Below are 72,089 nucleotides of genomic sequence, written 5' to 3'. Positions count from 1 at the left end.
ACGCACTATATATATAAACCCCTCAAAAAAAGTTTTGCAACTCAGTTTTGGGGGATGATATCTTTTTGGTTAATGAAGTATAAAAGATGAAACTGGTATCATTGGAAAGCTAAATTATTCTTCTTTACAATGACATGCCATTTGCTGTGATTATGTAATCATGGAATATGCAATCACCCTGAACATCGAGAAAAGTCAGAAGTGAAATGTTGCAAAATGCATTGATTTCTAACAAGAGTCTCCATTTCTATAGAATTTCCACCATGCAGGTGACAGTGAATGCACTCGGTCCATCATCGAAACAATTGGAAATTCGCTATTGCAAACGACGCATTTTGCAACATTTCATGTCTAACATTGCTGCGTATTATCATGTCTGTGTATTTCATGATAACACTAGCATTACAAATGACACATGATTGTAAAGAAGAATAATCATGCTTTCTAAAGATATCACTTTTACACATGATGATGGCACATTAAGAAATTTATTAGCACTCAAACTTGCAGTTTGAGTTGCAGAACTCAAACATGACATGGCAACGAATTTTGCAACATTTCATTTTTTACATTGCTGCATATTTATCATGTCTGTGTATTTCATGATAACACTAGCATTACAAATGACACATGATCGTAAAGAGGAATAATCATACTTTCCAATGATACCACCTTTACATATGATGATGGCACACTAAGAAATTTATTAGCACTCAAACTTGAGTTGCGGAACTTTTTTTGAGGGGTTTATATATATATATAAAGAAACCTGAAAAGGCAATCGATGTGCAGGCAGAAAGTAGCAAATTCACATGACAGTTCTTAGAGGATATTAGTATTTGTAGAGATTTTGCAAGCGAAAAGACTTTAAATAAAAAGATTGACATACTGGTTCTTCCCCCATTCATTTTTTAACCTAGTTTTTGTGGCTCAACTTACCCCACAGATGGGGCAAGTTGACATCTCTTTTTTTTTGCAAAGGTGACTTTCAAAATAGACTTTCATTATGGGGTTAGAAAGTTTTAATAGGTGAGAAATATTTCAGAAGAATTGTTTTTTAAGGCAAGGTACTTGTTTCTACAAGATTATTAATCATATCAATTCTAACATGCAAAAAGCAAAAAATATCACAACTTACCCTGCCTTATGCTATGTTTCACATTATACATATCCCATGGTCCGGGGGAAAGAGGGGGAATACCTTATACGTCATTCACAATGGCTTCTCGAAGTACGCATAAAACAGCCATGACAGCTGAATACAAGTTCTTGTTTGTTGCAACAATAGCCATAAAGATATCCATATCGCCTAGGATAGACAATAATAGACATTGCACACTCTTGTCATGGTAACCGTATAAACATTTCAAGAGATCTTTTGGGGTCTTTGGGGGCTCAGTCATATTGAGAAAAATTGAACCAATATAGCGGTAACTTATTAGCTCTTCTGGAAAAGTTCGAAATTGTCGTTATATACTAGTCTGCTTGTAGGGACAAATTCACGCTTATTTCGTAGTCTTAGGTAAGTCGAGAATATTTTTCGATTTTAAGAATTTTATCTAACATTAATGTCATTCAACCTCAAGCCAATGTCCAGCGGAGTTGAAAGGGGGGGGGGGTCAGGGGAAAAACAACTCTTCCTCTTTTAAAACGGATGCTATCTAAAAAACAACAAACATTTGTTTGCATAAATTATCTATCCACCTCGAAATTACCGAAGCATGTAAACTTACATGTGGGATCCGGGGGCAAAAGAACACTTACCAAATTAGGTCAAAATGCGTTATTAGTAGGGGAAGGCAGGGTAAGTTGAGCACAGGGGCAAGTTGAGCCATCAGCCCCAGGCCAACAATGAATGAATCAGACATTGTGGTGGTGTCATGTATTGATGACCCATTGCAAAACTCATAACCACACCACATTGTTTTCAACTTTGAAGCAAAAAATATTTTGTTTAAAGGGAAAAACACAAATTTGAGACAAAAAGGTTAAAAAAAATGGTGCAAAATAAATAAGTGCTTTTTACACACACACGTCTTTAAATATAATAAAAACATAAGAACAACATTGTTAGCCCAGGCATGAATCCCCGGCATGAATCTTCGTTCTTGTCATAGTCTTTTACATGATGGATGCATAAGAAATGTGTTGATGCGAAATTATCGCATTAAGTTCGGACTGGGGTAATATAAGTCGTGCCAGCCAACATGGGGCAAGTTGAGCCATGGTAATGTACATAAATACAAAGAAACATGAAAAGGCCATCGATATGCAGGCAGAAAGTAGCAGATTCACATGAACGTTCTCTCCCTTTTAAAAGATGTTAGTATTTGTAGAGATTTTGCAAGTGAATAGACTTTGAATAAAAATTGACATAATTATGCTGGTTCTTCCCCCATACATTTTGTACATAGTTTTTGGGCTCAAATTGCCCCAGAAGGTGGCTCAACTTACCCCACAGATGGGGCAAGTTGAGCCATTAACACATCTCCTTTTCAAAGCTGACAATGATTTTTATTATGGGATTAGAAAGTTATATAAAGGTGAACAATATTTAATGATTGCAGAATGGAATTAAACACTAAATAAAGAAAACAGTCGCTGATTTGGAATGAAAAGGGCGGTTTCATAAAAGGTAACTTATCTGATGTGAGAATATGCACATATATTGAGGCAAAAGGGCAATCGTTATCACATAATAAGGGCCTTTCTAAGATAAAAAAAGTTACATTGAAAACGTTTGTAAGGGGGTATTTCTTGGGTTTTTTTTAGTACTTAAAAGTGTCCCTCCCCCGATCACCACCCTTTGTTTTAAATGGTCCACGCTCCTCCCCGGACCCAACTTCTTGTGCGAGATTTGTACCTGTAAATGAGTAAAATATTATTGAATGTTTATTTATTTCATTCACCATAAAGCATGAGTACATGAAAAGGAGAATGAAACCATTGGAACAAGATAGCTTATGTTAAAATCAAAGAAACAGATCAACGAAAGTTTGAGAAAAATCGGACAAATAATGAGAAAGTTATGAGCATTTGAATATTGCGATCACTAATGCTATGGAGATAGCAAATTGGCAATGCGACAAAGATGTGTGATGTCACTTGTGAACAACTCTCCCCATTACTTTAGTATATATCTCACTAGAATTGCCTCTTTTATCACATCTATCCATAAATCATGTGTTCTGTCTACATGAGGGCATGTAATACATATTTTTTAATAATACATCATGGATAAAGAGTTTGTATCATCATAAGAAAAAGCAAAAAGAGACATTTTGAGGGTATTTTATAGTCCACCAAAGGGAAAGTTGTTCATCAGTGACATCACACATCCTTGTCGCATTGCCAATGTGAGGATCTCCATAGCATTAGTGATTGCAATATTCAAATGCTCATAACTTTCTCACTATTTGTCCGATTTTTCTCAAACTTTCTTTATTCTTATTCTTTGATTTTTCTGTTTCTACACAAGCCTATTTGTTCCAGAGGTTTCATTCACCTTTAAGGTAAGAAGAAAAGACAAATACATTACATAACAAACGATTTTATGGTATTTGGGGAATGGGGACGACAAAAGAACGAGAAGCCTTATAAACGCCGACACCTTTGTACAAAAGTCAAAGCGAATGCATGGTATAATACATAACAAAATGATAAACCATAAACAGATGGAGGGGGAAATGAGTAAACACATCCCCTCTGGAAATAAAAACGAAAAAATAGCTGGGGGAAAGAGAGAAAGGGTAAGGGAAAGAAAAAAGAAGGAGAAGAAAGTGATCTGAGAAAGGGAAAAATTAAAAGATAGGGAAAACACAATAGGGAAAATGGAAGGAAAGCGGGAAAATGAAGGAAAGTACAAAGTACAAAATATCCTGAAATACTAATATATTAGCATGATAAGCAAGAGAGGTATATAAAATCAAGAGATATATGACTCAAGGGCAAGAATGGCGGGTAAAAGAAAGAGGCAAAAGAAACGGAAATGAAGGTGGAGCCGAAATCTAAATATGAAAATCAGAATATGAAGAAAAGAGACCCAAAAAAGGCCATAAACTGGCTGCTGATAATTGAAAAATATAAAGAACAGGAAGAAAGATAGATGGCGTCTATTATAAGATTGCTAAATTTTATACAATAACGGTCGCAATCAGGACGAAAAAATCCTTAGCCAAGGGTTAGATATCTCCCCTATAATCATGACCTAACCTAAGTAAAGCTTTACGCTGGCTAGATTTACCGTGAAAAGCCTCTTAATGTTTACTTTGGCTAAATTTTAAATGCCCAAATTTTCTGGCTCGCTTCGCTCGCTGGCGAGTTTGCGATGTTGTGCTGCATCAGATTTCGTTTATTATCCGCAACTGCGTTGAGGTTATGTGTTGTGTATGTACCCGCGATTTGATGAAACAGTGGCCATCTGCAATATAAAAAAATATCACGAGATTCCGGGGGCTCCTCCCCAGACCAGTGGCAGCACCTAGGGGAGGAGGCACAGGGGCATTTACCCCCAGTTAGTTTCTTACACCCCCGAAATTTTGAAAGTTAAAATTAAAAAAAATATAGTAAATGTTGTCATAAGCATCCTACTTAAGCTGCAAAGTGCTCCAAAACAGATTTTTAGCTCTTTAAATTATGAAAAAAATCGTTCATTCACTGTTAGCTCCCAACAATTTTCGTTACTAACATGAATTTTTCAGGTCATTATATAAAATTAAAAATAACTGTTGACTGAAACTGTCTGTTTACATGGGGCTTAAAAATCAAATGTTCAAGTCAATATGCTTCTCGTGATTCGAGATTTCATTATTCGTTTTAGCGAGATACACATCCTACATATTCATAATTTACATTAAAAAAAATTAGCTCTCGCTTCGCGCTCGCATCAATTATTTTTTTAATTAAATAACCATCAAATTAATGATTACAAAAAGTGGTTAGAACGTCTTAATATCGCATCGGTTGTTTAATCAGATAGCCATCCATTTAATGATTACAAAAAAATGCTTATGAACGTCCAGTTTTCATCTCAGGAAATCAAAAATGTTCATCTCGCGATTCGCGCTCGCATTATTTATTAGGTGAGATATCATAATCATGACCCTAGTGCAAACAGCTGGTCCTTAACAGGTCCATTTCCAAGTTTGTAGGGTCTACATTAAAAAAAATTAGCTCGCACTTCTCACTCGATTTTAGAAATAGGCAAAATATTTGGGAGTTGCCCCGCCCCCTCCCGCCCAAATGTTCTTTTACCTCCCCCCCCCCCCAGGCTAAAAATCATGGTGCCGCCTTCGCCCAGAACCCAATCCACATAGCACGGCTATGATTCGATCTAGATTTCATGCACGTGGTGCAAAATCGGGTCTTAATCCCTTCCCAAAGACCCCAACATTGATGAATTGGAAGAAACGGGGGTTTCTCTTCATTGTTATAGTAAGGACACAAGTATTTCATTTGGAAATGGTGAACATCAAGCTCTTTATTTACATATCATGATTCAATAATATTGGTTTATTATAAAGCGGTATTTCAGGAAGAATTTTCACTAATAAAACAATTGTGATTTTTTTCATTAATTTCTTTCGTAAAATGTGGGGGGATGTTTGTACAGGCCACCCCCTCCCTCCTCGAAAAGTGTGGGGGCCATATATACAAGAATATTACCAATTACTATAGATAATATATTCAAGAATATAACAAAGAAGAAGAAAAGAAGAAGGAGGAGGAGGGATAGAAGAAGAAAGGGGAGGAGACGGAAGAAAAGGATGAGCAAGGAAAATAATATGGAGAACAAACAGCAAAAACGGCGACAACAATAACAACACGAAGAGGAGAATATATACGAAGGAGAAAAGAACCGGCAGGTCAGTATTCAGGCTAAATCAACCGTACAGCATCATTTGCATATTCTCTTTGATTATCATGTGAACAATATTCTTTCAATTTCCTCTTAAAATGCAAAAGTGAATTCCAATGTTTTATAGCATTGTAATAAAATGAGTTACCAATACTACCTCCCCTTTCTGGTAAGCAAAAGTTTAAATGGCTGTTTCTTGTATTATAGTTATGTATTTCAGGGATTTCGGTAACTAGATTAAAGTTTGATCCAATGTAATGATTCGATCTATTAGATTTCATGCACGCGTGGTGCAAAATCGGGTCTTAATCCCTTCCCAAAGACCCCAACATTGATGAATTGGAAGAAACGGGGTTTCTCTTCAATGTTATAGCATGGTTATAGTATAAGCCTGCAGGACATAAGTATTTCATTTGGAAATGGTGAACATATCAAACTCTTTATATTTACATATTATGATTCAATAATATTGTTTTATTTGTAAAGTGGTATTTCAGGAAGAATTTTCACAAATAATACAATTGTGATTTTTTTTTCATTTCTTTCGTAAAATGTGGGGGATGTTTGTACAGGCCACTCCCCCCCCCCCTCCTCGAAAAGTGTGGGGGCTATCCCCCATCCCCCCGGGATTTACGCCTGTGGCCGTAGCTGAAACCATAAACCAGGGAAGGGGACCATGAAATATCGTTATCAAATATATATAATCATCAACTGATTTTCAAACTATATACGGTGCCCGGGGGGGGGGGCACTTCCATTCACGAGTGGATACCATGCGCGACCATGGGGTCTCAAAAAGGACCCTAAACACGTAATTTCCATATTCTGAAAATGCACCCTTAACAAGTATTGGCGTGTGAAACCCTACCCTTAACAGATATTGGAAACAAAACGATACTCTTGGCAAATATTCCCTGAAATGAACCTCTAAACAAGTACAGGAATGTTTTTATTATTACGGGTCCTTCGGTCGTCGATCGGTTTTACCTTACTTTGGTTTAGTGCGACCCCATGCACCTTCTACACCTCGCGCAAATAGGACTCTAAACACGTAGTGTTGGGGCAAAAAGGACATCCTTTATAAAACATTTTAATTTTGTTTTATCATCCCCGCAAATTCGACCCTAAACACGTATTTTCCTAGCGAAATAGATACCCTTTTTTCATTATTTTTGTATTTTTGACACCCTTATCACGTTACGTACGTAACGTGCCCTATCGTGAAAAGGACATCCTTTTTACGTGTTTTTTGGTCGCGCATGGTATCCACTCGTCAATGTAAGTGGCCCCCCCCCCCGGGATACGGTGATTTCGGACCAATAATTCACTACAGAAGATCTCAACAGGTTTCGAAATTACTATGCTGTACTCGTGCTTAGGGATATCAGCTTGAATTATATATAAGTGACAGGAAGGTTGAGTTTCTTGATTTCCAGATTATGAAACCGTCGGCTTCTCTCATATTTGGTGAGATTGCCATGTTAGGGAAATGTTACCGTGGTCCTAATCTGAATGCAGAAATAACTAAAAGCGGGAAATAAACACCACCAAAAAGAGATTTTTGCCTGTTTTTTAGTCAGTTTACCATGCAGCATTAAAAAAAACCTCAGTAGTGGTTTTCGGCGATCCATAATAATTAAAGGTCAAGTCTACCCCAGATAAATGATGATTTGAATAAAAAAAAATCAAACACGCATAATGTTACAAATTTCATCGAAATCGGATGCAAAATAAAAAACGTTGATATGACGTTTTGAAGTTTCGCCTATTTAAAATAAAAACCCAGTTCTATTCACAAAGGCTCACTGACATAATGAGAGAGAGAGTCGATGATGTCCATCACTCACTATTTCTTTTGAATCATACAATATTTTTTTAACGATTTGAACCAACTTAACCGAGTCATAAAATGTTATAACAAGTGGAATGCCTCTGGCCGTCTCACCTGCATCACGCGGTTCAATATAACAGCAGTGCTGACTCGCACAAGATGTTCAGTGATACATGGTTACTCTTATGTCTAATTTTTATGAACTAGACCAATAAACTTACAGAGATATGATGGTTATTCAACAAAAAACCCAACATTGCCAAAGTTCATTGAACTTACATGACCTTTGACCTTGATCATGTGACCTGCAACTCGAACAGGATGTTCAGTGATACTGGATTACTCTTATATCCAAGTTTCATGAATCAGATCCATAAACTTTCAAAGTTATGATGGTAATTCACCAGATACACCCAATTCGGCCAAAGTTTATTGACCTTTGACCTTGGTCATGTGACCTGAAATGCGCACAGGATGTTCAATGATACCTGATTACTCTAATGTCCAAGTTTAACAAACTAGACCAATAAACTTTCAAAGTTATGATGGTCAACAGATACCCCCAATTCGGCCAAAGTTCATTGACCCTAAATGACCTTTGACCTTAATCATGAGACCTGAAACTTGCACAAAATGTTCAGTGATGCTTGATTACTATTATATCTAAGTTTCATGAATCAGATCCATAAACTTTCAAAGTTATGATGGGAATTCAACAGATACCCCCAATTTGGCCAAAGTTCATTGACCCTAAATGACCTTTGACCTTGGTCATGTGACATAAAACTCATGCAGGATGTTAAGTGATACTATGTCTAAGTTTCATGAACTAGGTCCATATATTTTCTAAGTTATGATGACATTTCAAAAACTTGACCTCAGGTTAAGATTTGGATGTTGATTCCTCCAAAATGGTCTAAGTTCATTGACCCTAAATGACCTTTGACCTTGGTAATGTGACATGAAACTCAAATAGGATGTTCAGTAATACTTGATTAACCTTATGGCCAAGTTTCATGAGCTAGGTCCACATACTTTCTAAGTTATGATGTCATTTCAAACACTTCACCTCAGGTTAAGATTTGATGTTGACGCCGCAGCCGTCGGAAAGGCGGCGCCTATATAGTTTCACTCTGCTATGCAGGTGAGACAAAAATGGTACTGCCACATGTTCAGGGAGGAATACAATTTTGTTTCATAAGAAAATGAGGAGTTTTGCATATAATAAAATACAATAAACATAGTGGGTGATATTATACCGACCAGGTTGTGCATAACTGTTTTGTTAAATTAAGCAAAACTTAAAAGTGTCAAAACTTGCTTATTTTACATCCGATTTTGATGAAATTTTCAGTATTATGCTTGTTGGATTTTTTTCTCTTTTCCTTCAGTTAACTTTTTGTTGGGGTGGACTTCTCCTTTAATGAAGAAAATCATATCAGAGTAAAAAAAAGATGCACTGGCCGGGAATCGAACCCGGGCCACCCGCGTGGCAGGCGAGAATTCTACCACTGAACCACCAGTGCGCTTATTTCGTTTAAGTCAGAAATGATTTTCATACTATTTTAATTACCACCGTCAAGTGATTTTTTTAAAAACCGCTCAAAGTTTAGCTCACTTGTTGATGCCCTCTACGTTCGTTGGATAAAATAAAAAGAAGGAAAGGAAGGAAAAAACAAAGGAATTTAAAAATAAAAGCAGAACAAAAGAAAGATAGAAAAGGAGCTTGAAGAAAGAAATAAAGAAAAAAATAAATAAAGAAAGAAAGATAGATAGATAGATAGAAAGAAAGAAAGAAAGAAAGAAAGAAAAGAAGGAAGGAAGGAAGCGGAAGGAAGGAAGGAAGGAAGGAAGAAAGGAAGAAAGAAAGAAAGAAAGAAAGAAAAAAAGAAAAGAAAGAAAGAAAGAGAAGAAAGGAAGGAAGGAAGGAAGGAAGGAAGAAGAAGAAGAAGAAGAAAAGAAGAAAGAAAGAAAGAAAGAAAGAAAAAAAGAAAAGAAAGAAAGAAAGAAAGAAAGAAAGAAAGAAGGAAGGAAGGAAGAAAGAAGAAAGAAAGAAAGAAAGAAAGAAAGAAAGAAAGAAAGAAAGAAAGAAAAAAAAGAAAAAAAAGAAAGAAGAGAGAGAGAGAGAATGAAATAAATAAGAAAAAAAAGAAGAAAGAAAATAATTCATTATTTTGACTAGCATAAGAGAAACATTAAAAACAGACAAGATTGTAATTTATTTCTGACCCCCCCGTCCCAGAAGAAAGACTTATTCTGAACTTTACTGCATAATAGGCTAATCGAATATACTCTCTAAATTTGTATTTTGACAAACCATTGCGAGAATTTAGTAGGCAAATTAAGATATCATCAATTCATTTTAACGAGTAAGCTTGAAGTGCATCCCCATTATACACAAAACACCATGATCATTAAACATGTTTATGAGGTACGATTAGATCGTAATTAACAGTGTCCATGACAACCGAATCCAAAATGCACAGCAAAAACTGTGGTGTTAACCGGTGTACATAGAGGACCACACCAGTTGTTTTACCATGTTTACACCTTAGTGAAATTGGTGGTGTTAGTTTTACACCCATAGGTGTTATTACAACACCTTTGGTTGTTACATTTACACTCTTTGGTGTTATGTTCAATATCTAGGGTGTAGTTTTATCACTTCAGGGTGTGGTCTTCTATTAAAACCAACTCAGTCAGTTTCTACAGTGTGGTATCTATCATTACATTGGCATGATAGACTCAGGTAGAGAGACTGGTGGAAAATTACTTTAATCGAATTCATTTCCTCTCCAATGTGATTGGGGATTAATAATCACAATCGGACTAATATTATGCGCAAGCTAGGCAGGTTTGGATGCCTGGTATAACATTCGCTGGTGGATGAACATACTAGATTGAACTGCTGGTGTCTATTTGAGGTGAGTACATATACGCCCATTTTGTTACCATACTGTATGTGATCGAATGTGTTTATAAGGATAAAGCTATATAAGAATAAATAGACTGTGAGTATTCTGCTGTTTATAAGAAAAAACATCATTTAGTTACACAATAAAAACGCTATTTGTTTTTTTTTTCACACGCGGTTTACTTTACCCTACCATCAGTAGTTGTTGATAGTTTAAACAATCACACTTAAAATCAAATTTTGTTGTTAAAGATGTTATATACTTGTTTAAACTGTTTAAACATCTACTCTCTATAGTTCAATGTAGTATAACATTTTCAGCTGTTTAAAATATTTGTTCGGCTTCGGTAAGTGGCTGGTTGAGATTAACTCCCGTTTCGTTTAAAGGTCAAATCCACCCAAGGAAAATGTTGATTTCAATCAGTCAACAAAATCAAATGGTGAAAATTTCATCAAAATCGGATGTTAAATAAAAAAAAAAGTTTCACTTACTTTCCCCAAACAGTTATTTGCACATCTCATTGATATGGAAATGAGAGATTATACTCCTTACTCACCATCTCATTGATATGCAAATGAGAGATTATACTCCTTACTCACTATTTTCCCTTATTTGAATAATAATTATACAAAAACTTAAATTTTTACAGATTTGACAAAAATGATCAACTTGACCAAAAATGTTAAAACAATAATAATTCAAAAATTGTGTTTCACATGACAATTAGGAGAAAATAAACATATTTCATATTTCATAGTGTAATGAAATACAAAAGAATAAGTCATTCGATGATGTCATCAGCCACCCCCACCCCCCCCCCCTCTTTGCATACCGACCAGGATGTGCACATAATTTGTGAAATTAAGCAAAACTTTAAAATGTCATAACTTTCTTTTTTCCAATGAAAGATCATGGCATTTCACTCTGAAATTGAATATATATTAACGTTTTATTCAATATGTTCTCTCTCTGAAAATCTTAATCGGGTGGAACGATAGTTTTTTATGCCAAGCAACATTAATTTGACACCATTAAATACAAAAAAATAAAATATATAGACGACGAAATATTCTTGCATATAGGCGATCACAGTACATAAAGCCGTGATTCATATCGTTAAAAATAAATAGGAACAAGAAAATTAAAATATGTTGGCATACGTGCTAAACATACACCATAAAGACCTACATAAAGAATGTAAAAGTACATACTTTCCTTTTAAGAAATATTCTGCAATTATTATGCAAGAGGGCAAGCTCCCGCAACAAAATATTAATAAAAAGAGACAAATCAAACAAGCTCATTGGAATTTCATCAAAATCGAATGTAAACGAAACATGTTCTGACATTTTTACGTTTTTGCTTTATTTCACAAAACAGTAGGGGAAGGCGGGGTAAGTTGAGCATAGGGGCAAGTAGAGCCACCATCCCCAGCAGTGGCGTACCTAGGATTTTCCACAGGGGGAGCAAAAACGTCCGCAAAAAAAATTGACAAGCAAAAAAAAGGTCTTCAAGCTCGTCAGGGGGGCAAAAAAGGTCTTTCAAGCTCGTCAGGGGACAGGGATACGTCCTTTGCATGGGTTGTGGCTCGTCGGGGGGGGGGGGGTGGCAGACTGCCCCCTGACCCCCCCCCCGTAGGTACGCTAGTGACCCCCGGGCCAATAATGAATGAATGGGACGTTGTGGTGGTGTCATGTATTGATGAGCCATTACATAACCTTTTTCCCCGCCACATTGTTTTCAACTTTGAAACAATAAATACTCATTTAGAGGGAAAAATACAAATTACAGCCAAATAAGTAAAAAAAAAATTCGAAAATAAATAAGTGCTTTTTACACATCTTTAAATTTGATAAATACATAAGAAAAACATTGTTAGCCCAGGCATGGATCTTCATTCTTGTCATAGTCTTTTACATGATAGATGCATAAGAAATGTGTGGATGCGAAATTATCGCATTAAGTTCGGACTGGGGTAATTCGTGCCAGCCAACATTGGGCAGGTTGATCCATGGTAATTCTTATGTTAATGTATATATATATATATATATATATATATAAAGAAACCTGAAAAGGCAATCGATATGCAGGCAGAAAGTAGCAAATTCACATGACAGTTCTTAGAGGATATTAGTATTTGTAGAGATTTTGCAAGCGAAAAGACTTTAAATAAAAAGATTGACATACTGGTTCTTCCCCCATTCATTTTTTAACCTAGTTTTTGTGGCTCAACTTACCCCACAGATGGGGCAAGTTGACATCTCTTTTTTTTGCAAAGGTGACTTTCAAAAATGACTTTCATAGAAAGTTTTAATAGGTGAGAAATATTTCAGAAGAATTGTTTTTTAAGGCAAGGTACTTGTTTCTACAAGATTATTAATCATATCAATTCTAACATGCAAAAAGCAAAAAATATCACAACTTACCCTGCCTTATGCTATGTTTCACATTATACATATCCCATGGTCCGGGGGAAAGAGGGGGAATACCTTATACGTCATTCACAATGGCTTCTCGAAGTACGCATAAAACAGCCATGACAGCTGAATACAAGTTCTTGTTTGTTGCAACAATAGCCATAAAGATATCCATATCGCCTAGGATAGACAATAATAGACATTGCACACTCTTGTCATGGTAACCGTATAAACATTTCAAGAGATCTTTTGGGGTCTTTGGGGGCTCAGTCATATTGAGAAAAATTGAACCAATATAGCGGTAACTTATTAGCTCTTCTGGAAAAGTTCGAAATTGTCGTTATATACTAGTCTGCTTGTAGGGACAAATTCACGCTTATTTCGTAGTCTTAGGTAAGTCGAGAATATTTTTCGATTTTAAGAATTTTATCTAACATTAATGTCATTCAACCTCAAGCCAATGTCCAGCGGAGTTGAAAGGGGGGGGGGGGTCAGGGGAAAAACAACTCTTCCTCTTTTAAAACGGATGCTATCTAAAAAACAACAAACATTTGTTTGCATAAATTATCTATCCACCTCGAAATTACCGAAGCATGTAAACTTACATGTGGGATCCGGGGGCAAAAGAACACTTACCAAATTAGGTCAAAATGCGTTATTAGTAGGGGAAGGCAGGGTAAGTTGAGCACAGGGGCAAGTTGAGCCATCAGCCCCAGGCCAACAATGAATGAATCAGACATTGTGGTGGTGTCATGTATTGATGACCCATTGCAAAACTCATAACCACACCACATTGTTTTCAACTTTGAAGCAAAAAATATTTTGTTTAAAGGGAAAAACACAAATTTGAGACAAAAAGGTTAAAAAAAGGGTGCGAAATAAATAAGTGCTTTTTACACACACACGTCTTTAAATATAATAAAAACATAAGAACAACATTGTTAGCCCAGGTATGAATCTTCGTTCTTGTCATAGTCTTTTACATGATGGATGCATAAGAAATGTGTTGATGCGAAATTATCGCATTAAGTTCGGACTGGGGTAATATAAGTCGTGCCAGCCAACATGGGGCAAGTTGAGCCATGGTAATGTACATAAATACAAAGAAACATGAAAAGGCCATCGATATGCAGGCAGAAAGAAGCAGATTCACATGAATTAAAAAAGATGTTAGTATTTGTAGAGATTTTGCAAGTGAATAGACTTTGAATAAAAATTGACATAATTATGCTGGTTCTTCCCCCATACATTTTGTACATAGTTTTTGTGGTTCAAATTGCCCCAGAAGGTACGTGGCTCAACTTACCCCACAGATGGGGCAAGTTGAGCCATTAACACATCTCTTTTTTCAAAGCTGACAATGATTTTTATTATGGGATTAGAAAGTTATATAAAGGTGAACAATATTTAATGATTGCAGAATGGAATTAAACACTAAATAAAGAGAACAGTCGCTGATTTGGAATGAAAAGAGCGGTTTCATAAAAGGTAACTTATCTGATGTGAGAATATGCACATATATTGAGGCAAAGGGGCAATCGTAATCACATAATAAGGGCCTTTCTACGATAAAAAAGTGACATTGAAAACGTTTGTAAGGGGGTATTTCTTGGGGTTTTTTAGTACTTAAAAGTGCCCCTCCCCCGATCACCAGCCTTTGTTTTAAATGGTTCACGCTCCTCCCCGGACCCAACTTCTTGTGCGAGATTTGTACCTGTTAATGAGTAAAATATTATTGAATGTTTATTTATTTCATTCACCATAAAGCATGAGTACATGAAAAGGAGAATTATCATAAAGAATTTAAGGTAAGAAGAAAAGACAAATACAATTACATAACAAACGATTTTATGGTATTTGGGGACGACAAAAGAACGAGAAGCCTTATAAACGCCGACCCCTTTGTACAAAAGTCAAAGCGAATGCATGGTATAATACATAATAAAAATGATAAACCATAAACAGATGGAGGGGGAAATGAGTAAAGACATCCCCTCTGGAAATAAAAACGAGAAAAATAGCTGGGGGAAAGAGAGAAAGGGTAAGGGAAAGGAAAAAGAAGAAGAAAGTGATCTGAGAAAGGGAGAAATTAAAAGATAGGGAAAATGGAAGGAAAGCGGGAAAATGAAGGAAAGTACAAAGTACAAAATATCCTGAAATATTAATATATTAGCATGATAAGCAAGAGAGGTATATAAAATCAAGAGATATATGACTCAATGGCAAGGGCAAGAATGGCGGGTAAAAGAAAGAGGCAAAAGAAACGGAAATGAAGGTGGAGCCGAAATCTAAATATGAAAATCAGAATATGAAGAAAAGAGACCCAAAAAAGGCCATAAACTGGCTGCTGATAATTGAAAAATATAAAGAACAGGAAGAAAGATAGATGGCGTCTATTATAAGATTGCTAAATTTTATACAATAACGGTCGCAATCAGGACGAAAAAATCCTTAGCCAAGGGTTAGATATATCCCCCTATAATCATGACCTAACCTAAGTAAAGCTTTACGCTGGCTAGATTTACCGTGAAAAGCCTCTTAATGTTTACTTTGGCTAAATTTTAAATGCCCAAATTTTCTGGCTCGCTTCGCTCGCTGGCGAGTTTGCGATGTTGTGCTGCATCAGATTTCTCAACTGCGTTGAGGTTATGTGTTGTGTATGTACTCGCGATTTGATGTAACAGTGGCCATCTGCAATATAAAAAAATATCACGAGATTCCGGGGGCTCCTCCCCAGACAAGTAGCAGCACCTAGGGGAGGAGGCACAGGGGCATTTACCCCCAGTTAGTTTGCTACACCCCCGAAATTTTGAAAGTTAAAATAAAAAAAATATACAGTAAATGTTGTCATAAGCATCCTACTTAAGCTGCAAAGTGCTCCAAAACAGATTTTTAGCTCTTTAAATTATGAAAAAAATCGTTCATTCACTGTTAGCTCCCAACAATTTTCGTTACTAACATGAATTTTTCAGGTCATTATATAAAATCAAAATTAACTGTTGACTGAAACTGTCTGTTTACATGGGGCTTAAAAATCCAATGTTCAAGTCAATATGCTTCTCGTGATTCGAGATTTCATTATTCGTTTTAGCGAGATGCACATCCTACATATTCATAATTTACATTAAAAAAAATTAGCTCTCGCTTCGCGCTCGCATCAATTATTTTTTAAATTAAATAACCATCAAATTAATGATTACAAAAGTGGTTAGAACGTCTTAATATCGCATCGGTTGTTTAATCAGATAGCCATCCATTTAATGATTACAAAAAAATGCTTATGAACGTCCAGTTTTCATCTCAGGAAATCAAAAATGTTCATCTCGCGATTCGCGCTCGCATTATTTATTTATTAAACATAGTGGGTGATATTATACCGACCAGGTTGTGCATAACTGTTTTGTTAAATTAAGCAAAACTTAAAAGTGTCAAAACTTGCTTATTTTACATCCGATTTTGATGAAATTTTCAGTGTTATGCTTGTTGGATTTTTTTCTCTTTTCCTTCAGTTAACTTTTTGTTGGGGTGGACTTCTCCTTTAATGAAGAAAATCATATCAGAGTAAAAAGAAGATGCACTGGCCGGGAATCGAACCCGGGCCACCCGCGTGGCAGGCGAGAATTCTACCACTGAACCACCAGTGCGCTTATTTCGTCTATGTCAGAAATGATTTTTATACTATTTTAATTACCACCGTCAAGTGATTTCTTTAAAAACCGCTCAAAGTTTAGCTCACTTGTTGATGCCCTTTACGTTCGTTGGATAAAATAAAAAGAAGGAAAGGAAGGAAAAAACAAAGGAATTTAAAAATAAAAGCAGAACAAAAGAAAGATAGAAAAGGAGCTTGAAGAAAGAAATAAAGAAAAAATAAAGAAAGAAAGATAGATAGATAGATAGAAAGAAAGAAAGAAAGAAAGAAAGAAAGAAAGAAAAGAAGGAAGGAAGGAAGGAAGAAAGAAAGAAAGAAAGAAAGAAAGAAAGAAAAAAAGAAAAGAAAGAAAGAAAGAAAGAAAGAAGGAAGGAAGGAAGGAAGGAAGAAAGAAAGAAAGAAAGAAAAAAAGAAAAGAAAGAAAGAAAGAAGGAAGGAAGGAAGGAAGGAAAGAAGAAAGAAAGAAAAAAAGAAAGAAAAAAAAAAGAAAAAAAGAAAGAAAGAGAATGAAATAAATAAGAAAAAAAAGGAAAAAAAAGAAGAAAGAAAATAATTCATTATTTTGACTAGCATAAGAGAAACATTAAAAACAGACAAGATTATAATATATTTCTGACCCCCCCCCCCCCCCGTCCCAGAAGAAAGACTTATTCTGAACTTTACTGCATAATAGGCTAATCGAATATACTCTCTAAATTTGTATTTTGACAAACCATTGCGAGAATTTAGTAGGCAAATTAAGAAATCACCAATTCATTTTAACGAGTAAGCTTGAAGCGCATCCCCATTATACACAAAACACCATGATCATTAAACATGTTTATGAGGTACGATTAGATCGTAATTAACAGTGTCCATGACAACCGAATCCAAAATGCACAGCAAAAACTGTGGTGTTAACCGGTGTACATAGAGGACCACACCAGTTGTTTTACATCTTAGTTAAATTGGTGGTGTTAGTTTTACACCCATAGGTGTTATTACAACACCTTTGGTTGTTACATTTACACTCTTTGGTGTTATGTTCAATATCAAGGGTGTAGTTTTATCACCTCAGGGTGTGGTCCTCTATTAAAACCAACTCAGTCAGTTTTTACAGTGTGGTATCTATCATTACATTGGCATGATAGACTCAGGTAGAGAGACTGGTGGAAAATTACTTTAATCGAATTCATTTCCTCTCCAATGTGATTGGGGATTAATAATCATTTGCAAGCTAGGAAGGTTTGGATGCCTGGTAACATTCGCTGGTGGATGAACATACTAGATTGAACTGCTGGTGTCTATTTGAGATGAGTACATATACGCCCATTTTGTTACCTTATATGATCGAATGTGCTAAGCTATATAATCGAATGTGTTAAGCTATATAAGAATAAATAGACTGTGAGTATTCTCCTGTTCATAAGAAAAAACATCATTTAGTGACACAATAAAAACGCTATTTGTTTTTTTTTCACACGCGGTTTACTTTACCCTACCATCAGTAGTTGTTGATCAAATTAAAATCAAATTTGTTATTAAAGATTTTATATACTTGTTTAAACTGTTTAAACATCTACTCTCTATAGTTCAATGTAGTATAACATTTTCAGCTGTTTAAAATATTGGTTCGGCTTCGGTAAGTGGCTGGTTGAGATTAACTCCCGTTTCGTTTAAAGGTCAAATCCACCCAAGGAAAATGTTGATTTCAATCAGTCAACAAAATCAAATGGTGAAAATTTCATCAAAATCGGATGTTAAATAAAAAAAAAGTTTCACTTACTTTCCCCAAACAGTTATTTGCACATCTCATTGATATGCAAATGAGAGATTATACTCCTTACTCACCATTTTATTGATATGCAAATGAGAGATTATACTCCTTACTCACTATTTTCCCTTATTTGAATAATAATTATACAAAAACTTAAATTTTTACAGATTTGACAAAAATGATCAACTTGACCAAAAATGTTAAAACAATAATAATTCAAAAATTGTGTTTCACATGACAATTAGGAGAAAATAAACATATTTCATATTTCATAGTGTAATGAAATACAAAAGAATAAGTCATTCGATGATGTCATCAGCCACCCCCCCCCCCCCCCCCCTCTTTGCATACCGACCAGGATGTGCACATAATTGGTGAAATTAAGCAAAACTTTAAAATGTCATAACTTTCTTTTTTCCAATGAAAGATCATGGCATTTCACTCTGAAATTGAATATATATTAACGTTTTATTCAATATGTTCTCTCTCTGAAAATCTTAATCGGGTGGAACGATAGTTTTTTATGCCAAGCAACATTAATTTGACACCATTAAACACAAAAAATAAAATATATAGACGACTAAATATTCTTCCATATAGGCGATCACAGTACATAAAGCCGTGATTCATATCGTTAAAAATAAATAGGAACAAGAAAATTAAAATATGTTGGCATACGTGCTAAACATACACCATAAAGACCTACATAAAGAATGTAAAAGTACATACTTTCCTTTTAAGAAATATTCTGCAATTATTATGCAAGAGGGCAAGCTCCCGCAACAAAATATTAATAAAAAGAGACAAATCAAACAAGCTCATTGGAATTTCTTCAAAATCGAATGTAAACGAAACATGTTCTGACATTTTTACGTTTTTGCTTTATTTCACAAAACAGTAGGGGAAGGCGGGGTAAGTTGAGCATAGGGGCAAGTAGAGCCACCATCCCCAGCAGTGGCGTACCTAGGATTTTCCACAGGGGGAGCAAAAACGTCCGCCAAAAAAATTGACAAGCAAAAAAAAAGGTCTTCAAGCTCGTCAGGGGGGCAAAAAAGGTCTTTCAAGCTCGTCAGGGGGCAGGGATACGTCCTTTGCATGGGTTGTGGCTCGTCGGGGGGGGGGGGGGTCAGGGGGCAGTCTGCCACCCCCCCGTAGATACGCTAGTGACCCCCGGGCCAATAATGAATGAATCGGACGTTGTGGTGGTGTCATGTATTGATGAGCCATTACATAACCTTTTTCCCCACCACATTGTTTTCAACTTTGAAACAATAAATACTTATTAAGAGGGAAAAATACAAATTACAGCCAAATAAGTAAAAAAAAATGCGAAAATAAATAAGTGCTTTTTACACATCTTTAAATTTGATAAATACATAAGAAAAACATTGTTAGCCCAGGTATGGATCTTCATTCTTGTCATAGTCTTTTACATGATAGATGCATAAGAAATGTGTGGATGCGAAATTATCGCATTAAGTTCGGACTGGGGTAATTCGTGCCAGCCAACATTGGGCAGGTTGAGCCATGGTAATTCTTATGTTAATGTATATATATATATATATATATATATATATATATATATATAAACCCCTCAAAAAAGTTTTGCAACTCAGTTTTGGGGGATGATATCTTTTTGGTTAATGAAGTATAAAAGATGAAACTGGTATCATTGGAAAGCTAAATTATTCTTCTTTACAATGACATGCCATTTGCTGTGATTATGTAATCATGGAATATGCAATCACCCTGAACATCGAGAAAAGTCAGAAGTGAAATGTTGCAAAATGCATTGATTTCTAACAAGAGTCTCCATTTCTATAGAATTTCCACCATGCAGGTGACAGTGAATGCACTCGGTCCATCATCGAAACAATTGGAAATTCGCTATTGCAAACGACGCATTTTGCAACATTTCATGTCTAACATTGCTGCGTATTATCATGTCTGTGTATTTCATGATAACACTAGCATTACAAATGACACATGATTGTAAAGAAGAATAATCATGCTTTCTAAAGATATCACTTTTACACGTGATGATGGCACATTAAGAAATTTATTAGCACTCAAACTTGCAGTTTGAGTTGCAGAACTCAAACATGACATGGCAACGAATTTTGCAACATTTCATTTTTTACATTGCTGCATATTTATCATGTCTGTGTATTTCATGATAACACTAGCATTACAAATGACACATGATCGTAAAGAGGAATAATCATACTTTCCAATGATACCACTTTTACATATGATGATGGCACACTAAGAAATTTATTAGCACTCAAACTTGAGTTGCGGAACTTTTTTTGAGGGATTTATATATATATATATAAAGAAACCTGAAAAGGCAATCGATATGCAGGCAGAAAGTAGCAAATTCACATGACAGTTCTTAGAGGATATAAGTATTTGTAGAGATTTTGAAAGCGAAAAGACTTTAAATAAAAAGATTGACATACTGGTTCTTCCCCCATTCATTTTTTAACCTAGTTTTTGTGGCTCAACTTACCCCACAGATGGGGCAAGTTGACATCTCTTTTTTTTGCAAAGGTGACTTTCAAAAATGACTTTCATAGAAAGTTTTAATAGGTGAGAAATATTTCAGAAGAATTGTTTTTTAAGGCAAGGTACTTGTTTCTACAAGATTATTAATCATATCAATTCTAACATGCAAAAAGCAAAAAATATCACAACTTACCCTGCCTTATGCTATGTTTTACATTATACATATCCCATGGTCCGGGGGAAAGAGGGGGAATACCTTATACGTCATTCACAATGGCTTCTCGAAGTACGCATAAAACAGCCATGACAGCTGAATACAAGTTCTTGTTTGTTGCAACAATAGCCATAAAGATATCCATATCGCCTAGGATAGACAATAATAGACATTGCACACTCTTGTCATGGTAACCGTATAAACATTTCAAGAGATCTTTTGGGGTCTTTGGGGGCTCAGTCATATTGAGAAAAATTGAACCAATATAGCGGTAACTTATTAGCTCTTCTGGAAAAGTTCGAAATTGTCGTTATATACTAGTCTGCTTGTAGGGACAAATTCACGCTTATTTCGTAGTCTTAGGTAAGTCGAGAATATTTTTCGATTTTAAGAATTTTATCTAACATTAATGTCATTCAACCTCAAGCCAATGTCCAGCGGAGTTGAAAGGGGGGGGGGGGGGGGTCAGGGGAAAAACAACTCTTCCTCTTTTAAAACGGATGCTATCTAAAAAACAACAAACATTTGTTTGCATATCTATCCACCTCGAAATTACCGAAGCATGTAAACTTACATGTGGGATCCGGGGGCAAAAGAACACTTACCAAATTAGGTCAAAATGCGTTATTAGTAGGGGAAGGCAGGGTAAGTTGAGCACAGGGGCAAGTTGAGCCATCAGCCCCAGGCCAACAATGAATGAATCAGACATTGTGGTGGTGTCATGTATTGATGACCCATTGCAAAACTCATAACCACACCACATTGTTTTCAACTTTGAAGCAAAAAATATTTTGTTTAAAGGGAAAAACACAAATTTGAGACAAAAAGGTTAAAAAAAGGGTGCGAAATAAATAAGTGCTTTTTACACACACACGTCTTTAAATATAATAAAAACATAAGAACAACATTGTTAGCCCAGGTATGAATCTTCGTTCTTGTCATAGTCTTTTACATGATGGATGCATAAGAAATGTGTTGATGCGAAATTATCGCATTAAGTTCGGACTGGGGTAATATAAGTCGTGCCAGCCAACATGGGGCAAGTTGAGCCATGGTAATGTACATAAATACAAAGAAACATGAAAAGGCCATCGATATGCAGGCAGAAAGAAGCAGATTCACATGAACGTTCTCTCCCTTTTAAAAGATGTTAGTATTTGTAGAGATTTTGCAAGTGAATAGACTTTGAATAAAAATTGACATAATTATGCTGGTTCTTCCCCCATACATTTTGTACATAGTTTTTGTGGTTCAAATTGCCCCAGAAGGTACGTGGCTCAACTTACCCCACAGATGGGGCAAGTTGAGCCATTAACACATCTCTTTTTTCAAAGCTGACAATGATTTTTATTATGGGATTAGAAAGTTATATAAAGGTGAACAATATTTAATGATTGCAGAATGGAATTAAACACTAAATAAAGAGAACAGTCGCTGATTTGGAATGAAAAGAGCGGTTTCATAAAAGGTAACTTATCTGATGTGAGAATATGCACATATATTGAGGCAAAGGGGCAATCGTAATCACATAATAAGGGCCTTTCTACGATAAAAAAGTGACATTGAAAACGTTTGTAAGGGGGTATTTCTTGGGGTTTTTTAGTACTTAAAAGTGCCCCTCCCCCGATCACCAGCCTTTGTTTTAAATGGTTCACGCTCCTCCCCGGACCCAACTTCTTGTGCGAGATTTGTACCTGTTAATGAGTAAAATATTATTGAATGTTTATTTATTTCATTCACCATAAAGCATGAGTACATGAAAAGGAGAATTATCATAAAGAATTTAAGGTAAGAAGAAAAGACAAATACAATTACATAACAAACGATTTTATGGTATTTGGGGACGACAAAAGAACGAGAAGCCTTATAAACGCCGACCCCTTTGTACAAAAGTCAAAGCGAATGCATGGTATAATACATAATAAAAATGATAAACCATAAACAGATGGAGGGGGAAATGAGTAAAGACATCCCCTCTGGAAATAAAAACGAGAAAAATAGCTGGGGGAAAGAGAGAAAGGGTAAGGGAAAGGAAAAAGAAGGAGAAGAAAGTGATCTGAGAAAGGGAGAAATTAAAAGATAGGGAAAATGGAAGGAAAACGGGACAATGAAGGAAAGTACAAAGTACAAAATATCCTGAAATATTAATATATTAACATGATAAGCAAGAGAGGTATATAAAATCAAGAGATATATGAGTCAATGGCAAGGGCAAGAATGGCGGGTAAAAGAAAGAGGCAAAAGAAACGGAAATGAAGGTGGAGCCGAAATCTAAATATGAAAATCAGAATATGAAGAAAAGAGACCCAAAAAAGGCCATAAACTGGCTGCTGATAATTGAAAAATATAAAGAACAGGAAGAAAGATAGATGGCGTCTATTATAAGATTGCTAAATTTTATACAATAACGGTCGCAATCAGGACGAAAAAATCCTTAGCCAAGGGTTAGATTTATCCCCTATAATCATGACCTAACCTAAGTAAAGCTTTACGCTGGCTAGATTTACCGTGAAAAGCCTCTTAATGTTTACTTTGGCTAAATTTTAAATGCCCAAATTTTCTGGCTCGCTTCGCTCGCTGGCGAGTTTGCGATGTTGTGCTGCCTCAGATTTCGTTTATTTTACGCAACTGCGTTGAGGTTATGTGTTGTGTATGTACTCGCGATTTGATGTAACAGTGGCCATCTGCAATATAAAAAAAAATATCACGAGATTCCGGGGGCTCCTCCCCAGACCAGTAGCAGCACCTAGGGGAGGAGGCACGGGGGCATTTACCCCCAGTTAGTTTGCTACACCCCCGAAATTTTGAAAGTTAAAATTAAAAAAATATATATAGTAAATGTTGTCGTAAGCATCCTACTTAAGCTGCAAAGTGCTCATAAGTGACAGATTTTAGCTCTTTACATTCTGAAAAAAATCGTTCATTCACTGTTAACTCCCAACAATTTTCGTTACTAACATGAATTTTTCAGGTCATTATATAAAATTAAAAATAACTGTTGACTGAAACTGTCTGTTTACATTGGGCTTAAAAATCCAATGTTCAAGTCAATATGCTTCTCGTGATTCGAGATTTCATTATTCGTTTTAGTGAGATACACATCCTACATATTCATAATTTACATTAAAAAATTTTAGCTCTCGCTTCGCGCTCGCATCAATTATTTTTTTAATTAAATAACCATCAAATTAATGATTACAAAAAGTGGTTAGAACGTCTGAATAGGGCCGTCTGCACCATCCCGAGTTTTCAAATTAGCGCGCTATTTCTGATCCGGCAAATTATCCCGATCTGAAAAATCTCGAGATTGTTTGTAATGCAGACGCAATTATCGCGCTAGTTCGTAGGATTAATCTCGAGATTGCAATCCCAAGTCAACTCGGGTTTATTTGCAAAATAGCGCGCTATTTACGAATTATCGCGCTAATTCGTAGGTGCAGACGCACTCGGGTTTGGACTCGGGTTAATTTATTCATGACCTTCAGTCCATAATGCAATTCGCGTTCCATTTCCGCCTTGGAAAAAACATAAACAGCGATTATACCGAACGCATGCGAAAGTCAACTTTATCATAGCGTTCATCAATTCCCCAATCAGCAACGATGGTGTCAAGCCCCCCGTGAATGGATTTTGGGAGAGACCAGACCGATGGGGGAGGCGCTCATTATCGACGATGGTCATAGTTCGAGGTGATATCTCCTTGGTCATAGTCAATAACAATACTGACAGCATTGTCGTCTTATTCCTTCGCAAAATGTGAGCAAATAGCATTTCTTTCCTCCCCCTTCTCTCTCTCCCCCTCTGTCATTGCCTCGGAGTCCGCCATCATATTAAACGAAGAATACTTCACTCGCTTATAATTATAGCGCGGCTGAGCTGAGAGGATTGTTGCATAACAACGGTCGAATTCGGCGAAAGAGTACATGTACTTGATTGCATATCGCGGGAAGTTATTCAAAAGCGCGGGCCGATGAAACTCCAAGATCGAAAGTGCGCATGCTCGGAATATCGGCTTGTTGCCTCGCTCGAGCAAGAATCGCTCTTCGTGCGATGGTGGAGACGGGGTTTCTTGAATCTCGAGATTAATCGCGAAGAGGGCTGATCGCACTAAAATCTCGAGATTGAGCAAACTCGGGATGGTGCAGCACCGCCTATTATCGATTGTTTAATTAGATAGCCATCCATTTAATGATTACAATAAAATGCTTATGAACGTCCAGTTTTCATCTCAGGAAATCAAAAATGTTCATCTCGCAATTCACGCTCGCATTATTTATTAGGTGAGATATCATATTCATGACCTAGTGCAAACAGCTGGTCCTTAACAGGTCCATTTTCAAGTTTGTAGGGTCTACATTAAAAAAAAATTAGCTCGCGCTTCTCACTCGATTTTAGAAATGGGCAAAATATTTTGGAGTTGCCCCGCCCCCTCCCGCCCAAATGTTCTTTTACCTCCCCCCTAGGCTGAAAATCATGGTGCCGCCCTCGCCCAGAACCCAATCCACATACGGCTGGACCCCAAAAGTTTTACAACCGAGAACAAAAAGGAAAGATGAAAGAAAAGGAAGATGCACGATATGTTATTTTCTGAATACCATGTCAAAATCAATCTCAAAGTTAGATTGTCATGAATGGGTGATTTTTTCTCTCTCGCTTCGCTCGCTCGGGACTGATATTAGTTAACTTTATCAACAACGCGCCATGCTGTGGCCCTCTTTTTTATTTTTACTTATCATGCATTGAGCTTCGCCCTAAGCTCGGGGCACAATCATAAAAAATACCATAATACGACCGGGAAATTTTTGGCTATTGCCCCCCCCCCCTCCTGGCCATCGACCTTTGTTACGCCCCTCATATCATAAAGAGTAAAAACTACATTAGAATGCGTTTCTTTTGTCTTCACTTGATCTTAAAGACAGTAGGATTTACAGTGATTGAAAAAAAACATGGCTCATCAGGTTCATCCAGCGGAAATTGCTCCAGCGGGACCGAGTTTACCGAGAGAAAGTCAACATGTGCAGCAAGAACACGGACCAGGGATGTCACCACAAACACATCTACCGCCACTGCAACAAGTACAACCACCGACACTGCTACAAGTTCAAGAACCAGCATCGCAACAAGCAGATATACCATTGCAACCATTACAAACCCTGGGGTCGCAACAAAAGTTGCCAAATGACAGTGGTGAAGCTGAAGCTGACGCAATGATATATGATTTCCCTGCACATGTATCGGTATGTAAAGGCCTTATTTTTTATTCTATGAAAAAAAACTTTTTATTCAAATTTTGTTTCAAGTATGTCATGAAATTCTCTTTTAAAATTACTCAATTATATGAATTTACTGGATGCATTTACTTAGCGAGTTTTTTTTCTTCCATCATCTTACTGTAATACCAAAATCACCAGCACAATGAGGTGAAATGTCAGCAAGGGGGGTTTCGTGCAGCGATGAATCGGAACAGAAGTTTCGTCCTACGTTTCAGAGCTGACCAAAAAATGCAAATATGTCGTTTGTTTCTGGTTACAAACAGTGCTTAGAATATCCCGTTTTCAGGTGAGAAAATTACAATTTTCTCGCACGCGCTTCGCGCTCGCCTCAATTATTGTTTAGTAAAATACTTATCCTATTCATATAAAAATACTTAGTGTCCAGTCTTCAGGTTGGAATATTACAATTTTTTGCTTCGGTTTTAGCGCTCGCACCAATCATTGTTTATTAAGGTAGTCATTCTGTTCCTGGTTAAATAAAATACCAAGAATGTCCATTTTTTTTGCAAGAATATCAGCTCGCGCTTCGCGCTCAGTTTATTCGACTGGTGAGCCCGTTTCATATTCATGATTCACTAAATGTAGTCTTTAAAATGTTCTTTTTCTGGTAAAAATATTGAAAATTGCAGATCGCGTTAATTTTTAAAATAGATTCACATCATTTTTGTATGACTACAAAAGCTGCTCGAAATGTTTACTTTTCATCTCTTATTACATTAAATTTCCGGAAGTTTGAACTCGTGATTCGCGCTCGCAACAACTCGCAAGGATGACTATTTATACAGTAAATACGTCCATACTTGACCAAAAAGCGATTTTCATATTTTATTTTTTTTACAAATCGCTCGCTCGCTATACTCGCTCGAAAAAAATAAAACCTAAATAGGCCTATATAGCTTAACAATCAGAATTCACTTCAAAGAAAACTTTGCTTAACTAAATAACACACAACTTCTTCATTCAAATGATAATCTCATGGTGAAAATCTCTGAACCAAGATGCTCTTTTTGGCATGATACAAGTGCCCTTTGGGGCTTTGCCCCCCCCCCCTCTAAACGAAAATACGTACCGCCGCCCATGCCCTCGTCAAAGACCTGACTTGCATTTTCGATACATTTGCTGCGTTGTATATAGGATTCATTCTGTTGTGTTAAAACTCCGTATTTTCTAGTTCAGCGTATTAAAGTGATGGTCCGGGATGAAAATATTATAGAAAATAAACAGAATAAACTTAATTGAGCAAAATGCTGAAAATTTCATTACAAATCGGATAACAGATAACGAAATTATTGAATTTGAAATTTTATCAATATTTTGTGAAAATGGTTATATACACATCGTCATGAATATTCATTAGGTGGGCTTATGATGTCACATTCCCACTTCCTTTTTCTTATGTTATTACATGAATCTATAAATGATTCATAATGATGTGATAAGTGGCAGCAATAAATGCACTTTAATCAGTTGTCAACCCAATCGTTTTAGTTCTCGGTAAAAAAAATTGAATAAACCTAATTTCACATAATAAAATACAAAAGAACAAGTGGGGGATATGACATCATCAGCCCACCTAATGAATATTCATAAAGACGTGCCTAGAACTGTTTCACCGGAATAATGCAAATCTTTAAAATTCAATAAATTTGTTATTTCTTATCCGATTTTGATCAATTTTTCAGCATTTTACTCTGTGAGTTTAACTCTATTTATTGAGATATAGATATTTCCAGCCTGGCCCATCCCTTAAACCATCAATAATCAAAGTAAAATATCCACAGGGATATACGAATGCATCCACTTTTCACAGTTAATGTCATCAGATTATCATCAATTTCAAATTGGTGGATTTTCAACTCAGTCAAATGCGAATCCAGTTTCAGTGCAGTCTATAATTCCCATACCCTTAAAGGACAAGTCCACCCTAACAAAAACTTGATTTGAATAAAAAGAAAAATTCAACAACATACCCTTAAAGGACAAGTCCACCCCAACAAAAACTTGATTTGAATAAAAAGAGAAAAATTCAACAAGCATAACACTGAAAATTTCATCAAAATCGGATGTAAAATAAGAAAGTTATGGCATTTTAAAGTTTCGCTTATTTTCAACAAAATAGTTATATGAACGAGCCAGTTACATCCAAATGTAAGAGTTGATGACATCACTCACTCACTATTTCTTTTGTATTTTATTATATAAAATAAGAAATATTTTTATTTTCTCGTCATTGTCATGTGAAATGAAGTCTCAGTCCTCCCTGAACAAGTGGAATTCCACTATTTTAACATTTTGTGCTTCAGGCAATGAGGTCCTAATCATCAAATTCGTAAAAATTGAAATATTGTATAATTCAAACAATAAAAAAAACAAAAGAAATAGTGAGTAAATGACGTCATCGACTTTCTCATTTGGATGTAACTGGCTCGTTCATATAACTATTTTATTGAAAATAAGCGAAACTTTGAAATGTCATAACTTTCTTATTTTACATCCGATTTTGATGAAATTTTCAGCATTGCGCTTGTCTGATTTTTCTCTATTGATTCAAATCAACATTTTTTGAGGTGGACTTGACCTTTAACAAAAGAAGCCATTGGATATTCAGACTAGAAAAGAAATCGTAGTATATTTTGATATTCCTTCGACCTTTTTAAAAACATAATGTACTATTTTTTAGAAAATAACTTACTGTTTTCGTCGACCGAGTTATGTTTAAAATGTAAACTTTGCTCTTATGACACTTTCTTCGAATGAGGGCTACAACAATGAATTTTCAATATTTAATTGGATTTTCTCTGGATGTACACATTCTCCTTCTTGTTTAGACCGGTTTCACTGAAACATTCAAGGAGTCTGAGGACATCAAAGGACTCGCATGTACGGAAAAATGCAACGGGACAATTTATAAATACACCCACGTAAGTTTCAATTTCTCCATCATTTCCTCTGGTTTTCAAAACTTTCTATGGTTGATTTGAGATTTCATAGACTTATGACTTGTGAATTTATCCAAGAAAATTGTATAAACAAAACAAGAAAGATATAGCAAAGGCAATATTCTTTTACCACAGGAAGCTATAGGGGCAGAGGAAACTTAGAGAAAAAAAACATCTGAAGGTGATTTTCGTATGGTCATCCCGGCCCCCCCCCCCATCACCATCACTTAGACATAATGGTATATTGTCAATAAAATATAAACAATGCTCAAGTGTCCTAGTCAAAATCTACCTTTGGCTTCCCACAGTTGGTCTTTGCCAACGAACGTCGACACTTTGCAAAATGTCGACACCATAGAGCTGTCTATTTGAATAGTTTTCAATTTTTTCGAGGGCTTTATTTACACATTTTGGCACCTAAACAAGTTGTCACCAGAATATTATGACCCCGGGGAAAAACATTTAAATACCCTAAACGCGTTTGGCTAGTCTTAAAAAAGCTTTGGGGAAAAAACATACCCTAAATACGCTTGACCCTGCGATTGACCAGGTAAGTCTGAAATCTTTTGTGACGTCATCACTTCGGTACACTTTAGAAGTCAAATCATGAAGTCTTTGTCGAGGGTCTGTGAATCGGAACAGCTATTTTGTCCGTGACTATGGACAAACGACATAATGCGATTTTTTGTCAGTTCTAGAACGTCGGACGAAACTGCGGTTCCAATTTACATTACATAATCTTTGGCCTATGAAATCTAATGATTTTTTTTTCATTAATTTATTCTTACCTTTTTTCAGTTGGCTTGTTACGGATTCCTCACCATTTTCTTTACCCCGTTTATTGCGTTTTTCTGGGCGTTGTTCTTCGCATCTGTCAGCCACCTAATAGTATGGTTCGTCCAGCCTTTCTTTAAGGCTTTCTACATCACCTTCAGGCTCTGTCATATGGTGTACCGACCTATTGTTCGACAATGCCTCGAACCGCTGAGCAAACGTGGTGTCAAGACTCAGCTGACCATGCCTGAAATGAAGATGACCACGGGAAACGTTTAGGGCAATTTGTCATCTTATACAGGCCCATCTCTCGACAGCGGGAACCAAACAAAACAGCACACCAACAGCCAGATAATATTCTGGCCAAATCGATCTTTATCCAAGCCATCAGTAGAACCCCGAAGACATTACACCGGGCGTACCATTTTAATGTATTTTAACATCATGATTTTCCTTAAATCGCTTTTGTTATCTGGTAGATACATGTATGAACTGTTTCCAAGGACGGGTTCTTTTTATCATAATTAGTAATGAATGGTTGATTTTATTTATTTATTTTTTTTATTTATTTTATTTTATTTATTATTATTATTATTTTTTTTTTTTTTGGGGGGGGGGGGTCGTTCCCTTCTCTCGCATTCAAATTTCCAAAAGAGTGCACAATCTAATATCAAAACCCTTGCTTCCGAATTCCACTGCTGATACCGAACGTCAAATATCATGAAGGGGAAATTTGAGAAGCAAAAAAAAAAAACCCGAAACCCCCCAAAAGAAAATAAAATGTGGTCATCGATCGAATCCATGACACATGCTCCGGCGACGATTGCTCCGGTGACAAATGCTCCCCAAAATGCGACATTTGCTCCGCGACATTTGCTCCTCGACATTTGCTCCGCCGACATTTGCTCCGCCGAAATTTGCTCCGCCGATATTTGCTCCGCCGACTATTGCTCAGCCGAAATTTGCTCCGCCGGCTGTTGCTCCGCCGACAGTTGCTCCACCGACAGTTGCTCCGCCGAAAGTTGCTCCACCGACAATTGCTCCACATTTAGCGACGATTGCTCCGGTGACAAATGCTCCCCAAAATGCGACATTTGCTCCGCGACATTTGCTCCTCGACATTTGCTCCGCCGACATTTGCTCCGCCGAAATTTGCTCCGCCGATATTTGCTCCGCCGACTATTGCTCAGCCGAAATTTGCTCCGCCGACTGTTGCTCCGCCGACAGTTGCTCCGCCGACAGTTGCTCCACCGACAGTTACTCCGCCGAAAGTTGCTCCACCGACAATTGCTCCACATTTAGCGACAAATGCTACCTGAACGACACATGCTCCGCATGTAGGGACAGTTTTCTCTGCCGACATTTGCTCCGCATGTAGGGACAAATGCTCCGCATGTAGGGACAAATGCTCCGCCAATAATTGCTCCGCCAATAATTGCTCCGTCCACAATTGCTCCATCGACAGTTTCTCGGCATGCTGCTTTAAAAAAATAAATATAAGACCTAAATTTTATTTTATTTATTTTATTTTTTTATTTATTTCACATCTTTATCCAGAGTAGCCTGTTCAGCTTTATACAAACAAATATGCAAAATTACACAATATATACAATTAAAAAATTCATTAAAAATCGCTGGTCTTCCACAGGGCTCTGCATAAATACCAAAAAACATATATTTCATAACATAAAGAAAACATAAGTAAAGAAAATATATATACACATCAGAATAAGATTTGAAATGAGAAAGTAAAAGGACGTGGTAAGATAGGAAGAAAGAGATAGAGAGAGAGAAAGGGCCAGAGGTAAACAGAGAGAGAGTTCAGGAGCAAAGGTAATTATGTAATATTTGACCAGTCAGGCATATTCTTAAGAAAAGCATAAGATAGCATAGGATAAAAACCAAATCGAGGAAGTGATCATGCATTTCTAATAAAACACAATACATGTAGCATGTGCTGTAAGTATGAGAAGTGATGTCATATTCTTATCTGTGATTATATCATTTTAGGAGTAATTTAAAGGAGGCTGGCCGCTTTTCTAGTCGCGTAGCGTCCGGAAGGTTGTTCCACTTTGTGGCACCTGAATAAAGGAAAGAATTTTGATAAAAAGAGGTGGAACATTTTGGGAGTCTCAAAATCAGTTTATTTGATCGTCTAGAGTTCCTCATTAGTACGGTGTCTAGAAGTACAATTCTACGTGAAAGTATAGGTGGGGCAAGTTCATGAATTATTTTAAACATTGTGCAGCAGGCAGATTTCCAAAAGAGTTTGTCCAATGTTGGCCAAGATAATTTATTAAATACTTCATTGGACGGGGTTTCCCAAGTTAAGTGTGAAATTAAGTATGCTGCCCTTTTATGTAGGCGATTAAGGATATCGTAATTGACATCACTTCTCCCTGTCCACACATTGCAACAATAGAGAATATGGGGCACTATATACCCCCAGTAAATCTGTGACAATTGTTCAGCGGAGAAGGTAGATCTCAGTCTCCTCAAAATACCCAACTTTTGCTTAACATCTTTTGCAACTTTGTTTGTATGACTCCTAAAGTCTAGATATGAGTCAATGATAACACCAAGGCATTTATATTCATTTACACATGCTATGGATTTTCCGTCTATAATAATATCTCAGTTTTTATCTTGTAATGTGCAAACTCTTTGACGTGAACCAAGTAGCATTGTCTTAGTCTTATCGACATTGAGAATAAGCTTGTTTCGAATTAACCATTCATGTGTTCGCTTCATTACTTCATTAAGCTGTGTTTCAATGTCGTGTTTAGATGTGCCTGATACAGATATGGTCGTATCATCGGCATATATGAACACAGATCCATTTGGAATACTCTTTGGTAGGTCATTTATAAATAAAACAAACATTAGTGGGCCAAGTACCGACCCTTGGGGAAGACCTATATTGATATCTTTAATTGTCGACTTATTATTTTCTACAGAAACATACTGTTTGCGATGAGCAAGATACGAGTGAAACCATTTAAGACTACTTGCACTACAACCATACTTTGCTAATTTATCTAAAAGGAGTTCATGGTTCACAGTGTCGAATGCTCGACGTAAATCGAGGAAGATAAGTCCATTCATTTTCCTATTGTCGACGTTACGAGACCATTCATCTATCATACAAAGAAGAGCCGTTTCACACGAGTGGTTTGGTCTGAAACCGAACTGGCTCGAGCATAATAGCGATCTTCTGCTTAGATAGAACATGAGTTCTGAATGGACAGCCTTTTCTATTACTTTTGATATAACAGGCAATATTGTTATTGGCCTATAGTTACTTGGGTTACTTTTATCGCCCGATTTGAAGATTGGTTGAACACGGCCAATTTTCCAAGCGTCAGGGAAGGTACACGATTCAATTGATAAATTCAAAATGTATACAAGTGACTGTATTAAATTTGGTAGTTTACATGCATATTTCAAGAGTCTTACAGATAAATTATCATGCCCTGTGCCCTTTTTTACTCTTAATTTGTTTATTTCCGAAATAACAAATTCAGAAGAAATTGATGGCATCTCAAAAACATCGTTACCATGTACTGGTGCTTCATTTGTTGCATCCACGTCATGCCTATGAGGTGCTAAATTATCGCTGTCAAACAGAATGCGATTGTAGTCAGATTCAGATACTTTTGCAATTTTTTCGACAGACTCAACAAAATAATCGTTCAAGTATCTGGCGACTTCATCTGCATCAGATATAATACTTTCATTTACTTCCAGGCATATTTTATTATTCTTATTATTTTTACAAATGCTTTTAAGAACTGTCCAGATTGCGCCAGAGTTTCCAGCGTTATTGTTTATCTGTAACTGTATAAATTCACTTTTTGCTTCCTTGATTTTATGAGTAATAACATTTCGCAGACGCCTATATGCAGTCCATATCACTTGGCTGTTCAAAGTTGTGGCTTTCTTGTGCAAAAAGGCACGAGTATTCATAAAGAAATTAAGTCTCCTGTGATCCATGGACATGGATTATTACGAATGCGTTTTCTCTTGTACGGGGCATGATCGTTTACTGCATTCATAAACATATTATACCATAATTCCCATGCATAATTCACATCCTTTGTATCAAATACTAAATAAAAAGGTAATTGTGACAAAGTTTGTTCAAATGATTCTGAACTGAAGTCCTTAAAACTCCTCCATTCGATGTAATTGTCTAACTTTTTAGGGGAATCGCTTCCAAATACGGTGAAGACCAGAAAATGATCACTCAAAAATGTTCTAAATACTCCAGTCATTGAATGGTTTTCAGAATCAGTGGTAAAAATATGGTCAATTATTGTACTTGAGCCTGATGTAATTCTGGTAGGAATGTCAACAAGTTGGTCAAATAAGTAGCCGGACATCAATGTTTGCAAGCTGTTAGCAAGATGATCTGCTTTCGAAGTACTAAAATCACAGTTCAAGTCGCCTAATATAATGATCTCATCAGCCACATCAATGACTTTCTGCATTAGGCGATTAAGTTCATCAAAGAAAGATACAGGTGAGTTGGGTGGCCTGTACAGTACACATACGTATATATTCTTTTTGTTAACGTGTAAATTTATCCAAAGTGCTTCCAAACTACTATCAAATTGTGAAAGATGTTTAAAGTGAAGGGTTTCTCTGACGTAAAACGCGACACCTCCACCATGTCGAGACCTATCTTTTCTCAATATTGTAAATCCTTCCATAGCTAACTCTGAATCGGTTATTGTCTCATCACAGTGTGTTTCGGTTACCGCTATAATATCAAACGTGAAGTTTTTCAACAGAAGGCTAAATTCATCTATTTTAGCTAGTAATGAATTTATATTGATATGACATAATTTCATTCCTGATTTTGAGATGGGAGGAATGCTTCCATCAATAAGATCATGAAATTCACATTGGTGTTGGGGTGGCATGAATTTCATTGACTTGGTCGTCTGTTCAGGAGTCTCCTCGCCGTATCCAGAGAATCTATCCAATCCCGAGGGAACAGTCGCTCTCGAAACATCTTTTTCCTGCGGTTCATTTTGTGGTTCGGGGGGAAAGGAAAATCATTGTCACTCAGTCTCTCGGAGCCTGGGTAGTATTGAACTGATTCCCGTGTTTGACGGGGCAGATTCAGAGAAGCGGGGTGCGTCCCGGAGTATGTCTCGCCATGGACCCCCATGGTCTCGCCAGGCATGACTCCTCGCATATGTCGAATGATGTTCACAGCTAATAACCGCGCTCCGCTTTTATTCAGATGTACGCCATCTCTCGTCAGGAGTGTCGAGTCGATGTTCCCATCGTCGATGTATGACCAATTGTTCTGATTGGCCAATAGTTTCAGCGACTCGTTGACGTCATCAACCTTCATTCGAGTTTCCGAGCTCTCGTTGCGCCGGTGAATGATTGATAAGATAGTGACAAACTCGAAATCGTGGCATTTCTTCAATTCTTCAATCAGTGAGGTGTGTTTGGCAACAATTTCACTGGAGTCATCGATCACGACATTGTTTGTTCCGAGATGAAAAATAACCTCAACAGGTTTACTAATTTGAACGAAGTCACACACTCTGTCATACGCATCTTCAAGCTTAGCGCCTGGGAGGGTCCTACATGCAACACGGCGTTTTGACAATCGGGCTGGGATTAATCCTCTTGTCATGGAATCACCGATAATGAGAATATCTGCTTTCACATCGTTCTTGCTTTTGGGCCTACAAGAACTTTCGTGGATTGCACGGTGCTTTTCCCTGTAAGCCTTTAGTTGATCATCAATGGAATTTCCTGATTGGCCACTATCCTCTTTGTTTACATCACGAACAAGATTAGAGTCATTAGATGCAATAAGATTATTCACTGTGATCGATAATGTCTTTATTTGCTGCTGGGGAGAAATGAGATTAGAGCCTATTGAAGAGCAGCTTTTGCATGCTTGTTTTGATTTTTCCTCTGTGTGCTCGACTTCATGGAGGATTACTTCGTCTTGATCATCATGATCGTGTAGATCTCTCTGGTCATGGTCGCCATATTTATCTTGTTCATGCATGGTGACGAAATGTTCACATATCTTAGAATCAAGATGCGGTAATATATGACACACAAGATCTGTCACATAGTCAATTCGTGCTTTCTCATCTTTCTTCTCTATGTTATGTTCATAAAAATAATGCAGATGGTGGACGGCTAATCGTAACGCAGATGTAGTCATATATTTCGGTAATTTTTATCTGAAATCTTCAGAACCCAGGGCTCCGGTATGAGTATTTGATTTCAGCGTCATTGTATAAAAAATCTACACTTATTTGGAACGTATATATACTGATAGAATTGATAACACTGTCACAAACTCTAATATCCTCGATTAAATGTCACTGTTCAGTCAGTGTAACACATCTATTCTCACCAGTATTATGTTCACATAACTGTAGGCACCGGGGTGAATGTATGGGACTACGATCTCGGACGTCCGTGGCGTTTCAAATTTCTCTCTCTATCACAGCACATTTAAGAACCACAAAAATCACTCCAGAAAATAAGACTAAACCATCACATAGAAGATAAATAAGCAGTTCGATCACAAGGCAAACGATACCAATGGTAATATTAAGTATCATCAAGGCAAATAAAGTCCAAATTCATTGACGGCAAGATCGTAAACGAGATCGTATCAAAATAAAATAAAATAAAATACCTGCGACAAATGCTCCTCGAATAACAATTGCTCTGCTCACGATTGCTCTACCGACAGACTAGGCCTAAAGGAAGACACTTGCTCTGACGAAAATATTTGTTACATCCTTTTGCGTTACATACTTTTTTTAATTCTTTTGTTTCACCATTCAAGTTTCACAATTCAAGTCAACTTTATATCAAAGGCGGATCCAGGGGCGAGGGGCCCGGGTTCCCCTATTGGCGGAGCAAAAAAAAGAAAAAAGGGGGAAAAACAGGGAAAAGAGAAAAGGAAGAAGACAAGTGAAAGACTTGGAAATTAAAAAGAATCTTTCATATTTCACTTTTTAAAATTTTCGCTCGCACTTCGTGCTCTCATTGCCTGTTAGTTGATTTACATATCTTGGAGCTTAAATATCAAGTTTGGAAGTCAATATGCAAAATATATTTCGCCGAGGAAATCGAACGTTCATTATTTTGTTTGATTTACAAATCGATTGTTTTAAAGTGATTTTTAAAAATGTTAGTTTTACGATCTGAACATTAATATTTTCTGCTCGTGCTGCACGCTTGCAAATGTTAACTTATCAGTTACCTTTATTATTTTCGCGTATTCCATAAAGTTTTCAAAATATCCCTTTGCAGATCTCATTGTCAAAACGTATCAGCTAGCGCTGCACTCTCGCATTTTGATTGGCAAGTAATGTATGTCTCAATATTGATTATACACATAGGCGGCGGAAGCGGGGGGGACGTGTCCCCCCCTAAATTTGAGGAGGGGGGGACGGTCCCCCCCTAAATTTGTTGCTAAAATTCGTTGGGGTCGAGAATCTTTTTTTTTTTTTTTTTGCTTGTCAAAATTTTTTTGGTTGTCCCCTCCTAAAATTTTTGGCTTCCGCCGCCAATGATTATACAACAAACTTCTTAAAATCCACATTTGGTGACAGTCTAACAAAAGTTTCGGCTCGCAATTTGCACTTGCATTAATTGTTAAAACTCGTGCATCTTATTCATAATTACCAAAGTTCTTGAAATGTTCAGTTTTCAGGCCATGATTTCGTGCCCTATTTAGGCATAATAGCTTACCAAATATTGTCCCTTTTGTTTCATCTCGCACTTAGCAAGAGGAATAGGAAGATCTTGTGATGACTTGTCCTAATGATGTCCTGGTCTCTTGTCAAAACCTAAAGTAATAATAATGAAAAATGTTATTTGTTTTTTTAAGTACGATCCATATCCACCTCACAATTTTCCTACAAATTGCTTGAAATGTAGAGCTGAAAACACCCTTTTTTATTGATTTTCATGATAAAAGATATATTTAGAATGCCTGGTTTCTAGGTCTAAATATGAAACACACGCGAGCACGTTTCATCAGATACGCAACTTGTTCTCTATTTAAATCATTATCCAGTTTTAGATTACAATATCAACAATTTTCTGCTCGTGCTCTGTTCTTGCATTATTAATATAGGAAGATCCCCTTTTACTCATCCTTTACATAATTTGCAAAACGTGAATAGAGTATCTCGTTTTAGGTCTTAATCTCGACATTTTCCGTTCGCGCTTCGCGCTCGCATCAATTGTTTAGTTGTATACCTATCCTGTTGAAATCACAAAAAGTGCTAAAAATTTCAATTTTTTAGAAATTAAAAAAAAAAATTCAGCTCGCGCTTCGCGCTCGCATAATTTGATTGTTAAATTATGTAAATCCTTCATGGCTAACTGCAGTCAAATCTTAATAGGTACCTTTTTGATCAGTTCAAAGCGTGTATTAACAATTTCTGCTCGCGCTTCGCATTTGTAGTTTAAACAGTTGCATACACAACTTTTCATGATAACATTGTCCAGAATGTTCAAATTTTAGGACAAAACACATAAAATAAAAAAAAAATGTTCGCGCTCGCGATTGCATTATTCAAATAAGGATTATGGTATATATTTATGTTGATTTATAAGAATAAAGTTAAGAAGTACTAATTCCCGTACGAATTTGGCAGGACATTTTTTGCTGGTAAACGCCAAGCTGGTATATAACCATTTTTTTACGTCTAGGTTAATCAGCCCGTAGGTTAATCTGACATAACAGACGACAGATAACACTCTTCGAACTTTTTATCAAAGTGGAGACAATGGCAGAGTTGGGATTCGAACTCTCAACCTTGCGGTTATGAGTCCAATGCTTAAACCACTGGACCACACGACCCGTGACTACTAGGACTGTTAGGACTACCCCTTCAAAGAAATGTTGAACAATGATAATTCCACATTTTCAGGGAGAAATAAAACTTTTTTCACAGGAAAATAAGGAGAAAACTTGAATATTGTATATTTCTTATAAGAAAATACAAAAGAAATAGTAAGTGATGTCATCAGTTCTCTCATTTGCATATAACTATTTTGAGAAATTAAACTTACAAATATCATAACTTTCTTATTTTACATCCGATTTTGATGAAATTTTCAGTGTTACGCTTGTCTGATTTTTTCTCTTTTTATTCAAATCAACGTTTTCTTGTAGTACATGTCCTTCAAAAGGAAAGTTGTTTTCACACTGACTGCATGTAATAGAAGGGAAAATATAATAAAAGAAAAAGAAAAAGTGACAGGAAACTCCTTTCTAACAAGATCGTAAAACTTTATTAGTTTTCAATTCCATTAGAGGGGGTAGGACAAAGTTAGAAGAATAAACAGTGAAAACAGACCAAAATAGCATTAGAGCAAGAAGAAAGAGATAGGAGAAGAAGGGAGAGGTTGTAAAAGAAATAGGAGCAGAAGTTACTAGGAATGCAGAGAGAGAGAAAATAAATTTAAACAGGAGGAGAGAGGGACGGGGGAAGAAAGTGGGTTTCAAGGAAAGAAAGGGAAAAATAATGGAGATAAAAGCGCTGATGGAAATTTAATTTGAGCCAAACCATTTCTTTCCGCTTACCAATTCATTTAGGAATGTTAAAGATATATAGAATAATGATAATGACCACACAGCTTTGGAGAAGAAGCGTTGTTAGTTTTACTAAAAAAAAAATAAAAAAAAAAAATCAATTTTCAGTGGATGGCATTTTCGGCGGAGCTATAATCAGCGGACCATATGTCCCTACATGCGGAGCAAATTTCGGCGGAGCAACTGTCCCTACATTCGGCGGAGCAATTGTCGCCGGAGCATGTGTCGTTCGATTAGCATTTGTCGCCGGAGCATTTGTCGCTAAATGTGGAGCAATTTGTCGGTGGAGCAACTGTCGGCGGAGCAACTGTCGGCGGAACAAAAGTCGGCGGAGCAATTGTCGGCGGAGCAACAGTCGGCGGAGCAAATATCGGCGGAGCAAATGTCGGCGGAGCAAATCTCGAAAAGCAAATGTCGCATTTTGGGGAGCATTTGTCACCGGAGCAATCGTCGCCGGAGCATGTGTCGGGTTACCCATCGATCACCACTTATCGGAAGCACTTCACGACCAAGATTTTCTGACTAGCTGCAATTCCACAACCCACGCATTTCCGTGATCATTCGATTTCCATATTAATAATAATTTTGATATCTTATTGAGCATACACAAAGTCATCATCCTGAGACGCTCATGGCGCTAGCCCAGCAACAGTTCCTTTTGATATAGAAGCAACAACAAATGAAAAAAGAGATATTAACAAAGACAATCGAGTACATAATTTCAAAAACAACAGTTTTTTATCACCCACCGGAATTTCTAGCTAGATCCTGGTGTGGCCTGTTCCCTCCTTCCTGCTGCAGTGTTGCTCCGTTTGCCGACAATTTAAGGGGCAAGCCCGGTCAGCTCTCTTAACTCACAGACCGCTAGCATATAAGTGCTCCAGCCCTTATTATCAATATTTTTAAATTATTCCAATATCAAGATGCATGAATGTGGAAAATCGAATATCTTCAACCTTCAATTTAGATACATAATTAATTTCATTTAAGTTTCGCGCCAAAGTCAAAAGTTATTTCTATAAATCAGTGGTATAAATTCCCGATTTTTATATTTGGTAATGTAATATTGTTTAAAATATGCAATATCTATACGCATGATCACAAATTCATTGATTTGGGCTCCGTAACACAAAGGATTGCGATGAATAGCAAATATGAAAAACACTTCTGATTGGTTCCATAGTCAATATTTTGGGCCAAATGCGCGTGTAACATTGATCTTGATTGGTCAGTTCAATTAGCGATTGATCGCTAATCTTTGTGTTACGGAGCCCAGATGAGAAACATGGGAATCAAGTGGACGATTTTCCAAGTATGTAGATATTCTTAGACATTTGTTTGTGTAGATAATGAATTGGATTTACAGTTTCAATTCAGTATGAATATATCACCTTGAAATTTTATCCATGCATGGATTGTTTGTTTATTGTACTTTCACAAAATTCGTTTTGTTTGGGCCCGGAATAGCGAAAATTATCAAATTACTGCTTGATTCCTTTTGGCATGAGGTAAAGATGTATTTTACATGAAATTTGATTTGTCTTTTAATGTATAAGCATTAGATCTAAACATTACCGAAATAGAAAGCTGTATAAGCATGTTAAAGGGAAAAGTGGAGAAAATAAATCATTAAGAAGCAACAAGTGATATGAAAATTATGAGCTTGTGATTTGTAGTTCGTTCAATGGAATTCATTTTGTATTATTTTTTATTTATTTTAAGTTCACAATATACAAAAAAAGTAAGTCCCCCTTAAACAAATATCAATAATTTCCGATTCAATGCAAATTTTAATATATTTTTTTATATGAGCCTGGAGGTAATTTTATAAGCTACCCTCTGAGTAAATGTTATTGAAGTATTTTACGTCATGCTTCAGTGAGCACCGTCAGAAGGCAAAAATTTCACTTTTAAAAAAGTCACAAGACAAATATGACTTTGATTCCATTTTATTGGAACTAATTCCACATTTTCATCCTAGAAAATTGTCAGAAGGCTTGTAAAAGGTACTTTTTAAAAGACGATGCAACATTTTTGGCTAGATTTCACGGTTGAATAAACACAAGTCCAAAATCCAAGTTTGCTATAATTGGATTTTTGACACATTTCTATAAAAAAGGGATCGAATTAATGAGTTATTTTTGTGAAGAGTATCTTCAACAATATTCATCGTTTCACGTTTCAATGAACATTTATTGAAAACAAATATACTATTTTTCAAATATCATAGGCAAGTATTGTTTCATTTTGGTAATTGAATAGGATCTTTTCTCAACTTTTTTCGTTATGTTCATGACAAATTAACATGCTTCAATGATTCAAAGGCATTTAATTAAACATTCACGCTTGAATGAATATGTGGAATGTAATTAGCTCTTTTTACGTTATTGGAAAAAAAAGTAATTTGTAACTATGGATATCTGTCACATACTTCCTTGCATAGTTCATTTGATTTGATTTTTATGAAAATCCCGATGTTTAATGCATCAGTGAGCACACAATATTCGAAAATTATGCAAATGAGAAGAAAGTTTAAGGCCTTGGCCCCAGCCTGTGCCGTATCGAATGGTTATTTTGGTGTGCGCGCCTTTAGGATAATACTCTGAAGCCATGTGCGAAGTTTCATGAAATAATTGTTGACAGAAGTGGCAAAAGCCGTCCATGAAACAAAGCCTCATTTCCGGCTCATTTCACATTTGTGAAAATTTTGACTTCTTTTGTCTTAGACATTACATTATGGGTGCATAATAATATGTTTGAAATTAGTAACCCCTTTTTCAATATGGTGGAACTTTTTTCAAGCGAGGCTGTCTTTAGCAATGTCATTTGTCAGTACTGTAATGTTTATCAACCTATGGGCAGAATTCTGTGCATAAATGAAATAGATTTGTTTATTTATGGATGAGTGAGCATGCATAAAAGTGAGAAAAGGGGTATTTTCAATGTTACAGACCCATTTTAAAGGGTAATAAAGTGAATAATGAGGGCAAATTCGGTTTCAAATGTGACTTTAATTGCTGTTGTGTTTATCATCCATCATTTCTATCACCACACACTTTCCGAACTTTTAACATTTTTATGATTGAGCGAGCACATTCTAAAACATAGGAATGAATACTCTTTATAATGCGTACAAGTGTATTCTTGTCCTAACAATCTGTCAGGATCAGTTTAATTTATGGACAAATTCAGTGATGGATCCAGAATTTCGAAATGGGGAGGGGTCTATATTCGGGGAGCCACCAACATTTTCAAATTTCAACATAATCTAACAAGTGTTAGAGGATACTTCAATAAACACCTATGATTATACGTCACAATACAGGGGCCGCGGAACGGTTTTCAAAGTGTGTGGGGGGGGGGGCGGGGGCTGACCATGCCAAAAATCACAATCGTATGGTAATTTTTACATTTTTGTATATGCTTTTAGTATCTCTTAATTAGACCACAAAGTAGCCAATCTGGAATAAAATTATTGGAAATGGTTTTTCAACTGATTTGAGTAGGTATGGGTGTCAACATTTACCCCCAAAAAAGTTAGGAGGAATACGGGTTGGGGAAAGTGTTTTTTTTTCAAGGTCAAAGGTCAATGACCTTTTCATATGTACTGTATAATGGTATCTCTGAGATGGAAAGGCGCAGGTTGTTGATAATGGTCTAAAAATGCACAAATTCTTACCAGAATATGAAATAAATAAAGTTAAGTATCCAGAATGCACATTAAACAAAAAATTTCAAGGTCAAAGCCTTTCAAAGGTCATTGACCTTTTTTACATTATATACCATATACGGTATAATGGTATCTCTGAGATAAAAAGGCGCAGGTTGGTGATCTTGGTGTCAAAATGCACGGATTCTTACAAGAAGATCAAATAGAATCAAATCAAGTACATACAATGCTCATTCACCAATGAAATTCAAGGTCAAAGCCTTTGAAAGGTCAATGACCTTTTTTACATTATATAGCATATACGTAGATGAAAAGGCGCAGGTTATTGATCTTGGTGTAAAAATGCAGAGGTTTTTACAGGAAGTTCAAATAAAATGAAATTAATTAACCAGAATGCATATTAATCCATAAAGTTCACGGTCAAAGGTCAATGACCTTAGGCTATATATCGTATAATGGCATCTCTGAGATAAAACGCTGCATGTTGGTGATTTTGGTGTCAAAACACACAGATTCTTACAGGAAGATTAAATAAAATCAAATTAAGTATCGAGAATTCACCTTTAAAATTTAAGGACAAAGGTCAATGTCCTTTTTAACATAAAATAATGATAATGGTATCTCGGAGATAAAACACCGCAGGTTGGTGATCTTGGTGCCAAAATGCAAAGATTTGTACAAATAGATTAAACAACACCAAAATCAGTGTAAAGAATAAAGTTTCACCCTTGAATTCCATGATCAGATGAATATATACATATACATATATATAGGCCTATATATATATGTATATATATATAATATATAATAATCTGTATGACATAAGAAATAACAAAACATTTATCCTATGTGTTCATATTTTATTTGTGATAATGTAAATAAAGATGGGTAATTTGTAATGAAAACATGGAGATTCACAATTTCAGTCTGAAGTAATGAAGGTCATGGAGAATGTATTTAGGGGTCAGAGGTCAAGGAACTCTTTCCAAAATATCAGTGGAAATTAATTTTAAAAAAGTTGATAACCAAATAACACTTCTTCATACAATGTATACTGCGATGCATTGCCAAAAGCAATGAAAAAATAAATGAAATCGAGTATACAATTTGAAATGATTTTTATCTTAAATAGCAGCATTTGATGCATCATAATATCTAAATCAAGGTTGCTGTGTCTTTTTCTCTCCAGCGATAGTCCACTCACCTCGTCATAGTAAATGGCATGTACCTCAACTTCAACAAAGATGAATTCCCGTATTATTATTAATTACCTCTCATTGCGAGCTGCCAGAATCTCTTGAGATGCTAATGCTGCAGGACAAAACTTCATATCTGCTCTCTAGCTCCCGTACCTCGCCCATGATGCTATTTCTACCAGGTATCAGTTTGTACAAGGATCATGTATTTGGTCCAGAACAACTGATTGTTATCATGCACAAATTAGGCATATAATGATGAAATTCAAAATGAGATAATAGTTTACAAGTACACATCCATCGACCTAACAAAACTCCCGCAGCACCACTTCCAATTCCTGAGGATCAAGCTGTACAACATATCAGTAATAATATAGATCCTGGTCTGATATCCCTTGACAGATAATTGGGTTTTCATTGAATGGGCCAGATCAAAGTCCTGAACATGTCAGACGGTTTTCAAGAGTTTGAGTACTCTTTGCTGAAGTTAAAACACTGAATTTCATTTACTATGACAAAAGCTGCAGCTCTAATGATTGCCTTATTTTAATTCTTCATCATTGTTCCTGGCTATATGAAAATGTTCTTGGATGATGCCTATTCTTTCCATTTACAGATGATAGTATATAGTATTGATTGTAGCATTTGAGGTTAGTGACCTATTGCTACAGAGAAATTTGATATACCTTGATTTAGATTAATAAAATGCATATCTAAATGCTGCTAATTTAGACAACTTCACCATTTCAAATTATATCATACATGATATTTTTTACACTTTTGGCAATGCATTACTACAATATGTATTAAAAAGTGCTATTTAATTGATCTCAATTTCACCTCGAACTTGTATTTTGACATCATCATTGGTCAAGGAATCAACTATGACATTTCTGTTCATTTTCCACGCAGGTCAGTCTTTTTCCCATCAGAATCACCATATACCTACATGCCACAATCAAGTTATTGACACATTTACTTAAATTCCCCGCCGTTATTGACATAGTTGATTGACCTCTAACCCCTAAATATATTTTTCATGGCCATTATCCTTATTTCAGAGTGAAATTATCAAACATCCACGTTTTCATTAAAAAATAGCTATCTTTCTTTCTATCATTCACAAATAAAATGTAAATATAATGGATTGATTTTTTTTTGGGGGGGATCATGAATGGATATACAAATATTTAGTAACTTTTGACCTTTGACTTTGGATATCAAAGGTGAAGGATAATTTTTCTATTATTACTTTGTGTCTTTTTATCTTCTTGCAAAAATTGTTTTGACACCAAAATCACCAACATGCAGCGTTTTGTCTCAGAGATACCATTATACGATATATAGCCTATCTAAAAAGGTCATTGACCTTTGACCGTGAACTTTATGGATTGATATGCATTCTAGGTACTTAATTTCATTTTATTTGATCTTCCAGTAAGAACCTCTGCATTTTTACACCAAGATCACTAGCCTGCGCCTTTTCATCTCAAAGATGCCATTATACAGTATATGGTATATGTTAAAAAAAGTCATTGACCTTTGACCTTGAATTTCATTGGTGAATGAGCATTGTATGTACTTGATTTGATTCTATTTGATCTTCTTGTAAGAATCTGTGCATTTTGACACCAAGATCACCAACCTGCGCCTTTTTATCTCAGAGATACCATTATACCGTATATGGTTATAATGTAAAAAGGTCAATGACCTTTGAAAGGCTTTGACCTTTAATTTTTTTGTTTAATGTGCATTCTGGGTACTTAATTTTATTCTATTTCTTATTCTGGTAAGAATTTGTGCATTTTGACACCATTATCACCATCCTGCGCCTTTCCATCTCAGAGATACCATTATACAGTATATATGAAAAGGTCATTGACCTTTGACCTTGAAAAAAGCATTTTCCCCAACCCGTATTCCTCCTAACTTTTTTTTTGTAAATGTTGACACCCATACCTACTCAAATCAGTCAAAAAACCATTTCCAATAATTTTATTCCAGATGGTTGCTAATTACGGGATACTATTTGTGGTTTTGGAAAAAAGTGGGGGCTGAACCCCCCCCCCCCTTCCCCGCTTCCGCGGCACCTGCAATATTGTGCTCACTTAACCATAAACATACAATATCAAAATTGTGTGTGCAGTGTCTAAATGATGGATAGTAAAACAGCTTTAACACCATAAAATTCACCTAAAAACAACTTTTGCCCAACTTTGTATTTGCACAATCTGAAAAACGACTCTTGTGACTTTCAAAAATGGTCATTTTTAATTCAATCTTTAATTACTCATGCATGACTCAACCGATCAATCTCATTTTTCCCATGGAGTTGCGTAATGGGTATAAAAAACACCAACTACGAAATTATCGAAATATCATATCTCAGAATTATTCTGTTCAAAAGTTACAGCAATTAGATTTAGGGTGCATGGACTTACTTTTTTGTGTATATTACAAAGCATCACTAAGCATTGCAATAATTTTGAGAAATTGTATAAACTCGAACTTAGCTAAATAGAAGTGACTTAATCAAACATAAAGTAAAAAAAATCATTACATTGAATCTTTATGTATTTGTTGGCAGGGTGGATTATAACCACGATATAATGATTGACAAGTTTAGATTGATCACTACAATAAAGAAAATGTCAAAACACCATCTTAAAATGTTTCCAATCATATTTGTATATTTTACGATTAAAACATGTAAACGAAAAAAATATACATTACATATGTTATACAGTATATATCTTGCAAAGGCCATATGATTAATGTAATTCAAATAGATGAACATTTTATCATGGAAATTATAAATTGCTAAACAGTTTGGCAATTTCTCTATGTACATATAGGGATTTCAAAACGTAATAGGAGCCTATCTGTGCAGAGAACGGTAGGTCCAGTTTTGTTTGCCCATTGTTTGTTATATTTCCAATAAGGTATCTACATGTGTATAACTTTTCACCAGTCTTAAGTGTTAAATAGTGGTTCATATAATGACTCATGTCGGGACTCATGCTTATGTTGCAAGGCCTTTGTGATTTCAATTAATGAGATATTGTATTCACGTGTAATTTTTCTTTATATAATATTTTCTTTGTGTAATGAATCTATATTACTGTATTTACATATTGTGAATGATGTGAACACGCATGAAACATTAAATGTAATAAATCATATATGTTAGATAGCTAGTCGTCAAATTATGTATTTTTTGTAACAATCAGATAGTCCTTCAAAATTTAAATCAATGCAATTTTGAAAAAGAGCAGCGATTGTAATAATGAATAGATGGTATAAAGATAGAATTACCGGAAAGTATTATTTCCGCGTTCAGACTTGCATAATGCTAAAAGAGCCTGGATATTGAAAACCATTATCATGACAAGCGTATAGTGATAGTTATTACAAGACAAATCAAGTTAGATAAGCCCCTTTGTAATAACCGTTCCCCTAGCTGCTTATTTTCCAAGATTGTTAAGATGCACAGGCGAACCTTAGTGACTATACATTTTTTATATAATAAAAACAAATATGTTTATTATTCTTAAGATTTTATAAGGTTTTAGAAATTCAGATTTCTTTGTCATAATAATTATAGCCCCGGCTAGTCCCGTATGTTTCATAGAGGGAATAAAAATTGTGCTTTATAGAATTAAGAAGAAAAAAAGTGGGAAAAAGAAGAAAAAAGGGTCTTGACCGAAAGTAGAAGTGCAAATGGGAAAAAAAGAAAAACATCACAATACTCTTCTTTTTTTTTATATTTTTTAACATCAACATTTCTTTAGCCAAGCGGAGAGTTAAACTTCATGCCATTTGCTCCGGCGAAAAATGCTCCCTGATACCCGGCGATAAAGTTCAACCTCCAAAACTAAATAAACTTTAATCCTTGACTTGATATTATTCAGAACCAAAACTCAATATCAATCTATAATCCCTCTGAGATATTAAGACCGGAGCAATCATCGCAGGAGCAAAAGTCGTGTCACCGAACTTCATGGGTGTAATGCTAGGGGTGGTTGACGGAAGCCCCCCCCCACACACACTCCACACACACAATTAGGGCAAAATTTGGGCATCTTTTAATTATGTCTGTTGTATTTTTATCCCATTTATTCTAACGTCAGTTCGATAAGTCCTGATTATTACATCATTAATCGCTGATTTAAAACTTCGCTCGTTTCGCCCATATTTTATGTCAATGTCAGTTTTTTTTTAGAAAGCTGCATTAATTTACAACAAATTGAACATGCTGAAGGGTTGACATTCACGTCCCAGGTAATGATAGAAGCCTAGTCAAGTCCCACTAGCGTACAGAAGGGGCGCTTGTGGGCCATAGACCCCCTCCACTCCCGGATCTAAACGACTGAGCAATAAAGAAGAGAATGAAGGAAAGGAAAAGATTATTATTATTATAAGAAAAAAGTGAACTATTATAATATTCTCTGAATATCATGCCATAATCTCCCCCCAAAAAATAATGAATAAATAAATTAAATAAAATGGGATTAATAAATGGAACGCCTCTGGCAGTCTCTCCTGGTTTACGCGATTTAATTAACCAGCAGTGTCAGATTTGGAAACTAAGATAAAAAAAAAAAGATTCACAAAAGCATCATTCATAATCATAAGTTCATCGACCCTAAATGTCATTTGACCTTGAACATGTGACCTGAAACTCTTGAAAAAGAATAAGTGATACTTGATTAACCCTGTGTCCAAGTTTCATGCCATAGATTCATGCACTTTCAAAATATAGACATTTGAAGAAAAAAAAAACCGATCATGGTCAAAGTTCATTGACCCCTAAATGATATTTTACCTTAATGTGTGACCTTATACTAATGCAATATGATCAGTAATACTTGATTACCTTCATTTGTCAAAGTTTCATGAACTCGATCCATACACTTCCTGATAATAATATCTCAGAAACTTAATTTTGGTTAAGATTACAATGTTAACAACCAAAACATAGACAAAGTTCATTGATCCTAAATGACCTTTGACCTTGGTAATGTGACCTGAAACTCATGCAAGATGATCAGTGATATTACATTACCGTTACGTCCATGTTTTATGAAGTAGATCTTTATACATGTTTAGTTATGATGTAATTTTAAAAACTTAACCTTGGTTACGATTTCAATGTTGACGACACGCCAACCGCCGTTAGTCTCGCTCTATTTGCAGCAGGCGAGGCAAATTTGTCAAAATTGTGTAGCTTTTAAAGACATTTTGCCCCATAAGCCATGTCTGGCCCCCTCAAATATGAGTTACGCTACTATAAAGGGCTATCCTTTAGTTTTGATAAATCCCCCCACAAAAAAATCGATTTCTCAATTCAAATTCATATCAGTGCCATTTACGGTTACGATAATACGACATAAAATAAAAATGTGCTTTATTGACTAAATTTACCGTATTTACATACAAATATATTTTGACCGGGCACCCGATCAAACTAAAATATCGGTGTAATTTTGTCTTGTCTACATAAAATCCCTTCTCAAGCACGGAACTGGCTGAAAATTGCCGGATACAATATCTTTCTATAGCTCCTAATATATCCAATTTCTATCTTTGTGAAGCAAGTGTTGAAAGGAATATTTTGAATAAAAATAAAAGACTACCGAGAAATGGTGCTAGATAGATGCCATATTTACATTCTAATGATTGATATGAAAAAAATAAAACAATGACCACCATACACTTTTGTAATAGTGAAACTGGACGATTCTGGAGCATAATCAATATCATGGGTCCTGCCTGGGTGCTAAACTTGGCTGTTTTTCACGTTTAAGGTTATATCCGAATTCTTCAGCCGACACCATGCCCGGATGTTGGAGAAGACCAAGGAGGTCGAAATCCAGATCGGGTCAAGGAACAGTCGAATGCTTGGAGCGAAGAGGAGACTGGAGATCCTGAGCCCCAAGTAGACAAACTTGATGACGGGTTGGATCAGCCAGATGATGACGATGTGAAAGAGGGCGAAAGCGATTGCCCAGACGAAGGAGAATATGGGCCCGAGGATGAGGGTCAGAGTGGCGTACAGGGCGAACTGCAATTATAATAATAAATGCTGATGATGTCAATGATGATGATGCTGATAATAATAATTATTATAGCAATAATAATATTAATAATAAAAACAAAAATAATTATAATAATAATAAATGATAATGATAATAATAAAAATAATGATCATAATAATAATAATAGCAATGATAATAACAATAATAACACTACTACTAATAGTAATGATAATAACATATTAGTAATATGAAATTCTTAGTTGCACTTGTGCTATATTAAGTCCTAATAATGAATTCACGTGCTACATAAAGGTGTAAATTTATCATCTTGAAAATGTTGTCCCCTCTACATCTCGTATATGAACACGATGAATGACTAATTAGCAAATGGACACGATTTTGAAATTGTCCCAAGAAGAAACGTTCACAGCCATATTATATGGAACACATCACTTGTACCCTGTCAAAACTACTCTGCAGGCACAGACCCTGATTGAAACTTTGATCAACAAGTGTGTCTCCAAGCAAAGACTAGCACATACAAAAATCGCTGTTTCAGAGCGAGAGGGCCTTCAGTACACCGGGCATGAGTAGGCTGCAATTGAGACCCTTTACTCGAGTGAAGGGTTTGCAAGACAGACTATGTAAAAAAAACTTCTCGTTTCCTGTCAAAACAGCCCATATCGGTTCATGATGTATCATAATGACATTCAAAACACTTGTTTTTTCCTGCAGATACATCATTATGTCAATAACGCAGTGGCGGATCTAGCTTTTTGCAAAGAGGGGGGGGGGTGTTACACCCACAAATGTAATAATCGCCCACAAATGTAATAACACTTTACCCACAAATGTAATAACGCCCACAAATGTAATAACACTTTACCCACAAATGTAATAATTTCACCCACAAATGTAATAATGCACTTTACCCACAATAATTTTTGATCGCCCACAAATGTAATAATGACTTTACCCACAAATGTAATAAATTTGAAGGGTTTTTTGGCGAATCCGTTCTAAACTAATATCCCATAGTAGTACGTTCATATAGCACAAAAGTGCAAAGACTTTATTTCCCGACCCGAATTATAACAAAATTATAATATAAGTCCAAAGTCTTTTTTCCAGACCCGGTTGTTTCAAAAATTATATTATAAGTTGAAAGTCTTTTTTCCAGACCCGGTTGTTTCAAAAATTATAATATAAGTTGAAAGTCTTTTTTCAAGACCCGGATATTTCGAAAAAATAAAATATAAGTCCAAAGTCTTTTTTCTAGACCTGGTTGTTTCCAAAATTATAATATAAGTCCAAAGTCTTTTTTTCCAGACCCGGTTGTTAAAAAAAATTATAATATAAGTCCAAAGTCTTTTTTTTCAGACCCGGTTGTTTCCAAAATTATAATATAGGTTAAAAGTCTTTTTTCCAGACCCAGTTGTTTCAAAAATTATATTTAAGTTCAGTCTTTTTTTCAGACTCGGTTATTTAAAAAATTATAATATAAGTCCAAAGTCTTTTTCCAGACCCGGTTGTTTAAAAAAAAATACAATATAAGTTGAAAGTCTTTCTTCCAGACCTGGTTGTTTCAAAAATTATAATCTAAGTTCAAAGTCTTTTTCCAGACCCGGTTGTTTCAAATATTATGATATAAAGTCTTTTTTTCCAGACCTGGTTGTTTAAAAAATTATAATATAAGTCCAAAGTCTTTTTCCAGACCCTGTTGTTTAAAGCCTTTTTTCCAGACCCGGTTGTTTCCAAGATTATAATTTGAATTAAAAGTCTTTTTGCCAGACCCGGTTGTTTCAAATATAATATAAGTTGAAAGTCTCTTTTCCAGACCCAGTAGTTTCAAAAAGTCTTTCTTCAAGACTCAGTTATTTTAAAATAACAAATCATAAAAAAGATATATGAAAATAATACAACAAAGGCCCCGCAATCTTATTGATGTTGAATAATATGGAAATATAGCGTAGTCTTCCCTCCAGAACCACTTATTTCAAAATTACAAATCATTTCTTAAAGAGTCAAAAAGTAGCAAAGATCCCCACTCTCTTATTAATGTTAAATAACATGGGAATATAACGTAGTCTTTCATCCAGTCCCAGATTTTTCAAATAAAATATGAATAATAATAATAAATTAGTAATAATGATAAAAAAGACCAACGAACCTATTTATGTCGAATAACATGGACATATAGCGTAGTCTCTCCTCCAGACCCAGTTATAAAAATCGTTAAAAACACAACAACAACAAAACAAAGACCTTGCAATCTTATCAACATTATCAACATTGAATAGCATGGAAATAAGGTGTAGTCTTTGCTCCAGACCCAGTTATTTCAAAATAGGAAATAATGAGAAACAATAAAAACAAACAATATTAGCAAAGACCCAAAAATACAATAGATGTAGAATAAGGTTGTTGTTTTTATTTTTATCAAGGGTTTTAAGGCGCATATCATTCAGAAATGAACATTTACGCCTATGATTAATTTGTCGTTTTCGTAGTATGCGTTATCACATGGTTTTTATAGTTTGGAAGATGCTGGGGATTAAGTTTTAAGATTACAGTTTCGCTTATTTTGTATTTTTAAGAGAACTGGGTGTGGGATGAATAGAACACTCTAAACCCAAGCATTTTAACTGGGTTTAATTTTGAAGATTGGTCTTAGCTTTGATTTTTGTTTCAATATTTGTTTATCTTTTAAATAACCGGGTCTAGACGAAATACTAAGCATAATACTAAGATTGTTTAAATTGTTATTTAAAGGACTGGGTGTGGAATAAAGACAACGATCTAAACACTTGCTTTTCTACATGGTCTTAATTTTTGTTCTTGAAATAACCGTGTCTGGAGGAAAGTCTACAATCGATCTTCGTGTTATTCGACAGTAATTAGATTATTTGGCATTCGTTTTAGAATATTTGTAAAAAATATTTTGTTTGTGTTTTTTTCAAATAATAACAAAGTCTGGAAAAAGGATGTTTGCTTTACCCATGCATTATTACAATGTTTTGTAGGGGTCTTAGTATTATTTATAAAAAAAAACTGGGTGTGGGGTAAATACATATTTTTACACCCAGTTACACCCATTAAGGGTGTAACTTTTGAAGATTGGTCTTAGATTTTAATTTTTTAAATTCATTTTTTTAAATAACCGGGTCTGGAGGAAAGAGTACGTTTTAAAACTCGTGTTATGCCACAAGAATAAGAATATGATAGGGTTTTACATAATTTTTTCAAAAATTAGGCATAGAATAAAGACAACGCTCTTAACCTCTTTTAAAACAGGTTCATAGGTTTACGGATTATTTGGTCTTACATTTGGAGTTTTTCTTATTATTACTATTAGCGTTATTAAAAAAAATAACTGGGTCTGGCTGAAAGACTATGCTATATGTACAGGTTATCCAGCATTAATAACATTATGGGGTCTTTATAGTTTTTGTTGTTGTTGTATTGTTATTTATAATTTTGGAATAACAGGGTTTGGAGACAAGACTAAGCTCGATTTTCATTTTTATTCCACTGGAATATCATTATCGTATCTTAGTTTGGACTTATATTATACTTTTTGAAACAACTGGGTCTGGAAAAAAGACTTTCAACTTACATCATAATTTTTTTAAACAACTGGGTCAGGAAAAAGACTTTGAACTTATATTATAATTTTGGAAGCAACAGGGTCCGGAAAAAAGAGACTTTGGACTTATGTTATGAATATTTATTAATCGGGTCTGAAAAAAGACTTTAAACTCTTGTTATAATTTTTGAAACAACCGGGTCTGGAAAAAAAAACTTTCAACTTATGTTGTAATTTTTGAAACCGGGTCTGGAAAAAGACTTTGGACTTATATTATAATTTTTTAAATAACCGGGTGTGGAAAAAAGACTTTCAACTTATATCACAAGACTATGCTTGATTCTCAATTTACTCTTAGCGCGTATATTCACAATACGCGCCATATAAGTGAAAACAACAACAACGACGTTTATTCCACCAGATTTAATCAACTGGGTCTGGAGAAAAGACTAAGCTTGATTCTCACTTTTATTCCACTGGAATATCATTATCGTATCTTAGTTTGGACTTATATTATGATTTTTTATTTAACTGGGTCTGGAAAAAGACTTTGGACTTATATTATAATTTTTTAAACAACCGGGTCTGGAAAAAAGACTTTGAACTTATGTTATTTTTTTTAAAGAACCGGGTCTGGAAAAAGACTTTGGACTTATATTATAATTTTTTAAACAACCGGGTCTGGAATAAAGACTTTGAACTTATGTTATAATTTTTTTAAGAACCGGGTCTGAAAAAAAATTTTCAGCTTATATCATAATTTTTTAATCAACCGGGTCTGGAAAAATACTTTGCACATTTGTGCTATATGAACACATTACTATAGGGTTTTAGTTTTTACTTACCGGGTCTGGAGAAAAGACTATGCTTGATTCTCAATTTACTCTTAGCGCGTATATTCACAATACGCGCCATATAAGTGAAAACAACAACAAAGACGTTTATTCCACCAGATTTAATTAACTGGGTCTGGAGAAAAGACTAAGCTCGATTCTCACTTTTATTCCACTGGAATATCATTATCGTATCTTAGTTTGGACTTATATTATGATTTTTGATTTAACTGGGTCTGGAAAAAAGACTTTGGACTTATGTTATAATTTTTTTAAGAACCGGGTCTGGAAAAAAGACTTTGGACTTATATTATCATTTTTGAAAACATCCGGGTCTGGAAAAAAGACTTTCAACTTATATCATAATTTTTTAATCAACCGGGTCTGGAAAAATACTTTGCACATTTGTGCTATATGAACACATTACTTTAGTTTTTACTTACCGGGTCTGGAGAAAAGACTATGCTTGATTCTAATCAACGAACGTAGAGGGCAGCAACACACAAGCGTGTTGCTCTAAGGAAGGTCAACTCGATACGCGCATGCAACTGAGCTGCGCGCATATTTTATTGTTCATGACAACGAAATCAAATGCCGATCAAATACAACAACAAATTAGTAGTGATCAAGAAACGAATATGAAAGAATATGACTACAACGATATCAAAGATAACATTAAAAAATATGTTGAGGGATATACATAAATATGAAAACATACTTTGATATTTAAAACTTTACAAATGCAAGTTTCAGGAAACTAAAATCATTACCAAATCGGTGATTGTTGTTATCAGCGATTTCACCAGACGGCTGAATTAGGTGATTTGCGCCGAGACGATTTTGTGACCACTCGCAAAGCATTTCGGGATTGAATATGTCCCCCTTATTTTCTCTGAGCTCTTCGCTGAACCCATCATCATTCTATGCTTAAGCTACATTATGCTCCGTCGTCTGCTTAGATTTCAACCCCCTAGTCTAGCACTGGTACTTGTTCTGCTAGGCGTCGATCAGCATTTATCTGCAGTCCATATAGGCCGTGACTCATTTATTTATTTATTTATTAGAGCAGGCAGCAATGCCAATGGGTATTAAAAAAATAATTCACGTATCTATCAGTAGTATGTTATCATTTCTTTTCACCATTGTCCCCAAAACTTATAAATTTAGAAATACATTCCAATCAGTAATAAGTAAAGTCCACATCTAACCTAGATCTTGATCATGTTGATCGATAGACCAAAAGCTTCAGTCTCTGTATTTTGGTTGCTCTGCTGAACTGCGCTGGCTCACTCACCGATGGAGATTATAGTAAAATGTCAGAAATTGTTGAATAAATCCCCAGAAACGACGGTTATTCCTGTCTAGTTGATCGATAGACCCAAGTCTAAAGATCTAACTTTATTTGTCTAACTAGACAAATGCTCTGACCAGTCTCGATCTGTTTGTTGAAGATGTTGTTCCACACTGGATATCTAAGTAGATCTAGAATATCTAGCACGACTTGTTGGTATGAGATAGTCTATACAACAATAAAAAATACTAAAATAATAATAAACTCAAAACAGATGAATTCCACATTGTCTTTATAGTATAGGACGCCTAAATCTAGACCATTTGAGGGTTGGTCCATGCAAGCTAAGTTTGGTTCAATTAAGGCCAGCCTGGGCTATTAGCCGCTAGGAGGTTATTATTTTTTAGTCCGTACGTTAAATGCCTACAGGGTAAAATCTAGATCTAGAACTAGAAGATTTAATGCATTAAATCCGTTAGGCCTTACCGTTAGGCATGAAATCTTTAAAATTCAGTTAGAAAATGCATAAAAATAAAATCACGACGAGCTTAGTCACTTTGCTCTTTCACTTTCGAAATTTCTCCAAAAAAAAAATACGCGTTCTGCCAGCCAAGCCCAGGCCATGCAGGCCCAGGAAAATTTACCAATTCTTGCAATATGGCAAACAAATTATGTAAAAGTCTTTGATTGCACAGAATCAATGGTCAAATTAAGATATGGATGCTGTCTATCAAATCTACTTTCTGCCCAAAATCATAAATTAAGATGGTGTAAAATCTATCTAGCTCCCATTTCTTCTAGTCTAGGCCTAGATCTAAGTATAACTAAGGTTAAGTCTAACGCAAAACGATGATGGCACTCTGCAAACGATGTAACATTGCAATCAATTTCCCAGAATTGGCTGATTTTTCTTAGAAATTATTGAAGAAAACCAGGGAAAATGTGAATAGGTGGCCGTTTATTCAAGCTTTAATTTGGCTTTGGAAGTTTGGTTGCTCAATGATTATCGACCTTCGACGCGACGCAGCGCCTGGCTGTGCAGCTCAGCTGCAGCGCAGCCAATGCAATGCATCCGATGCATGGGGTTTTTTTTCGCCGTCCATAGTCTCGGACTCGAAGTTGAAATTTATACCCGGATTTCGGGGTTTCGGCGCCTTGTATTAAGATTTATAGACTTAAAAGTCAAATGCAAATTAAAATTTGAAATCTGACCTTGAACAATCATCGTTGATAAACTTCAGCCCTGAAGCAATTGCACTTCAAATCAGACCAGGCAAATTAGACATCATTGTGTATGTTGCTAGAAGATCTATGACGAGTCGACTGAAGCCCCAGCGCATCATCAACGTTACTAGTAGCTACGCGACCGGCCCAGACTCGGCGCACCCAGGCCAGAAAAATGACCTCGATTATTACGGTGGTTGTCTATGCATTTATTAGTGGTGCAGCGAAATTCAGCAGAGGAAAATAAGAGATAAGAGGTATCCTCGTCATAGACTTAATATTCCAAAATGAGAAAAAATGTCAATATCATGATTATTTAAGCTAAATAATTTCTTTAAAAATAAAAGTAATATTTTTAATATTTTTACCTAGAATAACCGACCTAATGATTGTTCATTAAAAATATTTAAAATTAACAAATGAAAAAAATCAACTCGACAAATTTCCGAAAAGTCCCCCTTATTTTTTAGAGTGGTCACAAAATTCGAGCGGAGTTGACCTTCCTTAGAGCAACACGCTTGTGTGTTGCTGCCCTCTACGTTCGTTGATTCTAATTTACTCTTAGCGCGTATATTCACAATACGCGCCATATAAGTGAAAACAACAACAAAGACGTTTATTCCACCAGTTTTAATTAACTGGGTCTGGAGAAAAGACTAAGCTCGATTCTCATTTTTATTCCACTGGAATATCATTATTGTAACTTAGTTTGGACTTATATTATATTTTTTTCAAGAACCGGGTCTGGAAAAAAGACTTTGGACTTATATTATAATATTTGAAACAACCGGGTCTGGAAAAAAGACTTTCAAATTATATTATAATTTTTGAAACAACCGGGTCTGGAAAAAAGACTTTGGACTTATATTATAATTTTGTTATTATCCGGGTCTGGAAGTAAAGATTTTGGACTTTTGTGCTATATGAACGTATAACTATAGGATCTTAGTTGAGAACGGATTCGCCAAAAATCCCTTCAAATTTATTACATTTGTGGGTAAAGTCATTATTACATTTGTGGGCGATCAAAAATTATTACATTTGTGGGTAAAGTGCATTATTACATTTGTGGGTGAAATTATTACATTTGTGGATAAAGTGTTATTACATTTGTGGGCGTTATTACATTTGTGGGTAAAGTGTTATTACATTTGTGGGCGTTATTACATTTGTGGGTGCAACAGGGGGGTCGACAAGTTGGTTTGATCCAATAACGGTGAGCTGCGACGTTATGCGTTCTACCCCCCCCCGTAGCTCCCCCCCCCCTGTTTTGCTTGTGCGAATCTTGTAAACAGGGAAGGGGTGTTGAAGTTTGATCCCACACTCCTTTTTTAGTTATTTTTCGGGAGCCCGAGGGGGTTTAAACCCCTACCTCCTAGATCCGCCACTGTTATGTAGTAAAAGTTTACAAGAAACCGATTATGAGAGATGATCATTCTGTTCACAACATCACATGACATAGACCAAACTGCTATGTCGGGCATGCTGCAACATCAATAGTGAAGATTACACTTCTGTTGTAAAGAGATGATCCGCTCTCGACCCAGTCATTTCTGCGAGCTCATCACTGTTTGATCAAGATTTCGTAGATCTTGGTGAATTTTTAGAGTGAATACATATTTTGCAGTTCTGTTGACTTCAGGTAATATCTTTGAGCGATTAATAAGGTCACTCGAAAATTAGTAAAATGTAATCATTTTCATTTCAACTTTAATCGTACTTCACTCCTTAACGAGTGAATTTTACACTTATTTTAGAAGGTTTTTTATTGATATGATATCATACTTACGTGAGTGTATTTGAAAATCGATCCGTTTACTTCTTTCATGAAGGGAAATCCCTTAACAGATTCGGATTCCTTGAAAGTCTCATCGTATGCTACCTACAGGAAAAGGAAAGTGAAAATAATGGACAATGTTAAAAACGAGAGACGATTAAAGCTACACTAAAAAAACCACACATTATAGATCATTATTTGTCTATTATGTCTTTTGCATGCAAGGGCTTTATCAATAGGAAAGAAATATGATATATATCGCTAGAGGGTATTCATTTGTCCCGCAATCTACTATGGTCAACAAGGAAAATCGTGATCACTCTCGCAAAAAGTGTTCACTATGATATTCTTTCTTTAGATATTTACTGAATTTATATAATTCATTTTTAAACCCAAAACACATTTTTCAAATTGGGTTACTTATTAGGAAATTTATTCATAAAGTCTGTAACGACTTTCATTCTGGAGTATATACGAACCCTTTAACAATTCACCGAAGTTTTTTATGTAATTAGAATTTATCTATTGTAGTTTTATTTTTAAAGAGGAAGAAGAGTAAGAGGAATAAGAAGCAGAAGAAGAAGAAGAAGAATAAAAAGAAAAAGAAGGAGAAGAAAAAGAAGAAAAAGAAAGAAAGATAGAAAGAAAGAACAAACGAAAGAAAAAAGAGAAGAAAATAAAGAGGAAACAGCAAGTGTACTTGCTTCTTCATCCTCTTTATCATTTGCTTCTTCTACCCCTTCTTTTGTTCTCCTCTTATAGGAAGAGAGACCCCCACCCCGAAAGGAAAAAACAAGTATAATTACTTCTTCTTCCTCTTTATAATGTTTATCATTTGCTTCTTATTCCACTATATCTTCTTCTTTTGTTCTCCTCTTACAGGGTAGAGAACCCCCCCCCCAAAAAAAAAAAAGAAATAGGCCTACAACAAGAAATGATTAGGAAAACTGAAAACGTGTAATACCGGAACGTGAGGGGTAAACTTGTAAATATCCTCATTCTCCTTGTTGTCGTCGCTTGTGATGATATGAACAGTACTTGCACTCCTTGGAGTAAGATCCGAATTATTGACCCGCTCCTTGTCATCGGTGGAACCATATTGAGGTACCGGTGGGTTGGTGCCTTGGTGGCCTATGTACGGATTGATGGGCTGGTCCATCGCTTCGATGATTTCACTCTTACTCCAGTGGGTCCTGAATTTATGACGACAAAAATGACGACGGTGGTTATTACAAGAAGGTGATTGGATGACCAAGAATGCTCATGGTTCATGGTGACGAAGATGGGGATGTGGTGGGGTTAAAGGAGATGCTGATGGTTGTGTTAACTGTGATGGTTGTAATGGTGGTGGTGGTGGTAATGATGACGACGACGATGATTGTGATGATAATGGTTATGACAGTGATAATGATGATGATGTACGATGGCAACAAAATTAATGGTGGTGGTTATGACGACAACGACGATAATGATGGATATTATGGTGGTGGTGATGATGATGATGATGATGACGATAAAGATGAATATGATGATGAAGACGATGGTGAGGATGATAACGATGATGACGATTATGATGATGATGACGGTGATTTTGATGATGATGTTTACGACGATGATATGCTGGCGGCGGTGTTGGTGATGGAGGTGGCAGTGATGATGATGGTGGTGGTGATGGTGGTGGTGATGACAATGAAGTTGATGATAATTTGCTTCGGTGCAATGATACAGCGAAGTCTATCATTTTCTTTAAAAAAAATGATCATCGAATTTCTTCACGTACTTCCGACTGGATTAAATTTGGAATTGTAGCCTGCTTAATGTCGATCTATCTTCATTGACTACGAACGAGTGAAGAAACACAAAAACAATAAAATAATAAAATCAGATTAGTAGTGCTTAAAAACTGTTCGATGATAAGATATTACGTATCGATATTATTACACTCAAGCTTTACATATGGTTAACATTTGAGCCTCAGTAATAATGAATTTTCTTCCTTTTTTCGTAACTTGATCTTCATTTTATTTCACTAGATTTCATGTAGCATCATTGTTGTAAATCCCCCGGAAAGAAAAGATCGCCCAGCCTTCAAACTGGATTAATCAGCGGGCTTTCTCTTTAGCACCGCAACACTTCACTTCTTGTTCTTTGATAGATATGATTCCGATAATTTTCAAATATACCCTATATGTACATAATAATCATATACACGAAAAAAAATTATCATATCATCGGCCATATCACAAAGATATTTTATCTAGATAATCTAGTACAAACGTGATATGAAAAATCTGAAGTCAATATACTAACCTGACGGTGCACAACGGGTGAGTTTCCAAAATTAAGATTCCCCAGATCCAGGAGTGGGTAGAATTGATATCACCACCCTAATACAGCTACAGTCCGTAACCTGTCTTCTAAATTAAGGCCATTATTGGATGATAGGCCTAATCCTTTATAATTATGAATATAAACAATGATTACGAGGGAATAGTCATACCCTCGACGGGCTCACGTGGAATTTCGTATCGGAGCACTTGACGTTGGACTTTATACCCTGGCAGTGATTTCCTCTTTGAATGTAGCTCTAGTTATGAGCCAGAAATAGGAGGGGGTCAGTTATGGCATACCGATCAAAATTGTTAAAAAGTTGCAAACAAAAATTGCAAGATGTTTATTACAAACCAATGAGTTCGATTTTAATTTGTTAACAAAATTTCTCTATTTGTTTAAGATCGGTATGCTCGATTTGTAATGAAATTCATAAGTCAGAAAAAATTGGAACCAGTGGGATTCGAACCTATCATCTACTGCTCGATCTGTAATTATAGATCGAGCATACAGATCTTAAACAAATAAGAGTATTACCGAAAATTTGTAAACAAATTATAATTTCCTCCTATTAAAGCCTCTTCATTTACAATAGAATTCGATTTTGTGACAGATTTTGACATAATATTCGGAAAATTATATCATATTTCACCTTTCTCTTTTGGTGGCTACTTTGTCATTATTTATTTATTTATTTATTTATTTATTTATTTATTTATTCATTCATTCATTACTCTTTTTTAGGGGGGGGGGTTAAGCGCCCCAGAGATGTTCAAGTTAAGTTCAAAAGATGTGAGAAAATCAGTAGCTGCCTGCTAGGCTAAGAGCACTGTGCATTTGAACTCCAGCCAGGTATATGCCCCTATGATTTTCAAGTAGTGAAGAAGGAGGGGCCCGGTGAACAGAGAGAGAGAGAGAAAGAAAAGTATGAGAAGGAAGGGAGAAGAGTAAATATGACGACACCTTTAAGCAAAGGTTTGCCTCCAAATCGCCCCTTTTGAGTTGCTGTTTCTCTTCTGCTTCTGACTGTTGTGTAAGTGTGTGTGTGGGGGGGGGTCGCGATCGGGTGCCTCTATGTGAACAGGGTCGGCGTAAGGAGTCAGGGAAGATAACAATTTACGCGACCTATACCTCACATTTTATGCCCTTTGTTCTCTTTTTCCCTTTTTTCTCTATTTTTCATGTTTTTCACTATTTGAAAAACCATAGAGGGGCGATCGGGGGTGATCGCTCTGCCCCCGCCCCGAAGCATCATCCCCGGAAGCGGATTTGTTTTGAACTCACTACATTGTCCTTCAATATGCAATCACAAAATATTACAAATGAATTTTTAAAACAATTGTGATATGACATCATTTGCACATGACAGGATGTGTTGCATATTTAGTAAGTGCACATCCCTTTCCGTCATCGCCGAGAAACAAACTTTCATTTATTTGACAAGAAATCAACTTCATTTCAATTTAATTGAATTGGCCTTCCTCCCACCGTTAAAAGTCTTATTTCTAGTTTTAAAAGTCACATGGAATCTAAGGGGGCTCGTACGTCTCAACCACTTTTTGGCAAGACTTCTATGTCATTGCTTAGTGAACGTTCATCTTGGTCTAGTGGTTTTGTTTCTCTTCTTTCAATCAGAGACTCGTGGGTTCGAATCTCAGCCATATTTCCTTCAGCAAAAATGTAGTGGACTAATAATAATCCAAAAATTATAAGGGGCCAGATATGGGGTATCGAGCAAAATTTATAAAAAGTTGCGATCTAGCGTAGCGAGTGAAAATTGGCAAGAATTCTTAGTCATTATGGACCGCCATCATGAATCCGAATACCACCCACTGTCTTTATTCTACTAGTCCATATCGCTAATTGTGTGCAACCACAAAAGTATAACTGTATTACCAATCCACAACATTCATCATATGCTTTCAATTTGCACCAAGTAATGATGCATGTAATATTAACTTCATCATCATCATGGTAATCATCATCATCACCACCATTATCCCCATCTTCACCATCATCAACGTCGTCGTCGTCGTCATCATCATCATCATCACCATTATCATCATCTTCACCATCATCAACGTCGTCGTCATCATCATCATCATCATCATTATTATCATCATCGTCATCGTCATCATCATAATAGTCGTCATTTTTTACAGTATTAGTATTATTATTTACACGATCAGCATCATTACCATTATCATCAACAGCAGTGGCAGCATAGATATCATCATCATTATTATTCTTATTAATGTGCAAGTAAAAATAAATTATAAACCAGGAGCAGCGGAGCGAGGTTGAAAGTGGAGGGCGGCAGAGGGAAACAGGGCACCTTTTATTTCGTTTATATCTTTCCAGATTATAGGAACACTTGTCTTGCTCCAAGGGAAAAGGAATGCCATCAGAACATTAAAAGACTCGACATTTTGAACAAAGTACAAAAGAAAAGGGGCGTTTATCAAAAGTTGATAAGGGCGTTTTAAAATGGGGCATTCAATAAGAGGTAAAAGGGATGAATTTCATTATCAAAAGAAAAAGAAGAAGCGAAAGGGGCAAATCATATTTTGAAAGGGATTATGCGATTAAAGGATGCACTTGCAGAAGAAAGCAGAATGCTTAATAAAGAAATAGGGTTCTCATTGGGCACGTACAGAGTGGTGTTTAAGGACAACCTATACCTCGGTCACATTTGCTCTACGGCAGCCGTACAGCGAGTCGAAAACAGCTGTTTTACGCAAGCCACCTATACTTAGTTCAGGGAAATGTTATATAACACTTCCTTGCTTAGCTGGTACAAAAAATGTTAAAACGGCTGTTTTCTATGGTGGCCCTGAAGGGACATCGCATATAGACCAAATCGTGAATATTCACGACGAAATTGGCGACGAAATTCACGATGTCGTGAATTTCGTCGCCAATTTCGTCGTGAATATTCACGATTTGGTCTATATGCGATGTCCCTTCAGGGCACCATACCTATATGAGAAGGAAAGGGCGCACTCGTTATATAACCCATAAAACGGGGGTCTTAATTCTCAGGTGAAAGGGGCACAGAATACGTTCGAGTGCGAGGCCGGGGCATTTTTTTGTTAAAAATTTGCACTAATACGAGAAAGAGCACTTGGTAACACATAAAACGGGTCCTTCTATTAAGGTGAAAGGGGCACAGTACGCGTTCGTGAAGGGGCATTTTCTTGCGTAAACGGGCTTTTTCAGTGCTTCAAAAAGTGAGGGGCACTATGCCCCTCCCCGGCCCCCATGATAAATTTAATTCAACTTAAAAACTATATGGTTGTTATTATGATTATACAAAGTGATATTAATGTTTTATTTGATTTCACAACAAAAAAACAAATAAATAACGCCTTAATTTACGATCTATCTGCCTAATTTTTATAGGTTCACATATTCACATCAACAACAAATTAATATAAATGACCTTGACATCATTCAAGGGCATATCAAAGTAATTGTGCCCTTGATAAAACGATCAAGCACCTTCAACAATTCTTTCTTATGACTGTGAAAGAATACATTCATTGTGTGCCCGAAGGCCTTGTATTGGTCATGATCATTTACACGACCACTGGTACGTAAAAGGACTGCACTTTCCTATTACGTAATCTTATCTATGTCAGTCGCGTACACGCATGCCTTTTGGGCAACTCAAAATACTCAATCACGGAATAATTTTGGCTCATAATGTTAGTTAATACATTTCATTTTTATTCCTTTCATTCGGTTGAAAAGACAATATAAATTATTAATTTCGATATAAAGCAATTTTACTCACGTCATTGGGCTTGTATCACGAAATTAAACGAGATAAAAGATATCTCCGGGGAACATTTTCCCACTACAAGAAAAATTAGCAGCACGCCTCAAGCGATCGTATTCATATAGCCGTTTCTGGCGCCAATTCACATATAAACTAATTAACTTTAACAGGAGGAAATATAAAACTTCATCCTGTATACGATAATGAATGAGAGATTAGTTATTACCCATCCCAATGAAATAGATTGTAGTGTTGAATTGATTTTCATATATTTTTACAGAACTCTCGGCCTACATCGACGATTACATAATTTAGTAATTATTATGATGATGATAAAAAAAACTAAAGTAGATATACCTGCGAACTAGTTTTTTTCACTTACATGTATCATTAATTTTAATAACATTGCATATATGACCCGTGCTTTCTTATGTAAGTAAGAGACAAGGGAGGAGAATGAAGTGGTTGGGGTGATGGGAGAAAGTGAAAAACATGAAAGAAAGGGCGAGGATGGGAACACTCTAAAAAATGAAGTGCTAATTCAGCTCTTAATAGAGCGTGCATAGTGACTGCACTTCGGAGTGCTGATTTTTCTAGTTCAAATAACGAGAAAAATAGCACTCCGAAGTGCAGTCACTATACACGCTCTTTAAGAGCTGAATTAGCACTTCATTTTTTAGAGTGAAGAGGGAGATGAGAGCCCAGGAAGGGGGGGGGGGGCATCGGCTTCCGTTTTCAATGCCGCCCACCTAATTGCTTTAATCTATTTATTGTAACGGAATTAGATTATATTAATTTTAACCCTTAGTTATAACTCCAATGGTATATCAATAGCAGCACTTTCTATCTTCAGGCAAAACGAGTATGAATTTAACCCAGCTTTTATTTTTGTTATGGTCAATTTTATATACTAGTATACAGTATAAACAGATGCAAACTATCGGAATATAAGCGTTTCATAAATGCGGGAATGGGTGATGGGGTGATGAGGCCCTGCGCCCCCGATGCCTGCCTCCGGTACGTGATGCATTAGACATTCTGGATTTGGCTTGACTTCAGATTCAATGTGATCTCGGAGTCTTCCATCTGAAACCGGCCCTTGATGCCGGAGAGGACCAAGGCGGCCGACCGGAAACATGGGTCGAAGAAGAGTCGAACCGAGGCCGAGATCAACATGCTGCAGATACGGAACCAGAGGAAGGTGTTCTTGATGGCCGGCTGGACGAACCAGACGATGAACAGGTGAGAGAGAGCAAAGACGAAGCCCCAAAGGAATGTCATGAATGGAGCCACGATGAGAGACAGGGTGGCATACACCGCGAACTAGATGGGTAATATAAGACGTGAAAATATGAAAGGAAAAAGGGATAATTCCTCGTCAAAAAACGGCACTGAATGCAAAGGAAAAGAAATGAAAAAGCTTCGAGAAGAGAGAGAGTACTATACGACTACTACTACTACTACTACTACTACTACTACTACTACTACTACTACTACTACTACTACTACTACTACTACTACTACTACTACTACTACTACTACTACTACTACTCCTACTACTACTACTACTACTACTACTACTACTACTATACTACTACTACTACTCCTACTACTCCTACTACTACTACTATACTACTACTACTACTATTACAACTGCATACTTCTATTATTATTATCCTCATCACCATAAATTTTCTTTATGTTGAGGATATTTTTATGACAACAGCGCCGTATTTAAAAACATCAGCTATATTATCAGTGAACATGTTATCCACGTTATAGAGATGTTTTGATAAATAATTAAAGATAATTAAATGATCATCATTATTATTGCTTTCATCATCATCATCATTACATACGTGAGTGTATTTGTAAATGGAGCTGTTGACATCTTTCATGAAATGGAATCCTCTTGCTGTTTCCGATTCAGTGAAGGTATCTTCAAATGCAATCTGAAAAAAAGGGGAGAGAAGGCATGGTAAAGATGATATGGTGACATTGCTGACCGGCTGTGATTTTCTATTCGAGTTAAATATAAGTAGGCCTATCTTTTTGAATGCGCGTCAAGTTAGATATGGTCAAGGACGAGTTGGCACGACACAATTCGCGCAGAAATGCATTATCCTTTAAAAAAATGAATGGGAATTTCATTTTCTACTAATCCTCTTCTCTTCGAGCGAAAGTGGTTTGTTGGAATCCCTCTCTCATTGAAAGCGCAAAGTTCTTACCTTCCATCCTTCCATCGACATTTCAGTAAAAAAAAAATCAGTTTCAGAATAACTTCATCGATACTCATTGAACATGTTTAATGCCACCTATTATGATGAAGCAATTTTCACTTATTTAACCATACAATTTTATCCATTAAATATAAGATGAACAAAAAATAGTTGCTGTACCATCCTCAGCGCGAAAGGCAGAAGCTCTCATTTTTTTATATAAAATTTCTAATTTAATATGACATATAGGATAATGGATTTTGGGGGCTAGGGCCTTACAATACGGAAAGAGAAGTGGCAAAATACAGTTGGGTGAAAGGGGGATATTGCCATCGCAAAATGTGACTATAATTTGTATTTTAACTGGTTATATTTTGTTGCTCCCGACCCACCCCCCCCCCCCCTCAACCCGTTTCAAATTTCAAAAACCATCCTTCACTGATGTAATTTACCATCACATAATATTACACAAATGATCTTACATAGCCACTTGCATTTTATCATGAATACATTTGTCCTATAACTTGATGAATATGAATGCTTTCCACAACACACTATATTCTATTTTACGAGTCAACGCAGCGAGCGAGAAAAGTGGTGCCTTTCAGCACGAACAAAAATACTCAAATAGATTGTAAATGACATTATAATTCCATTAAAAAATTTAGTTTGCCGATCAAATTGCTTGTGTTCCTGCCAGCGAGCGAAGTGAGAGAATTAAAAAAAGGACAAGACTCGTACCCCAATACACTGCGTGAAAATAAGAAAATTAAAGCACATACCTCGATGTGTGGAGTAAGCGCGTAGATGTCATTTGGATCCGGTTCTTCTTCGGAAGGGGCCATTTTGGTTGCTGGTGGAAACGAGCTGTGATGGGTGTTAAGAATTGGGGGAGGGCCGGCAGGTCCGTTGCTAGCCCCGTATTGAGGGTAGACTGCGGTGCTCGGCATATTATTCTTCTCATCCATTTTCCTTTCTTCCTTCTGACTTTTCTGATTGGTATTCACCGATATCTAAATGTGTGTTTTGTTTTTTTTATTCAAACCCTGATACGTGTGTTTTTCCTGAAAGGGAAAACCAATATTCGAAAATCGAAATTATTCGATATAATGCCATGAAATGAAAGGGGTGGAGAGGTTGTATGAGAAATCCGCATAGAAAAAAAAGTGTGCGTGTGAGACACAGATGGGAATAACAGAGTAGTAGAAGTCGTAGTCGTAGTAGTAGTAGTAGTAGTAGCAGCAGCAGTAGTCGTAGTAGTAGTAGTAGTAGTAGTCGTAGTAGTCGTCGTAGTAGTAGTAGTAATAGTAGTAGTAGTATAGTCGTCGTAGTAGTAGTCGTAGTAGTAGTCGTAGTAGTAGTAGTAGTAGTAGTAGTAGTAGTAGTAGTAGTAGAAGTAGTAATAGTAGTTGTAGTATAGTGGTGGTAGTAGTAGTAGTAGTTGTTGTACTGGTAGTAGTGATAGTGTAGTTGTAGTAGTAGGGGGCGTCGTGGTCTAGTGGTTACGAATCTCGTCTTTCAATGAGAGGGACGTGGGTTCGAATCTTAACCACGGCGTATCAGCAAAAAAATTATCCACATTGTGCTGCACTCAACCTAGGTGAGGTGAATGGGTACCCGGCATGATTAATTCCTTGAATACACTAAGCCGGGGTAATATATAGTGCGCCATTGAATAGGAAACTAGATATATCGGGGCCTCATAAATGCTATATATTGTTATTATTAGTATTAGTAGTAGTAGTAGTAGGAGAAGAAGGAGGAGGAGGAAGAGCAGGAAAGAGCAAAAGACAGAAAAAATGAAAGAAAAACAACAGAAATACTTTGTGCAGTAGGAAAAATAAGTAACAATGAGAATATGAAGCCACTGGCGGATCCAGGGGGGGGGGCAAAGCCAGCCCGTGCCCCTTTTGAGAGGTACAATTAAACTTTGTAGTGTCAAAATGCCTCTAAAATAGAAATGTGCCCCCCTTTTTTTTGCTTGTCAAACTTGTCCTTGATGTTTGGTTTAAAACTTTCTTTTTTCCTACTCTGGAAAATGTGCCCCTTTTTGAAAATCCTGGATCCGCCCCTGTATGGAGCAAGAGAGAGAAAAGGAGGGGGTGGAGGAGATAGATAGATAGAAAGTCAGAGAGAGAATGAGAGAATATTTTTGTATCAAATTATATAATAAACAATATGATAAAATCCGATAGGCCTACAAATAGGTATGTATAAATCAAAAGAAAGTTAAATACTTACAATGGACAGAACTGATGGACATGGATTTATTTACTACAAGAGCACCAGTTGCATTCGTAACAAAAATTATTTTGCGAATTCAGTACCACCACCACAAAATAACAAAGAACCTATTTGTTTCACGATATAATCCGTGCGTTTTGTCGTGGACCGTTCGCACGTTGACGATGATATTTATAGTTGGTTGTCATTCATTATCCAGACTTGGTTAATCATAAATTAAAAAATGGTGTGATAACCCAAATATCATAAACAACGAACAGAGAGAGATAGGCGAAAGGTCTTGTAATAAGTAATGAACCTTGGACTGCCTTATATGATTTGGCCTAATTTCTCTTCACTAATATCAAGGCGTTGGTCTACTATTTGGTAGGTTATTAATTCAAGAATTCAAAGTTCGAGATGGACGAGTCAGCTGATCCATATTGACCAAGATATTAATATCGATGATTATAATTGATAGTGGTCTGAAATTGAAGAATGGCGATCCGAGGCCCCTAGAGTTTTGTTCGCTGACATTTGGTTTTACACTTTCGCAATTCCCTTGATGACGTTGGTTGAATTTGATTCGATTAAACAAAGGAAAGGTCTGAGCTGCAAGGTCCTCTTTGTCCGTGATATGTTGTAAATATTTAGCCCAGCAAATTGCACCTGAAAATCATTTTTAAAAAAGGGAAAAATAAACAGATCTGAAAACACCGTCCCAAAACTAACATGACTTGTATCATAATTATTAATGTCCCCATAAAATTAGTTGATATGATGATTTTTTTCGGTCATATTTATCCTAGAAGTGTTTGCACGAAATCGATTTTTTCCTTAGTGTTCTTAATCCATGTGAACAATATAAAATACATCACAAATCAATTAATTTCAGCCTTTCTTTGCGAAGACTTTTAAAATGTCACCCGAATTCTTTAAGGATAAAACCGATCATAAGAAGACTGGTCTACAGCTTTTTATTTAAATAAACAAACGAAATAGGCCATCGTAGATGAATGAATACAATAAGTGATCAAAATGATAAAAATTATATTGCATTGATAGATTGATATATGTATTATTGCAATTTAATTCATGACATATCCTTCACATATCTATCGAAATTTATTCGAATATGAATACAATCTCCGGGACAATCTCCAGGCCGATTAGCATGGTTAGTGCATAGAATAATGTAAAGCGTATACGTGAATAACTTAAATATCAATTGGAAATTGATCATTAAATTACTTTCTTAATCACCAAATTAGAAGTATGTATCATATATGGGTCACATAAATATGTATGTCAGAAGGGGAGGGCCTGGGATTGCGCCTCTTTCACATAGAGTGATGTAAAAAGTTCGAAATTCCATGGGACACCCTCCCCCCGGAATAGTAGTGTAAAGGCTGGTGTGTGGGGTAGAAGTGTGGGAGTGGGTGTGTGTCTGTGTGTTTAAAGGCGACCGCACACCTTACGATTGGTCTGCGACCCGATTTCAGACTAAAATGTAGTAGAATTTGATGCTAATATTGAGACTTTGAATATCTTACTGTGTAATGTTCTAAGTCATCGTATACGAACCTATGTTCAAATCGGTGACTATGCTATCATCCTTAGAATAAAAGCGAATTTGATATCGAGTCGAAATGACGTAGCAGTCGCACGATTGGCTCCGATTTGAAACTAATTTGGTCTTTACTCCAAAATAAAAGCTTGCAATCTTTCAAAATGGTTATATTAGTATTCTTTCAATTAATTATAATCTCAAATAAAATGATACGTACTATTCACATTGTCAGAAAAGGAGCAGAATGCGATTTGTTCCAAAATCGGATCGCGAACAGTCGTAAGGCGTGCGGTCGCCTTAAGAGAGATAGACAGACACAAACTTTCAGAGAGAGGGGGAAAGTAAAGGACGAGAAAGGGAAAAGGAAGAGAACGGAAAGGGGGAAAGAGAGGGCAAGACAAGACTTTATTTTGTAGTAAATTTTTTGGTATAATGTATTTCATCAGGATTCAAATCAAGGCAAGAAGCGTCAGACCTCAATCTTGTGATCAGAAACAAATAATAGATAATGAATTGTCTATTATTCATTGATTTTGTTATTTTTGTTGAATATTAGCATTAATGTTTTATTTGTGCATAGACAGTCGTTTTTTTTTATTTGGGCATGTTTTAT

General features: G+C 36.0%; 3 protein-coding genes and 2 non-coding genes across 6 annotated transcripts; 1 reads left to right on the top strand and 4 right to left on the bottom strand.

The window, feature by feature from the left end:
- Positions 1-9,143: 9,143 nt before the first annotated feature.
- TRNAG-GCC lies at positions 9,144-9,214 on the bottom strand. The gene has a single exon. It is a non-coding gene; the product is annotated as a tRNA-Gly (tRNA).
- Positions 9,215-16,593: 7,379 nt separating this feature from the next.
- TRNAG-GCC lies at positions 16,594-16,664 on the bottom strand. The gene has a single exon. It is a non-coding gene; the product is annotated as a tRNA-Gly (tRNA).
- Positions 16,665-21,422: 4,758 nt separating this feature from the next.
- Positions 21,423-30,663, top strand: LOC121406493 (caveolin-2-like). Its single transcript, XM_041597504.1, has 4 exons — positions 21,423-21,510; positions 26,063-26,384; positions 29,249-29,341; positions 30,158-30,663. Exons 2-4 carry the CDS (start codon positions 26,094-26,096, stop codon positions 30,410-30,412), a joined length of 639 nt encoding a protein of 212 aa, XP_041453438.1. The 5' UTR covers positions 21,423-21,510; positions 26,063-26,093; the 3' UTR covers positions 30,413-30,663.
- A 19,340-nt stretch (positions 30,664-50,003) lies between these two features.
- On the bottom strand, positions 50,004-65,608 carry LOC121418901 (caveolin-1-like). Of its 2 annotated transcripts, none has more exons than XM_041613096.1 (4): positions 65,480-65,608; positions 60,317-60,545; positions 59,365-59,457; positions 50,004-50,667 (listed from the first exon to the last, which is right to left on the bottom strand). In XM_041613096.1, the coding sequence occupies exons 1-4, from the start codon at positions 65,482-65,484 to the stop codon at positions 50,383-50,385; spliced, it is 612 nt and encodes a 203-aa protein (XP_041469030.1). In that variant the 5' UTR covers positions 65,485-65,608; the 3' UTR covers positions 50,004-50,382. The 2 variants fall into 2 exon arrangements, with proteins under 2 accessions (XP_041469030.1, XP_041469038.1); XM_041613104.1 differs by lacking the exon at positions 65,480-65,608 and adding an exon at positions 61,663-61,805.
- An 885-nt stretch (positions 65,609-66,493) lies between these two features.
- Positions 66,494-68,730, bottom strand: LOC121431370 (caveolin-3-like). The gene is made up of 3 exons (XM_041628915.1): positions 68,466-68,730; positions 67,324-67,416; positions 66,494-66,787 (listed from the first exon to the last, which is right to left on the bottom strand). Exons 1-3 carry the CDS (start codon positions 68,649-68,651, stop codon positions 66,494-66,496), a joined length of 573 nt encoding a protein of 190 aa, XP_041484849.1. The 5' UTR covers positions 68,652-68,730.
- Positions 68,731-72,089: the final 3,359 nt, after the last annotated feature.

Source organism: Lytechinus variegatus, chromosome 1, assembly GCF_018143015.1.
Source record: "Lytechinus variegatus isolate NC3 chromosome 1, Lvar_3.0, whole genome shotgun sequence".
In the NCBI taxonomy this organism is placed as follows: Eukaryota; Metazoa; Echinodermata; class Echinoidea; order Temnopleuroida; family Toxopneustidae; genus Lytechinus; species Lytechinus variegatus.
Note: the sequence above shows the minus strand (reverse complement) of the source record. Positions and strands in the feature narration are given on the sequence as shown.

Excerpts from the sequence above, each read along its gene's own strand:
- LOC121406493 (XM_041597504.1), top strand. The coding sequence starts at position 26,094 with ATGGCTCATCAGGTTCATCCAGCGGAAATTGCTCCAGCGGGACCGAGT. Across the intron at positions 26,385-29,248 it reads ATTTCCCTGCACATGTATCG|ACCGGTTTCACTGAAACATT; the intron begins GTATGTAAAGGC and ends CTTCTTGTTTAG. Across the intron at positions 29,342-30,157 it reads CAATTTATAAATACACCCAC|TTGGCTTGTTACGGATTCCT; the intron begins GTAAGTTTCAAT and ends ACCTTTTTTCAG.
- LOC121418901 (XM_041613096.1), bottom strand. Across the intron at positions 59,458-60,316 it reads AGTTTACCCCTCACGTTCCG|GTAGCATACGATGAGACTTT; the intron begins GTATTACACGTT and ends CTTTTCCTGTAG. Across the intron at positions 50,668-59,364 it reads CGATTTTCAAATACACTCAC|TTCGCCCTGTACGCCACTCT; the intron begins GTAAGTATGATA and ends TTATAATTGCAG.
- LOC121431370 (XM_041628915.1), bottom strand. The coding sequence starts at position 68,651 with ATGGATGAGAAGAATAATATGCCGAGCACCGCAGTCTACCCTCAATAC. Across the intron at positions 67,417-68,465 it reads CGCTTACTCCACACATCGAG|ATTGCATTTGAAGATACCTT; the intron begins GTATGTGCTTTA and ends CCTTTTTTTCAG. Across the intron at positions 66,788-67,323 it reads CCATTTACAAATACACTCAC|TTCGCGGTGTATGCCACCCT; the intron begins GTATGTAATGAT and ends TTACCCATCTAG.